Below are 72,089 nucleotides of genomic sequence, written 5' to 3' on the forward strand. Positions count from 1 at the left end.
AATGTTTATTTATTTATTTTGAGAGAGAGAGAGAGAGCGTGTGCTTGATAAAAAACATATCAAATATGCTTGGTGCACATGAGTGGGGGAAGGGAAAAGAGAGAGAGAGGGAAAGAGGGAATCCCCAGCAGGCTCCGTGCTGTCAGCACGGATCCCTACTCGAAACTCGATCTCATGAACCAGGAGATCATGACCTAAACTGAAATCAAGATCAGACACCCAACAGACTGAGTCATCCAGGTGCCCCAGGAATTTTTTAATAATAAAATCAAATTATGCAAGCATACTATAAAAATTTGGGGGCTCTTTGAGAGGAATAAACTTGGAGGAACTTTGAGAGATTATTCAGAGGAGTTAGCTGGTATAGAATATTATAAGTACTTTAACTGAAGTTATACAGCATGGAATGGGTTTCTTTCATGGACTTCTCTGGTGATTGATCCATTCTTCCACAGTTGAGTGGAACTATGGTCAGCTAAGAGAGAGAGTTCGTAGTGATCATGAAAAGAAAGTATAGTGATACTTTGCTTTTAATAGAATAGTTATAAGTAAAGTTAAGCTTTAGTTTGTGTTCTGGACTTCTATACAATTTAGAAAAAATCTTCCCTGAACATTTTCTTTTCAGTCGACTATCCATGTATCTCCCCTGTGGCTATGCATCAGAATCACTTAAAAACTTCAGAGACTTGGATTTTCTGCCTGAAGAACCTAATTTTGGTGACTTTCAGTATAGTCAGGATGACTTTATTTAAACAAAACAAACCATAAAACTTCCTCTTGCAGGGATCCTGGGTGGCTCGGTCAGTTAAGCATCTGACAATTGATTTAGGCTCAGGTCATGATCTCATGGTGGTTCAGTGGTTGTGAGATTGAACCCCATGTTGGGTTCTGCACTGCCTGTTTGGGATTCTCTCTCCCTCTCTCTCTGCCCCTCCCCTGCTTGCACTCACTCAATCTCTCTCTCTCAAAATAAATAAATAAACATTAAAAAATCTAGTAATTTTGATGTGTAGCCCAAATTGAGAATGGCTGGGATGTATATGCAAATCACTGGGATTACAAAGAAATAAAACATCAGGTTAATCCTCATATTATGCCCTCTCTGAAAGAACAGTTCAGACTACGCTTTCACATCGGTAAAATACAGCATAGGGGATATAGTCAATAATATTGTAATCACTTTGTATGGTGATAGATGGTAACTACATTTATTATGGTGAGCATTTTGTAATATATATAAATGTCAAATTACTATGTTATACACTTGAAACTAATACAATATTTTGTTAACTATACTTTAATTAAAAAATAATACAAATTTGGTCTTCAGATTCTTTAATATGTTACTCATTTTCTCATTTCCCACTAATCAGCTACATTGTCTTTGACAAGTATCATCTCGTATTTGAATGATAATTAGGAATTTACCTCTTTGAAAATGGTGACTTCACAACTATAAATACCCGCATGGCTTAGACTTGCCTTTGGAATGGATTTCCCATCAGGGAGATTTCTACAACTTATGTTCTTTCAAGCAGTGGCTCTTTTCTCACTCATCACTGCTTGCCACTGGAGATAGGTTATACATCCTCCTTGACTATCAGTGGTTCTTTCCTAAGTTCAGATGATATATTGGTGACTCCTTCTCTGACATTACACAGAAAAAAGATTATAGAATCATCTACCCAGGGCTCTTCTGAAAAGTATATTCTGGCAGATTTGTTGACAAATATCAAATATGTTACAACTATTGATTACATCATACCCATTTTTATGTCTTTTGCTAAGCTATGGTCATAAACTCGACTGTGTTCGCTGGAGAAGCATTTCTCACTACCATGGCAACAGGCAAAATATGTCAAAGTTATATATAAATTGTACTCATTTCTTTGACCTGTGCATGGAGATTTGACTTTGCTCTTGAAACAATTTAGAGATAGCCTCACTTGCTTTCCAGACCAATAAACTCTCTCATCCCAGATGATCATAGCCAATAAAAGGCTATTTCTAGACACTCTCCATACTTAAAAAAGCCCCTGCTGTGCCATTAGCCTATAAAGTTTATAAGCATTTTTGATTTTCTAATGATCCTGTTCTAATCAAAATAGCTGCATTTTGATTTTAAAAAATAAAAAAAAAGAAATCAATGCATACACTTTTCAAAATACCAGAAAGAATATTTGCCAAAGGGTAGAATAATTTATGATAATATATTTAAGTTTTGAAATAGTGCACATATAGAAACAAGAATAATATATTGGATTCCAGATTAAAATAGTTGCTGGTTGTTTTGTTTTGTTTTTGAACTAGCTTTGGAAATAATTGTAATTGATAGAGGAAGTACTTTTCCTAATCTGAATTAGGAATCCTAAATTAGGTTAGATTCTAAATAGGAAAATAATATATTCTCATGTCAATAGCACTTACGATAGAGAGCACAAGACACTGTGAGATATTTCCATTGACAACCATAAAAATGTACATTTTTCTTAAAACATCTAAGGTAGAATTCTTTGGCCATAGTAATTGTTACAGACCAAATTGTGTCTCCTCCAAATTTGTATGCTGCCTAACCTCCAGCACTTCAGAATGGGACTGTATTTGGAGATACAGTCCTTCAAGAGATAAACTAAAATGAGGTCTTTGGGTGGCCCTAATCTAATCTGATGGATGTCCTCAAAAGAAAAGTTTAGAACCCAGACACACCCAGAGGGAAAACTATGTGAAGAGCCAGGGAAAAGACAGCCATCTATAAGTCAAGGAGAGAGGCTTTGGAAGAAAACTAACCCTGCCAATACTTTGATTTTGAACTTCTAGCCTCCAGAGTTGTGAGAAAATCGATTTCTATTTAATCTTAAGTTTTTTTTTAAATTATTGAGTTCAAGGTAAAATAGGGCAATCATGTATATCAAATTCTGTAAGTTAGTTAATTTGTGATTACCAGACAAAATTTATTTGTCTCTTTTGCAGGGAGGGGAGTCAGAATCAACTTCTGTTTTTAGAAAATCCCTGATTTATGCTACTGCACACCTCTTAGTTTAAAAATGATTGATCTGGGCTCCTGGCTGTCTCAGTCTATAGAGCATACTTAAAAAAATTAAGTAAAAAAATACAAGTGATTGACCTGCTATTTATTCCTTAGACATATATCTATTCTAATAAGGGTTTACAATGATGAAACAAATTACTTTCAGGAATATGAAAAAATATAGAAATGAAGAGAGCTTTGTGGGAGGGAAGCTCCTAAACTAGTAGTATTTGCTGTGACAAATCTTTATCCTCTTCTTTTTGGATTCATTCTGTTATTCTGTTCATAAGCAGCCCTTGTATTAATCTTCCTTTTTTGTTTCTGTCATGGCCAACATAGGCACTAGCCAGCTGGCCAAGCTTATTTTCCCCAACGGAATCTTCCATTTCTTAACCTCCAGTGATTGGTTTCTAGGTGAACTCTGAGATAAATGGGGTCTGGATTACAATGAGCTATTGCTCTTCCAAACTGAGGTAAGCTCCTTTGTTGTTCTCACCTTAACAATCTACACTACAGGCAGCCTTAATTCCTTCTCTGATGACCACAAACCTAATGATATTTCTCTGTAGAGTGAGGACTGACATAGTGGCTTGTTCTCCTCAGAAAATGGAGGTCTATACAGATATTGGAAGAATATCCCATATCCAGTTTACATTGAATTAGATGTTTCCCATTGAAGAGAGTGGGATAGAGTCTGTGATTCATGAAGTGCAGTCTCTTTGAGTGATTGTCCTGCCATTAGCAGGACAGTGCACTTTTTGCTTCCAGGTCCATAAAATAGAGTTGGTGAGTAGGGGGCTCAGAGAGGATAGAACAATAGAATATTTGGTTGTGGAAGATCTTATCAGCATGAGAACTCCTCTACTTTTTTACAGTCATTTTCCTACTTGTTAAAAATGTTCATGTGTTGTCTAGGGTGCGCCCTGTGAATACCAGGCAGAGGAGTTAGGGTATAAGGGGTAGAGGGAGAGGGTGGATTGACCTGCAAATGGGGGTCAAAAAGGAATATAAGAATGGGTCCTAAGTGATAAAGGACGAATACAGGAATAACATATGAAGTCTCCAGACATTTACAAATGTAATATTCCTTAGGATGGAAACTACATTAAGCAAGGATTGAGAATATCTTCCAGGGTTTGGCCAGAGCACACTTGGAAGTAGACACTGGGCATCAGAGGTGTGGACAAGCAGGCAGTTTGATGATTTGTAATGTTCTTGAATCCTTTTCTCTTATGATGAAACCCATTGTAAACTCTGCATGTGGCTAGGGAAAAAGCCTGAGTGCAGACGACAGGAGGACATTTCTGGCAAAGTGGTTGAGCAGAGCAGGGCCATGGGGACCAGAGTCTTAGGGCTTGGAAATAGAGGCAGGCGTCCTAAAAAAAACTGGTCTTCCCTCAAATTCCATTTTATCATTTGCTCACAGCATAAATCTATAGGGATTTAAGGAGCCATATGTTGGTTGTAAGTTAATGACAAGCTTCATTGTATACAAGTTATTTTGTGTACAGTTCAAAGATTTCTACCTTAATACGTTCCATAAAGACTCCTCCCCACTTAAAGTAACTGCAGGTTGGTCTTGCTGCCTTGATTAGAGAATGTGATAATTACATCAAACCTCATCCAATACTGATTCATATCCTCAATTCAGGTATCTCTGTCATAATGACAATTGCACATTTTAATAGACAAAATTAATTTTCACTCATATTTGGGAGTTGTCATGAAATCAAGCAACAAAAGCTGATGGCCACTCTAAAAAATGGAAAAAATCTTGATGAGGTCCCAATCATTTATTTTTGCTCTTGATTCCCTTGCTTTTGGGGATGTGTCAAGTAAGAAGTTGNTCACTGCTTAATATAACATAGGTACTGGTTTCCATCTAACTCCTATTTTAAAACGAATGTCTTTGAAAAGACAACAGGGTACCGTAGTGTCCTAGTCCTAAGACCCAGTTACTCATCAACAAGTGTTAATTTGCTTTTTAATAAGTGCAGCGTCAGCCTCTAGCCCAGATAAGTGATAAAGATAAAATGTTTGGCTACAATGTTGAACAGTCTTAAGCAAGCTACCCTCGTTCTTCTGTTTGCAGCTGTGGCCTTTTGCCTGGCAAAGGATATAAGGTTTAGTGTGAATCCAAAGCTTCAGTTGTTTGTAATCGGATTTCGTAGAATGTTTTAAGGCCAGTGAAAAAGAAAACTTCTTGAAAGTATTTACCAGGTCACCATATATAAATTTACTCTTCAAAAATGTCTTTCAATTTTTTTTAAAGTAGTTTCATACTAGATAAAATCAAAGTTTTCCTGATATAAAGCTGAAGGAAAATGATTATTAGTATTAGTAATTAATACTAATTAGCAATTAGTATTAGTAAAAAACTTTAATAAGATGGCAAACATACTTTTTCTTCACTTAAATAGTCAACATCATGTTACCTTTGATATTCTTCTATTTTTTCCTATAGTCAGGAAAATGTAAAAATCAGGTAATTGATCTTTCAACAATGAATTATTCCTTTCATTTTTACTTCTTTAAGCATTTTTTTCTATTTTGTTTATAATTTTCATGGTATAGTAGAAATAAGAGTGGATTGGGAATTATGGAATATAACTTATGAACAAATTAATTCAAAAATATAATTGTTCTGGACATACACAGGGAAATTTACATGTGGAATAGGAGATGATATTAAGAAATTATTTTTTTTTTAAGTAAACCCTATGCCCAACGTGAGGCTTGACCCCACAACCTCGAGATCAGAAGTTGCATGCTCTGCCGAATGATCCAGCCAGGCGCCTCAGTATTAAGAAATTACTGTTAATTTTCTTAGATGTGACATCAGTTTGTGATTATATAAGCACATGTCCTTATATTTTAAAGATGCATACTAAAAGATTTAATGATGAAATTCCAGGATGCTTGCAATTTGCTTTAAAAGATTTTATCAAAGGATAAGAAAAGCTTGGATGAAGCCAGTGCTGATAATTGTTAAATCTAGGGGGAAAGAATATGCATGTTCGTTTTAAAAATCTCTCTCTGCTTTTATGTATGTCTGAAATTTTTCATAATAAGAAGTTAAACAAAACCAAAACCAAAGGCCCCTGGCTGGTTCAGTAGGTAGAGAATGAGACTCTTAATTGCAGGGCTGTAAGTATAAGCCCCACATTGGGTGTAGAGATTGCTTAAAAATAAAAAATCTCAAAACAAAAACAAAGCAAAACCAAACCAGATAAAGATATTCTGATATCAGATCCACATTCTATAGCTTTGGATATATCAACTAACCCTTCTGATTTTCAATGTTTCCAACTTTAAAATGGAAGGGGGGGGGGAAGATTTTTTACAGTGATGACTGAACAATATAATTCATGTGAAAGAACTCTGAAAAAAGTAGATTATTTTCTAAAATAAAGTATGTGTTATTAATGTAAACATAATCGCCTAACTTGGGCATATCCCTTGCAGATAATCTTTTTTAAGAAGCAAACTAGAAAATTAGGATCGATCTAAAGAAGATTGACTAAGAGGATGACCATCTGGAAACCATGTCATTATCAAATGCCAAGCATATCAGCTTGGAGAGGGAAAGATTCATGTTAAGGGGGCGTTGGGCCTGTTAGCGGGTTTTGAATATTTGAAGAGTTGTCGAAATGGAATCAGCATCGTTCTGGAAGGCAGAATGTGATCAGTTTATGGGAGATGTAGATGGTTTTGGTTCAGAATGTGGAAGAACTTCTTAATGAGAATTTTCTCCTAAAACAATTTAATTGTCTTGTAAATAAGACTATTCCTGTGGCTGAAGTTTTCAGCTGAAGCTGGTGACCAGCTCTAGAGCTCTGTCGAGGTGTTTTTGTCTTTAAATGGGACGTTAGAGTCTCCTGAGCCCTGAGAGACCTTCCAGCTGTCTGTGGTTTCATTGATCCCTGTTGCTCCATATCTTTCTATTTTTCATGTTATCCAAGACATTACTCTCTCTTAACATTCTTTTCTTCTCCCTCTGGTCTCCTAATTCTTCTCAACTTCAATTTTTAGCCAACATCTCTACGTTTTCAATATTTAAGTCAATTTGGTGGTATTTATTAGATTCTACTATCACATTTCCTCTTTCCACCATTAAAGGCCATTATCAATCCACTTCCAATAGAGGTACCATCACTATCCCTAATTTACAAATGTAGGGGGTTGGTTTAGTTTCCTTAAATATTTTATTTGGCAACTGGGGAAAACCCAGTCTGTATTCTATAGAAATCATGTCCCAAACTACTGGTAAAGTTTACTTATACTTCAATGACTTTTTCTTTATTCCCAACATGTAAATCTGAAATTGTTTTTAAGGAGCTTTCAGTATCTGAACAGGGTGTCGAAGGACTGGATAACATTGTGATAGGGGTTGAAAATCATATCTTTCATTTCTTACTGTTTAGATGGCAGGCTCTGTGTTGGAGCAGCTATAAAGCTGCATTAAAAAAGCCATATAGAGCTCTTTGTGAGTATAGATGTTATCTGACTGATCACAGTTCTTATCTCTTTTAATTTGGCGATTTTTATCCTAAATTTCCTTAGCTTCATTTCCTTGTATGAAGCAGTTGTATTCATTACTTTGTTGTCCTCTGAAAAGAATTCCTGTGTTTTCGTCCTAGCATACCCCAAATGTTACATTGGGCATGATGTTTTCAGTGGTATAGGAGTTCTTCAGACAGCTCATGTGATGGATGTGATATAATAATGAGGAGGTCCTTGGGAAAAATAAGTTCTGCTGCTTAAGCCTTTGTGTGGCCTTTGACAAGCTATTTCATCTCTTTGTAACACAGTTTTCTCAGCTGTAAATGAGGATAATAATGGTGTCTATGTTCTTAAATGAATTATTATTTTATTTTATTTTATTTTTATTTATTTCTAGGAGAGAGAGAGAGAGAGACAGCGTGAGCAGGGGAGGGTCAGAGAGAGAGGGAGTCACAGACTGAAACAGGCTCCAGGCTCCGAGCTGGCAGTCAGCACAGAGCCCGACGCGGGGCCGGAACCCACCAACCGCGAGATCATGACCTAAGCGAAAGTCGGACGCTTAACCGACTAAGCCACCCTGGCGCCCCATGAATTATTATTTTAAAGCAGTTGAAATAATTCACGATTCATAGTAAGCACTAATTGAAAAGGTAAATTGAAAATACTATTTACTATATTCATAATTCCAAAAACCATGTGGTTTCCCTTAGCCAAAGTATCTTGTTAGAGCCACACGGCTAAATGTGTCCAAAAAGGCAGACTTTAAATCATTTAAATCATTTGATCTTTATGAGACCCTTGTAGGTGAGTAAGGATATATTACTCTGTATGTTTTTCTAATGAGAAACCTAAAGTTCATGGTGATTAGGTGAAGTGTCGCTGGTTGCTCATTTCAAGTTCGGTTAAAGGGGAGAGAAAGGTAGGACTCGAATGCATATCTCTAGACACTTTCTCTAGACTTCTTGTTCCATTATTATATACTATTTCTTCCTAGGGGTTCTAGTCACTGGTGGTGAAGTCTGTCTACTGTCATGTGCGTTGGGATGTGATTGAGTGACACATACAACTTGTCTTGTTATGTAGAAAGGTGGTGTGCTCCAGCATACTCACACCTTTATCTCATCTTTCTGTGTTCTCCCAAATGGTATGCTTTAAGCTGTCTTTTGGTCACAGAAAAGGAAAGTTAAAAACAAAATCAAAGGAATCAGAAAAGAATACATAGAAACAAGAAACGTTGCTTTTATTCTAACCAATAAAACAATGCCACCTAGTGGAATTTTTCTAGATAGGTGCTCTAAGAAAGAAAAATCAGAGGAAGCAAGAACATATAAATGGAAAATGCTGAAATAAATGATATAAGACGTAATGTCTATTTACCACCTCAGAGTCTCAACAGTGGAATATTACACTGAAATGTAAGTGCCATAATTTTTCTATTTTGTTCACTAATGTATCTACCAAAACTCAGAATAGTACCTACCAGTAATAGTTCCTAGTAATAGGAACTCAATAAATATTTATTAAATGAATTGACTGTTAAAGTTATTTTTTTAATGTTTATTTTTGAGAGAGAGAGAGAGAGAGACAGAGCATGAGCGGGAGAGGGGCAGAGAGAGATGGAGACACAGAATCTGAAGCAGTCTCCAGGCTCTGAGCTGTCAGCACAGACAGACATGGGGCTTGAACTCACAGAAGGTGAGATTATGACTTGAGCTGAAGTTGGAAGCTTAAACAACTGAGCTACCCAGGTGCCCCAATTTATTTTTTTAAATTAAAAATATGACTCATAGATTTCATTTTGTAGGATAATTTTCTATACTTTCCTTATATATGAAAACAGTTTGTTAATTTTATTTGTACTTTATAGCTTTGTATCCTAGCTCCTACTGTAAAATTAGCTTGCTAATATTTAGTGGAAATTGAAACAAATGTCTTTAAATTTTTTTTTTTAATTTTTAGAGAGAGCGAGAGAGAGCGAGCGAGCATGTACACGAGTGGGGCAGGGTCAGAGGGAGAGTGAGAGAATCTCAAGAAGTCTCCATGCTCGGGGAGAGCCTGATGTGGGGCTTGATCCCATGACCCTGGGATCATGACCTGAGCCGAAATCAAGAGTCAGATGGTCAACCAACCGAGCCACCTAGGAACCCTGAAACAAATGCCTTTTTAATACTAAAGAAGACTTGTGGAAATATTTTCATGGCCAATGGGAAATGGCAAGCTAGTTGGTAGAAAATGTGAAAGCTAGTAGGCGTATTAAGTCAAATTCAGAATAGACTAGAAATTTAAAAAGCATAATATCAGAGAACAATCCATTCTTTAAATTTTAAATTTTATTTTAAAATTGGACGTTCATTAACAACTTTGAATTCGAGGCACCTGGGTGGCTCAGTCGGTTAAGAGTCTGACTTTGGCTCAGGTCATGATCTCACAGTCTATGAGTTCCATTCCTGCATCGGGCTCTGTGCGGACAGCTCAGAGCCTGGAGCCTGCTTCAGATTCTGTGTCTCATTCTCTCTCTGCTCCTCCCCCACTTGTGCTCTGTTTATCTCTGTCTCTCAAAAATAAATAAATGTATAAAAAGGTTTTTTTTTAAATGATTTAAAATTCAAAGGTGTAAAAAAGACATATTATGACAATTCTCTCTCACTCTCTCTGTCCTCCACTTACCCCATTCCCTTCCCAGGAAGCCACCATGTTATTTTTCCATGTGTTCTTCCCAAGATTTCTGAGATGTTTGCAAGTGAATATGCCTTTTTATAAAATTTACCTATTATTATAAGACAACTATACAGATTGTCCCTATTATTATAAAGAAAAAATTTGATGGAAAACTTAGAGTTGTCTCAACTTTCATAATATGCTTTTAATTATTAACAAAAATGGCAATGTTTTCCTACTGAAAAAAAAATCCTTTTGGCATTCCCTGGATTATGTTTAAATGGTAGTTGTTATTTTAGCTTTGTGAATTTCTTAAGTTTGTTTTTCTAATAAATATACACATTTGCATGTAAATTATTCACATAGATGTATGTTGGGTGACAGTTTTACCAGGTTGTAACTGTACACCAAGTCATCTCGTGTTTCCAGTGCCTTAATAATTTGCTGCAATCATTTCAGCAGGCAAGAGAAACACAATTACAGGCATTTACCTTATCAAATGTTATTTCTCTATTAGCTGGGCCATTTTTTTGCCCAGTTTCTTTCATTTGACAAGTCATTCTTAAATTCTCTATGCTAGAGACTGTAGAAATCACCTAACAGTTATATAGAGCATTTATGGGACAAATCCTACGTAGGAATGCATGAGTAAAAGAAGCTAGTGACATTTAAAAATTTGGCCCTATCTGAACACACTCCAGGAATGTCTAATTACTTAAAAAAATTACTGACACCAGATCACTTTCAGTATTTGGTTGTAATGAGAAGTGATGCTATTAGTATTTTCATGAATCTCCCAAATGCTGGAGGCATTGTACCGAAAAGGAGAATACCCATGAATATTAGATACTGGGCTTTGGACTGATATATGCTCAGTTGCACAACTGTTGTAGGACTTTTCTGACATAACAGCCTCTGAATCATAACTCTAATCCTAGCCCAGTATTTATATTTCAAATAAAGGAACTCAACGTCCTAAAGTGATGGAATCTATTGAAAACATTTGAACTTTTTTTTTTTGGATGGAAAAGCAGCATTTTTAGTTCAGACAGTTGAAAGCACATTGATTTGTCCTCGAGGTATCCATTCTGTCTTGGTGAAAGCACAGCCAAACAAGAATTCTTGTGTCGAGTAGTATTTATTGATGTTCCAGAGCACAGGCTTCAATGCTTGCCCTGCCATTCAGAATTTAAGATCAGTGGGAGGAAGGGACAGATACTTTCAACTCCCTCATGCTGTTGTTGATAAGATTTTGGCATTTAAAATATTTTATTTTTAATCTTTATTTATTTGAGAGAGAGAGAGAGAGAGCGGGGGAGGGACAGAGAGAGAGGGAGACACAGAATCCAAAGCAGGTTCCAGGTTCTGAGCTGTCAGCACAGAGCCTGATGCAAGAGTTGAACTCATGAGCTGAGAGATCATGACCTGAGCCGAAGTTGGATGCTTACCCGACTGAGCCACCCAGGTGCTCTAGATTTTGGCATTTTTTAAAAAATGTTTTATTTATTTCTAGGAGAGAGAGGAGAGAGAGAGAGAGAGAGAGAGAGAGAGAGAGCGTGAGGAGGGGAGGGTCAGAGAGAGAGGGAGTCACAGACCCTGAAACAGGCTCCAGGCTCTGAGTTGGCAGTCAGCACAGAGCCCGACGCGGGGCTTGAACCCACGAACCGTGAGATCATGACCTAAGCGAAGGTCGGATGCTTAACTGACTAAGCCACCCAGGCGCCCCTAGATTTTGGCATTTTTAAAGACTGGGGAAGCGCATGCTGAAAAATTGTCAGAGGAATTTGGCTACTTTTTTCATGAAAGTTATTAAATGTATCTCTAAGATATTTATATTGCTAATTTATATAATATCCTACTACATACTCAAAAATACTCTATAATCATATGGCAGAAGAGCCAATAATATGGGAAAATGTTTGTTATTTTCTTGAGTGAAATAGCATATTAGAAAAGAACATATTAAAGCATATTTAAAAGAACATGAATTATATTAACCTAATTTGGTTAAAAAGAAAACTGTATATAACATGTACACAGGTAAAAATGGAAATGTACACACAAAAATTTTCTGTGCTTTTTGTTTCTTCAATTTAAAAGTGAGGATAATGGCAGGATCTTAGGGTTGTTTCTCATTTCATAGGGTTGTTACAAAGATTAAATGAAATAAAACTTATTTATGCTTTGAACAGGATCTTTATAAGTGGTAGCCATTAATTATTGGTTTTATTGCTATGTACAGTGTTTTATAGATTACTACATATATTTTTTTCATTTTCTTAATTTTCTATAACCAACATACTAATTTTATAATTAAGTTATTTAAAAATATATTATCTACTTCTAAGATNCTTTGAAGCACATGCTGATATTATAATTGATTATTTGTCTGAGTATTGTCTTCTCCAGGAAGCTGTAAGCTTCACTAGGTAGGGCTGTGTTAGTCTTACTGGTTTTAGTTTCCTTTGTGACTAATGCTTTTCCACTTCCTAGTTGCTTCTCCTTCCTAGTAGGATATATTCAAAAGTAATTCATGGTCACTTAGTACTTGGTGGTTTAGTTTATACATTGTCATTTAATGTTATTATCCCATTTTATAAATGAGAAAACCAAACAGACTCACAACAAGCAAGGAGTGGGGTCAGGATCAGAATCCAGTTAATCTCATTAAAATATACTGCCTCCCATAAGAAAAATGAGGAAAGGGGCACCTGGCTAGTTCAGTCAATAGAGCTTGTGACTTGATCTTGAGGTTGTGGGTTCGAGCCCCACATTACTTACAGAGATTACTTAAAAGTAAAAAATCTTATAAGAAAATGAGGAAATATGATCAAAGTAATACTATGTAGGGGAATTACACCAAAATGTAGAAATTCTTGAAATATTTGTTGAAATAAAAAAAAAATGAAACTGAGAGGAATAGTAAAGAACATGTAGCAGATCTATCTTGCTTTACAAATGGGCTTGTATGTGTACACAAGCTATCCTTATAATTTCCCAAACAAGTAATTATTATTCATATCCACTTTGTTTTCACTTGTGTGTCTCTATATCCATTCCTATTCATAAAATAAAATTAAGAAAATAGTTTTCTCCATTAAGTTTTTACATACTACCCTTTTCAGTGGAGGTGTGCTTTTTTAAAAACAATTTTAATGTTTATTTATTTTTATGAGAGAGGCAGAGCATGAGTGGGCAAGGGGCGGAGAGACAGCAAGACAGAGAATCCAAAGCAGGCTCCAGGCTGCAAGCTGTCAGCACAGAGTCCAATGTGGGGCTTGAACCCACAGACTTTAAGGTCATGATCTGAGCCAAAGTCAGACACTTAACCAACCGAGCCACCCAGGTACCTGTGGAAAGGTACTGTTTTAAATTAACTGCAATCTGAAGTTTTAGCAACAAAACAAATTGCTACCTTGAACACAATTTTACTTGCCCCACCTATAAATGGTAAAACTTAGTAACCATTTTCAGAGCCCTTAATCTTTCTCCTTTCTCCAGACTTCTGTGAACAGGGGCAGGGCAGAGCCTAAGTCTCATAATGGATCCCTAACCCTGAGAACAGATTTAAGCAGTAAGAAGAGGCTTCAGCAGGTCACTGATTCTCATCCTAGATCATACGTGCTGATGTCTCAAATGTAAAACTTGAAAGGAAAGTGAGCTCTGTGAGACTTCTCTCATAATAAATTAAAAGTTTCTCTCGCTCTCTTCTCTCTTCTTTTCCCCTTCTTCCATCTCTCCTCCCTCTCCCCTCCTTCTTTCTTTCATCTGCTTGCAAATCTAGGCAGCCTCAATTAACAATCTAATGGTTAAATAGCTACTGTGCCGAATTAAAGATTCTGAGAGAATCCAGTGCCTATTACTCTTCTCCTCTCTGTTTATTTTCACTTGTGGCTATTGTGCTGCGAAGGAGGAAGCTCTTGACCCGGAGTTACATAATCTTGATTCCAGTCTCAGATTTGATTTCTGTAGGATTCTGTCTCCTCATTGTCACAATAATGGCATTAGGCATCCAGGGACCCAATCAGCCCTAAATCCTTCTATTTTGATTGTGTATGCAAGAAGATATTGTGTATGTGAGAACATAATGAAGTTTCACAAAAATAAGAGTAAGATGAAGTTTATATATATTTTTTCTTTCTTCTCTACTTGTTTTGCTATAAACATTGAAAGGATGGAGTAGGAGTGGTGGAAACAGAAGATTACTGTGAGAGAATATAATTTAATTTGTTTTCTGGCATTCTTGGGTAACAGTTTTTAATTAAGAAAGCAGAGTTAGTATTTAGGAACAAGGTTTATATATACAAACCTAATTTGTATGTCAGATATAATTTAGATGACTTCAGACTATTTACATGAAATGGGAATGGGTTTTGGCAGCCCTTGATTAGAGAAACCAGGTTTCGCAGATTTTTTAGTCCACTGAATTAATATTTATATTTAGCAAGGACCAGAAAACACAGGTATAAGGGTTATCAGCATAGGAATCAGCAATGAAACCCTCGTCCATTTCTGGACAAGCCTTTCAGTCTAGTAGGGTTTGGTCTCGGTATGCATCTCTTTGTTAGGGCCTTTTCCTAATTGACAAGAAATGATGTATTGAATTAGCTGCCTTGTCTGCTTACCATGATCTCATCCACAGATTACTGGAGAAGTATTTTCATTTCCAGTTAATTAACTGAGGAAATGATTTTTGCAGTTGACAGACCCACTGAACATAGTGTTTTCTTTAACTCGGGTGAATAAAATCATCCGTTAATTTGGAGTTTGTAAGAAATGCAAACATTCTACTTCTTTGGGATGAGGATAATAGGAAATGACTATTAATGAACACATTTAATGACTATTACAGCATATAAAAGGTACCCTTAATTTTAAGAGTCTAGGGCCTTATAAGCCCTAATTTTCTCTTTTAGGTCCATTTCTTCTTCCATTGATGGGGATCTCGAAGAGGCAGATCCCTGAGATTTGATGAGCAGGGTAGTTGCTTGCATATGGGAATTGGGAAATGATTCCAAGGTTAAGATTTAACGTAGAAAAACAAATGAAAAGATTGTAGTTTGTTTGCAGTGAAGAGAGCTGAGGCAGAGAACACAGAATAAGAATATGGCTTTTAGAGGACATCAGACAGAATGAGACGTAACAGCCTTCAGCAGACTGCTGAGAATGATACCTTGCCTTTGAGAAAGAATATGATTTAATGCAGGTAACTCTCCTTTTCAGGGCTGATTATCTTTTAGGAAAAGAAACATTATTGAAAAAGGCAATGCTGTAGTAAGAGCTAACATTCTCAAACCAAGAGTGCAATATCCAAGGTTTCATACAAGTTGTTATATAACATCTAATCATCTGTGTACCAGTCAAAATGGACTAGGTTGTACTAAAGTATAACTTAGTGACGTAAAAATCACAAAGATGTATTTCTTGCTCACACCACATGTGTATCTTGGGTTGGTGGGGACTGTGCTCCACATTGTCCTCATTCAGGGCACAGGCTGGTAGAATTTCCACCACCTGGAAATCTGGAATATGGCTGTCTGCCATGGCAATGGGAAGTAACAGGATTGAATGTATATTGATTGGGAAACGCTTCTCCTTGGAAGAGAGGGATGTTACTTATACTTTATTGATCAAAGCACGTGCAGGAAAGGGCAGTCCAGCCATGTGCCCAGAAGGAGCAGAACCAGAAATATTGGGGAACTGCCCCAACCGCAATCAAAAAGAGCAAATGTTTCCAAATATTACTGATATCAAGATTTTTTCAAAATATTTTAATTATGTTGATAATTTTGCCAATTCATTTCTTTTAAAAATATTTTTATTTATTTTTAAGAGAGGGAGTGGGAAAGAGTGGGTGGGGGAGTGGCAGGGATGCAGAGGATCCCAAGGAGGTTCCATGCTGGCAGCAGAGAGCCCGCTGCGGGCCTCAAACTCTGGAACTGGGAGATCATGATCTGAGCCGAAGCAAATGCTTAACTGACTGAGCCACCCAGGAGCTCCAAGATTTTTAGAGTAATAAATTAGTTAAGGAAAAATGGACCTAGTGACTAATCATAAAAATTTATTTAATGAGTCATTGGGTCATGGCTACCATTTTTGATTGGTAACCATACAACAGTCACTCTAAGAACCTGATACACTGCTTTCCTAAAATATTTCTTAACTGCAATTTATCACTAAGGAAAATTTATTTCCTTTGTAAAGGTATTAGTTCAATAGATTTTAGTTTGAGATAATAAAAAATTATATGATATAGTCCTTAGCTCAGGAACAACAACGCTTCATCTGGCCTTAAAGCTCATGTGCTCATCTACTGCTCTGCTAGCTTGCAGCAAACCAGGGCAGGACATGATCCCTGAGCACTGGGTCCGTGGGTGGTTCAGGAGGCAGTGATGCAGAGAGAGCTGGAGCAGCTGGAGCAGCGGGCTCCCGGGGGAAGAGTGAGGGATCTTGGCACTCGACGGTAGTCGTGCTCATAATCTTACCAGAACACAGGAGTGTTTTAAAATTAGTGTTTTTCTGTGCCTTTGCTACAGAAGTTCAGTTATTGTTTTTCCTGGGCCTGGGAGGAGAGCTCTGAGTGAGGCTGGGAGCCAGGGATGTCCCAGAACATGAAGATCAGAGCTCTTCCTGGAAAGGAACCTTTGCTGGGCAGAGCAGCCTCCTGATGCCCGGATGTGGTGCGGCCAAGGGTCGGGTGGGCTTTTATGAGCCAGAATGCTCAGCAAACGAACAGGCTGGGCAATCCTGTTAGCCCTCCCCTGCTAAGTGCTGCAAAAGCCAGAACAGGGGTGTAAATGACACGGGCTGTAGAGATTCTTGTAAATTGAAGACTGCCTCTAATTTGATTAAGGTACAGACAGCTAATGGACCTTTATAGGAGTGCTTAAAGCAAATCAGCAAGCCTGGGAGATGGTACTTTGGGGAAAATTAAAAGGCAAGTATGGTAAAATTGCCAGGCAGTCAGATGCAGCTGTCCATTATTCACTGTTTCTAACTTATAAAGGTCTATATCATTTATATATGAGGTATACATAATTTATATACAGGAATAATGACAGACCAACTAATTTTGGAATTTGTAACAGTAAAAATCTTATTCTTAAAATTGACTGTGAAGCAGTGCCAGGTACTATGCCGAATGCAGGTCTGACCCTACAACAATCCTATAAGGCAGATATTATTATTCCATTTTATAGGTAAACAGCTGAAGCCTAAAGAGATGAAGTCATTTTCTCAAAGTAGCACGGCCGGAAAGTGGTGGTGCCCAGCCTCAGACATCTGCTTTCCTTTGAAATACACGGACATGGGTGATTACATGCAGTGGATCAATTCTTTCAAGGTGAAGAATTGTATCTTAAAGTTGGTACCCTACATTCTCTAAACTACCTTTCCCAAATTAACAGTGATATGCAGAAACAGAAAGCAGTGTTTTGTCTCAGATGTTTCACCCGTGAATAGGTCCTGCATGCTTATTAGGTCCATATTATCTTCACATCATATTGCCCTTTGGGAGTAGGAACCAGAGCCACACAATTGTTTCAATCCCATTATTCTTGGTGCGGTGCCCTTTGGCTAATGGCTGATTTTATGGTGTAGTTTTTTCATGGTTAGGCATTTTATGGAGCTCGTTAACTGATAATATATGCCCAAGATTTTAATGAGAATCTTTGTTTTGGCATCTTGCTATCAAATAAGTTGTTTACAGTTTGTTCTGACTTATGCCAAAAATGACTAGAATTATTTAACTCTATTTTTTTACCCTTGAAATATGGAAAAGAGAAGCATGCAGGCATCTGGACCAAAACTCCAGAGGGAAGACAACTAAAATCCTCACAATTGAAGGGTAGGATTTTATTGTTTTCAGGCAAGTAAAGGGTATACATTGATTTAAAATTTTTAAAAAGTTTATGTATTTGTTTTGAAGGAGAGAGAGAGAGAGAGAGAGAGAGAAAGAGCACAAGCAGGGGAGGTGCAGAGAGAGAGGGAGAGAGATCATCCCAAGCAGGCTCTGCATAGTGCAGAGCCTGTCGTCGAGCTTGAAGCCACGAATCATGAGATCATGACCTGAGCTGAAATCAAGAGTCAGATGCTTAACTAACTGAGCCACCCAGGAGCCCCTAAAGGGTATACGTTTAACATAAGATGTTATATTGATAAAGTCCAAGATTTACAAAATGAAAAAATCAATGCAATGTACAGTAATTAGCTAGAGAGCTTGTGGGAAGTAATGGGGAGCACATGGGATAAAGTCTGCCAGGTTGACTTGAGTTCACATCCAGGCTCTGTCACTAATAGCTATGCCACCAGTAGCAATCCAAATAATCATTTTGAAACTTAGAAATTTATTACATGGAGTTTGTAATTTCTAACTTGTAGTGTTGTTCTGAGGATCAAATGTGTGTGAAACATCAAGACCTGAGCAGGCACTCAGTAAACAGTAATTTCTGTTACTGTCATCGTTGAAGCTCAACGTTTGGACTGTTTTGAGAAGTCAAAGAATCTCATCAAGATACTGTTTTCTGTTTTTCTGGAGAATACCTTGTGGCTAATTGGAGAACCTTACAGTGTCTGCCAACCTTATGACAAGATTTCAAATTTCTGGTCCCACTAAGTGCTCAGAGAGAGTCCCTCTCCCTTGTCGTTGTATTACATGCAGGTGTAATGTATGCATGCAGACCCATGATCACCATTTTCTTCCTCACATGTTTCTGCCCAAATTAGAAATGAGAGTAGGGAAGGAGGGGAAATGCAGATTTGGTGTTATCACAGTGGATCAGGTGTGCGACACTTGCCTGGGGTCACTGGGCCTTAATAGTCACCAAGGCTCCTGTTTGAGAGGCTCCCGGCTACCTTTTGTCTGCTTCCTAAAAGTCAGCACTTACAGTAGCCGAACGTCTATGTTCTATCTATGGTTCATTTTTGTGAGAACTGACACAAACTTTTAACTCTTTTGATTAAAGTTGAACATATTTGTTATTTGTGTTTGAATAATTTAAGGGTAACAGTAATTCGTCATTAAGACGGGTCCTAGTGAGGAGAGAGAAGATCCATGAGCCAGAACAGAATCCAGAAAGAAATCCAATTATATGATAAAGGCGGAACTGGCTTCATTCAGTGAAGGAGTTACACACAGGAAGCAGCTTTGATTGTTCTTCCAATATTTCATCCAAACAGGCTCAGTCCCCTCTTTACTGGCCCCAATTTGATCTCAAGTCATCCAGTCACTTTTTGTCACTCTCATGTAACCAAATGGCCTCATTTTCAGGCATTAAAATACCTGGGGTGCCTGACTGGCTCACTCCGTAGAAGATGCGACTCTTGATCTCAGGGTGGTGAGTTTGAGCCACACATGGGGTGGCTTTAAGTTCACTTAAAAAAATAAAATAAAAATAAAAGTCTGGTCCGGGTATATAAAAACTTTATTCTGATATCCAGTTTAAAGGCTTTGTCTTCTTTCAGCTCAGGTCTGACTTATGGTTGAGTCCGGAATGAGCAAAGAGCGGGGAAGAGGGTGGCCTGTTCTTTCACTTTTCTTGCCCCATATTCTGCCACTTTTACATCTGCCAGGGTTATGGGAGAGAGAGGATAATGAGTGATATTGTTTTTGGTACTTTCCTCGTATCAGATGCCCTTTTCATTTCAAGTATTCAGATGCTGTCTCTTTGTGAGGTCACAAGAGTTCTTTCCAGATTCCATGTGGAATTTCTCCAGTGACTCTCAGAGTTTCTCTCAGCGCCGAGCTTTTGCCCCAGGCAGCGCCATTCCAGTCATTTCCTGTTAGGCCTTTTGGCCCCTGCAGTTAGCAGCTTTCTTGGGGAATACCTGTCAAGTCAAGATGGCAGAAGTCCTAGCTAACTGCTTGAACCTACTTTCATCGGTGTCATCGTGAAGAGATCATCGTGAAGAGGTTGTTATCTCCTCAGCGAGGTAAAATTTGCAGTCCTCTCCATAGTGGTTCTCTTGGGTCCCGCCTTTTCCTATATGGCTTGAGGGAGAGAAAATCTCACAGAGCAGTCTCCTCCTGAAATTCTCTTCCAAGAAACAGTCTTCCTAATGAAACGATAGGCTTCTTGTATATGTTCCCTGGTTTGTGGCCTTTTAATTCTTGTAAAGATGATGGATCTGTTAGTTGGCTTTAGAATATTTGTGGACATTGCTGACCTGCTGCCTCAGTTTGGGACTTAGGTTTAAATTCTGAGCCAAAATAAAGAGTTTCATTTCACCTTTTTTCAAATGTACTAATCAAATATATTGGAGAAAATTCTTTCTAAATGGTATTGGTATTTCCTGCTAAGTGGTTGGAACAAATATACTTTATTTTATTTTTTTTTAAATGTTTTATTTATTTCTAGGAGAGAGAGAGAGAGACAGCGTGAGCAGGAGAGGGTCAGAGAGAGAGGGAGTTACAGATTGAAACAGGCTCCAGGCTCTGAGCTGGCAGTCAGCACAGAGCCCGACGTGGGGCCCGAACCCACGAACCGCGAGATCATGACCTAAGCGAAAGTCGGACGCTTAACCGACTAAGCCACCCAGGCGTCCCGGAACAAATATACTTTAATCTCTATTTTCATACCACACACAAAAACAAATTTGAGTTGGATTAAAGATTAAAATACTGGATAAAGTTGATGAAAGTACTAGAAAAAAAAAAGAGGTATTGTCGTCTTGGTCTGGGAAAGGCCTTTCTAAATTTCATGCCAAAGCTAAGAAAACTTAAGGGAAAAGAGTGCTCAAGTGGGATATGTAAAAACTTCTGTATGGTGTGCACCATTAACAGTTAAAAGACAAATTATACAATGGAGAAATACTCTGCAAAAGAGTGAATATTCTCAATATATAAAGAGATGTCATTAAGAAAATATAAATATGGGGCTGCCTGGGTGGATCACGTGGTTAAGCATCTGACTCCTGGTTTCAGCTCAGGTAATGATCTCTGCGAGTTCAAGCCCCCTGTTGGGCTCTGTGCTGACAGCGAGGAGCTGCTTGGGATTCTGTCTCTTCTCTCTCTCTGCCCCTCCCTTGCTTGTGTGCTCTGTCTCTCTCTCTCAAAATAAATAAACTTAAGAAAAATATAAATATGATAGAAAAATGAGCAAGGCTAGGGATAGACAGCTCAATATACAAGAAATGCTCTTGATCAATAAACAACTATAATTACATGTTCTCACAGATAACTTTCTGTTTGGTAAAAATTCTTACAAATTTTTATCAGATCTTCACTCTAATATTCTTTAAGTCACTAACTCCCCATCTGCCACCATTTTTAAGATCAGGGACCTAGAGGCGCCTGAGTGGCTCAGTTGGTTAAGCGTCCGTCCAACTTTGGTGCAGGTCATGATCTTGCAGTTGGTGAGTTCAAGCCCCTTGTTGGGCTCTGTGCTGACAGCTTGGAGCTTGGAGCCTGGAACCTGCTTTGTATTCTGTGTCTCCCTCTCTCTCTGGCCCTATCCCCCTCATACTCTGTCTCTGTCAAAAAATAAACATTAAAAAAGTTAAAGAAAAAAAATGATCAGGGACCTAATCTCTGGGTTTGTTGTTGTTGTTGTTGTTGTTGTTCTTTCTGACATGAATCTGGTGACTGGTCCCAGTAGATTCTCAAATGGTTATTGAATAAATGTATATATGAATGAAAGAATTAATAGAAAGTAAATCAAAACAATTACTTATAATATTACGTATTGAATTGAAAAGATTAAAAACTGAAACTACCCAGCGTGGATAAAATAGTCTATTCTCATTTTTGGAGGTGTAAATGAGCACAATATTTCTGCAGGAAAAGTTGACAATTTGCATCATATTTTGAAAGGTGTACCCCTTAAAAAATAAAATGTGTACCTTTTCAGTCAAGTAATTCCACAATTTGGAATTTACCCTAAGAAAATTATTACATAAGTGCACAAAGATACATGCATGTGGTGGTTTATCGAAGTTTTGTTTATATTAGGGAAAAGTTATTAGCAAGTGAAATGTCTACTAATAAATAGAAAGTTGATATATTGTAGTGTCTCCAAACAGCCAAATATTATGCAGTCACTAAAAATGGTGTTATAGATCTATGAATCTTGACATGAAGAAAGTGATACAGTTGGGAAAAATAAAATTATAAAGAAGTATGGATAGTATAATTCTACAAGGCTATTCACCAAAATATTGAGAGTACTTAAGTCTTGGGTCATATTATGGGTCATTTTGCTTACTTTTTATGCCTTTGTTTATTTTCTGAACTTTTTATACTGAACATGGGTTACTTTGATAACCAGCTTTTACAAGATAGCTTTTAAAAAGGTCATAATTTACTTTTATAATATCATTTAATGAATCAAAGAAAAGAAAACAGATGAAGTAATATCTTTGTAAATTTCCAGTTTGCTTTCCTGAGTTTTTCTTAACTCTTGTTACTGCCACCTAGTGGATAAGTGTTAGTTTACTTGTTAGCTATTTCAGATCATAGCTTGTTTTTATTTTCCCCAAAGACAGTTCTTTCTACTTAAAATCTTAAAAAAAATAAACAGGGAAGTGTAGTAAATGTTTAGCAACTATCTCTCCAAAAAACCAAAATGGGCCCACATATACACACAAACACACATTTTTAGTGAATTTTACCAATATAAAGGATACACACAATTTATGTAAAAGTTAACATACAATTTACAAGTAATAATAAAGGTAGAAATACTCTTTATTTAAATTACATATATCTAATTGACTATCAGAAAATGCTTTCACTGATTTTTGTTGAACCCATGTTTTGCTGTCTCCAACCTTTGGTTGCAGTAAAACCATCAATTGACACATGGAGTTATATTCCAATCCACCAACTCTTTTCCCAATTATCATTAAATATTATGTATGATCTACTGTATAACTGCGTCTCACCCTTCTACAAATTGTATTCATTGAACTAAGATCTCAGTTTTAGCCCTAAATCAAGCCCTTATGTGTAGCACTTGTAAATTTTGGTTGTCTAAATGTTCCTACCATGGTCCATTTTAGTCTGCCAATGTGACATCACTGCACATGGATTTGGGAACAGACTCATAGTAGCACACCAGTATATCTAGTATTTTCACATACAGATGTGATAGAACCTCAAAAACATCAGTAATAGTGAAATATAGTAAATGTAGCATAATAAATAGCAAGTGATGAGTTTTAAATGTATATTTATCTTTATTTTTAATGTAATTTATTTAATTATAAGTTTATATAACTTAAATAACAGTTAAAAACAGGCTTGCAAAGTGCTTGAAAATTTAACACTTGGCTCTTGTAAGCCTGTGTGAGTCAGCTCCAGTACATCCTTGAATGTAGCGGTCATCTTTATTTTCCGAGTTATCTTTATTGTTCTAGGAAAACTGCAGAACCATGATAGAGCACCATTCTTTGAGTTTCTAATTTGTATTCATATGGCATACGATGGCGTGTTTTATTGTTATCTGCCATTAGTGCATGTTAAGGAGGAGTAATCGCTCCCTTAATATGCACTAATTATGGAGATTCTTCTTCTTTAACGTGTGTTTTAAGCCTTTGAGCGTCTTGTAAAAAAAAGGAAGAAAGTATAAAAGATACATGCAAAGTTCTCAATTACGTATTGAAGTTAGTACTATACAGATATAATTATCTAAACTAAAATATCTCTTGGAAATACTTTAATAATATAATCTTTTTACTTTCAAATTGCTTCTCCAAGTTGTTGCACTTAACCCTCTTAACAAACCTATTATAGGGAGTATTATTCCTCTGATTTTACATGTTGGGAAATGGGGATGGAGAAAGGTAAAGGGGCTTGACCAAGGTCAGGACAGATTAGGAGAGCTATAACTGTAATTTTTTAAATTAAATTTAAAAATTTTTAAATTAAATTTTTTAAATTTTTTAAATTTATTTTTTTTTGAGAGAGAGTATGAGTGGGGGAGGGGCAGAGAGAGGGAGACACAGAATCCACAGCCATCTCCAGGTTCTGAGCTGCCAGCACAGAGCCCGACAGGGGGCTCAAACCCACAAACCATGAGATCATGACCTTAGCCAAAGTTGGACACCCAACTGACTGAGCCACCCAGGTGCCCCAGGAGAGCTATGATTATAAAGATGATAAGACAGCAACAATATCACAACAGAAAGGTTGGCTGAGCACTGAAAATATGCTAAACAATATTTTAAATACATTGCAGGTAGTCTTTCATTTAATCCTCTCAAGAGCTGTATAAATATCCATGTTTCAAGTAAAGAAACCAGAACAGAGAGGTAGAGCAATTTGCCCAGGATTATAAATGAAGTGGGGAACATGGGGTTCACAGCCAGGTGTGTGTGACCCCAGAACTGAAATCTAAGAGATGCTATTAATGAGGTGCCTGGGTGGCTCAGTCGGTTAAGCGTCCTACTTTGGCTCAGGTCATCATCTCATGGTCCGTGAGTTTGAGCCCTCCGTCAGGCTCTGTGCTGACAGCTCAGAGCCTGGAGTCTGCTTCACATTCTGTGTCTCCCCCTCTCTCTGCCCCTCCCATGTTCGTGCTGTCTCTCTCTGTCTCTCAAAAAGTAAATAAGCATTAAAAATTAAAAAAAAAAAAGATGCTGTGATCTCCTGCCCCCATTCCTTACCTGTCCACTGCATATGTAGGTAAAGAACTAGAAATGCAGTTTCATATCTATCCATTTCTCAGGCAGGCATACTTTATTATAGCTTAAATATTGCAAAAATAGTTTCAGAAAAATATCATTAAATACTATCCTTCTCTTTAAAAAAATTTTTTTAATGCTTATTTATTTCTGAGACAGAAAGAGACAGAGCATGAGCAGGGGTGGGGCGGAGAGAGAGGGAGACACAGAATCTGAAACAGGCTCTGAGCTGTCAGCACAGAGCCTGATNAACAAATATACTTTATCATTCCACATAAAGTTTTGTTTGTTGATTTAGGTTGAATGTGTTTCTCTCTGCTAACTTGATAAAAAAAATATCCTGGCNCACCCAGGCGCCCCGGGGACTGCATATTTTTAAACAATTAGCCACTAAGTAGTATAGTTTCATTGTTCTCAGCTACACGTGTTCCTAGTTTGCATCATTCCAGAAAGAAGTAAAGTGCTGTATTCAGATATTTGGTGCTATGGGAAACTTAAAGGCTGGAATTCTTTTCTGATGTTCCAATGAGGAAAATGGTCACAGCAAGGACCACCCTGCCTACCATTCCAAAGCCACCTCATATGGCTGTGGGGAGAATCCCATCGTTAGTTTTTTGAGAGGATTACATATGTTTAGTGTGCAATAATTCCAGAGCTTTGACATTAGAGTTTCTCATATGGGACTCTTTCTGATAGATTAATTTCCAACTAAGGAAGTTAAACTTCTGGCATTCTCTAGAGGTTAACTCATTGACTTTCCTCTGGCTCTCCACTCTCCTAGAAGGTAGTTTGTTTGTTTGTTTGTTTTTAATTTTTCAATGTTTATTTATTTGAGAGAGAGAGTACAAGTTGCAGAGGGGCAGAGAGAGAAGGAGACACAGAATCCAAAGCAGGCTTCAAGGTCTGTGCTGTCAGCACAGAGCCCAACACGGGGCTCGAACCCACAAACTGTGAGATCATGACCTGAGAGGAAGTTGGTCACCTAACTGACTGAGCCACCCAGGTGGCAGTAGAAGGTAGTTCTTTTGCTTGCTTGTCATGAAAGCTTGCCTTTTGAATTTTGGTAAAATTATTATCAGCTGTTTGATGTTCTAATAAGCATCTCATACATTTTGCAAATAAATAAGGACTTGCCACAGAGAGCTTATCCACCAATTCAAATATCCCAATTTTTCAGTTTCTTTTTGGTGGCTGAAGTCACATGAATAGATATGTTCTGCTTTTGTATAAATGTAAAGTAAAAAAAAATCCAACACAGAGTAGGATATAGGATAGGGTAGGTGGTTCTTTATAAACTCAGAAAAATGCAGTAACTTCTGGCCAGGCTTTAAACCCAAGCAAGATTTCAGTTTCTAATTACTATTGGTATGTGAATAATTTGGTTTCTTTTTATAGAAATTAAATTTACCACTGGATAATGATACCCTCCTTTCTCCCCACCTTCTCCCTTCCTCCTTTATTCCTTATTTCTTCCTTCTTACCTCTCTCTATTCCTCTCTCCCCTCCCTCTTCCCTTCCTTCCATTTTTCCAAAAGCTGGTTCAGCAATATGTCAAACCTGAAGAGCATAGTTCCCTCTACAGAATTACATTGGCAAAAATCGCTTCCATTAAATTGTTTTCTGGACCAAGGCAAATATCACTTGAAATCTAGTTATGCTCTTTACTGTCTATAGAAACCATGAGATAAAGTATTTAAATGCAAGAGATTGTGCACTAGGAATCCAGATGGCTCATGTCTAACACATAATTCAAATACAAGCACACGACTAACAACTCTAAACTGTTAACCAGGTGGTGGCTTGGGACTTCATTCAGTAGAAAACAGCATTAGCTCTCTAGACCAGTAATTCCTGGCGTTCATCATCCATTGATTTTTTAATAGATTTAATTTATATGACCACCAACCATCAATATTTATTTCTAAACAAAATGAATAGCAAACTATAAATATAGTTTGTAAGAAGACTGTGTCTCCTTAAACTAGGAAGGTGCTAGAAATGAAAAACTGTAGAAATGAAAAAGTTCAGAGAATTATCTGGCCATCTTTTCATTTTGTATGTAGATCTAGTATTAAATAGGGTTTGTTGGCTGGTATGAGTCTGTAGGAATATAGGTGCATTTCAGGTTTTAATGTTTGTAACTAGCAGTGTTGCTAATGCAAATGCTGGCATTAAGATGAAAGAGCAGAAGTCAAAGGAACACTGGCTAACAGATCTGGGAAGATTAGAAGAAGAACTGTCCAGCTCCAACTACTTGCTGGGTCCATGAGGAGTACCAGCTTAAGGGCCCCCATTTGAAATCTGACTCAGAACTGTCAACAGTTCACATGGTCCTACAATCTGGAGGCCAAGGCTTAGACAGACATAATGTTAAGCAGATGAGGTAGTTTAAAACCAGAAAACTAAAGTGCATAATAATAACTCTGATGAGCCTTTCATTGTACTGGTATTCCATGGTGACACTGATAATAATATTTACTTAAAATAACCCACGTAGAGATAAAAGTTTTTATGTATTCAAGCCAAACAACTCAGATGAATAGCATTATCGCGGAGAAAAACTTTTGAGAAAACTGTACTGTAATAGAGGTAAGCCCACCGGTGTCAGTGATATCAGGAGGTACCACTGTATTTCTGTCCTAGAGCCGTCTTCTGGGGCGAGGTTGTCTATAGGATGGGTGTAGATGAAATGTGGTGTGTAGGGTAGATTTTAAACAAGAGAAGTAACAGTGTTAGTATCGGCTGCAGTTTTTAGAAATATTGTTTTCTTCTTGTATCTGATTTCCAAAGCCTTTCAAAATGACCGAAAATAGATCAGTTGAGTATTATACCAGACACGTAAGAAGCTTCTATTTTCTCTTTTTAAAAAAGATTTTATTGGGGCGCCTGGGTGGCTTAGTCGGTTAAGCGTCCGACTTTCGCTTAGGCCATGATCTCGCGGTTCGTGGATTCGAGCCCCGCGTCGGGCTCTGTGCTGACTGCCAGCTCAGCGCCTGGAGCCTGTTTCAGTCTGTGACTCCCTCTCTCTCTGACCCTCCCCTGCTCACGCTCTCTCTCTCTCTCTCTCTCTCTCCTAGTAAATAAATAAATAAATAAATAAATAAATAAAAATAAAAAAGATTTTATTTCTAGGCAATCTCTGTACCCAACTTGGGGCTCAAAGCCACAGCCCCCAAACCAAGAGTCACATGCTCCACTGTCTGAGCCAGCCAGGTGCCCAGGAAGTTCATATTTTCTAACCAGTTTTCCTGGCTCCTAAATGTAAGCACTGTTTCCTTTCTTCTGTTGTTTGTTTTTTAAGAACCAGAACCCAAAACATCCTTTATTAATTAATTATTTTTTTAAAAAACATCCTTCATTTTAAAAGAATTCATTAGTCTTTCGGACAATCATAACATTCCAAATTAGATTGTATTTTGTTCAAGACCAAAATTAAATCAATTAAAAAAAAAACACAAGCACTATCGTCTTGATAAATTTAGTCTTTAAAATAATAAATTAGTCGAATCACTATATTGTATACGTGAAACTAAGGTAACACTGTATGTTAACTATGCTGAATTAAAGTAAAAACTTAATAAATTAAAAAATTATAAATTAGTGACAGATCTTCTTAATGAACGGTCCTCTGCTATTGTTTTCCTCAACTATAGTAATTTATTAGTACTAAGAGTAATTTATTTTTTATAATTGGTTTGCCAATTTTCTCCTATGCTTTTTCTCGTTTTCACTTTCACAGTATCCCTATGAGGATACTGAGGGTAGGTATCGTCACTCCAATTTACAGATAAGACCAAGGTTCAGGGAAGTTCATTTTTTCCCTTAGGACATAACGTCCATATTATTCTCAGTTTGCCACATGGCCTTAAATCATCAGACACTTTCAACAATAATCAGATATGTGAGGTATTTGCAATACTCAATTTCTATACCAGTCTTGCATAGCATTATTATTTTTTAAGGTGTATTATAAATTTTTTAGTTTATGTAAATTATTTAAGTAACTGCTATTCTAACTGTGGGCTTAATAGAGACAAATAGGGCTACAGATACAATTCCATTACAAAAATGTCACTACGGAGAACAGTGCTGTACAAAAGCTGTCTCGTTGTCTGGGCAGACAGCCCACAGAACATGCTTGTCTGATCTAGTTCCACTGAATTCTTTGTGAAGAAAAACAAGTGCTTTCTCTGGATTCTAAAAGTCAGTATAACAATAGCAGCAAAACTCTTGTGTGCTACTTTCAGCATAGTTAGGAAAATGAGAACTGAATTAAGATTTGATTTTTTAGGTCTATAGAGTGATAGTTACTTGTTTCCATCTTTAAAAGGTTACCAAACAGATCCCTTCTTTACTTCAATATTACCAAACAAAGCTGCAAACATAAAGATCCCTAACATAGGAGGTAGAAAGGAAGAGCGTGTGTTTAACAAGTTCCCTATTTCTTTAACGAACTCAGTACTTTCAAATGCTTTAGGGACTGGGCCTTGGCTTACCTGTAGGTACTGTCTGTTGAAAATACCACTGGCTTTCTACAGACTGTGATTTCTATAACCAGACAAAAGCGTGCTCCATTTCCCTTTGTCATGTTTAAGACAGTTGAACCATGTGTCTATGGTTAACTTTGTGTTAGCAATGTTGTCTCCTTAAATTAACGTGAGGTACTGTGCTGATGATCTTCAGATAAAAATTGCCAAGATAATTATAACAACTAGAGCTGACTGAATTGTTGCAGGAAGTAAAAAGAATGCAGTGGTCCTTAACCCTATCTGCCTACTAGAATGACTTTGAGGGCCTTTAGCTATACTGATGTTGGGCCCCCCTCCAAAGATTCTGATTTAATTTATCTTGCATGGGGCCTGGGTTTAGGGCTTTCTCTAAAGCTTTCAAAGTACCTACAATGTGCAGCTGTAGTTGAGAGCCATTAATCTAGTCTGTGGTCCTCAAACCTTGGTTCCCTGGAGATAATGAGGGCTAATTAAGGAACCATGCGTAAGTCCCACCCCAACTTAATGAATCAGAATCTAGGGAGAGAAGACTGCCAGCATCTTTTTAAAAGCCTTTGAGAATCACTGATTTATGGCAAGAGGAGAATGGCGTGACTTCCCTAAACCTTAATTAGACTTAAATACGGAGTTGCTCAGTGATAGGAAAGGAAAATCATTTACTCTGGGAATCTCCAGTAGGTTACTGCTAATCATTTGTGTGCTGAAGTGTTGTTTCTTTTTATACCCCAGGTTTTTTTTTTTCAGCTTACAGATAAATATTTCCTGATTATTTACTTTTTTTCCCACCATGTCATTATTTTTTATACTGCTTAATAGTCAATTACCTAGGAGAAATGTTTAATAGGCAGTGGCATGTTCTGTCTCTGTTGTCCTGTCGATGAGATTGACTTTGTTTTTTAATGTTTTATTTATTTCTGAGAGAGAGAGAGACAGACAGACAATGTGAGCAGGGGAGGGTCAGAGAGAGAGGGAGACACAGAATATGGAAGACAGGCTCCAGGCTCTGAGCTATCTGTCACCATGAAGCCCAACATGGGGCTCAAACCCATGAATCGTGGGATCATGACCTGAGCCGAAGTCCGACGCTTAACGGACTGAGCCACCCAGGTGCCGTGAGATTGACTTTTCTAAGTCATCTGGAGCTGTTCCCTCCTCTGAAAGCAGTATGAGAATGTATTTTGACTTAATTCTTTCTCTTTCAATGCCAAGTCTATTTCCAAATACATTTTGGTTATCTTAGTGGACTCTCTTAGTTTTTAATGATCTTCATGATAATAAAGCCATTTCCACCTTTACAGCTATGCTATATAAGAAAGAAGAGCATTCTTTTCTGGGAACACAACATATTTCATTCATCTATTACCTCTTAACTTCTAATGGTCAAAATATCACACCACCAAAGGTAATTATATTTCCTGGGTGAGTGCGTTTTGGTAAGATAACTTAGGTTTTAGTCATTCTTGAAATTTCAGAAGTAATTTATTCTAAACGTTGTTAACTAAAAATAATCTATGGACCACAGTAAGAGAGTAGCACTTGGATTTCTTGTGGATGTTTGGAGAAGGAGTAGGGTTAATTTGCCTTCCCAGTTCAATCACTGTTTCTGTCCCTGACATTTTTTAGTCTCAATGCGTGCATCTATCTATAAAATGGAAATAATAAAACATTTTTAACTTCTCACATATTCCCCTCAAGGAAAAATAATAGCATACAAAATCTTCATAAAATATGGAGAAACCGTGTCTATATAGAATGTGATAATTTTTAGAATCAGTTATAATTCAAAATATCTAACATAACTTCAAAAAACAAAATGAAAATTATAAGTGCTAACACCCACATAGTAGCACAATTCCATTTTTTCTGTTCTTTTATAGTCTTTATCCCTAGATTTATAGTAGCCAACTATTTACACTTACTAATGTTGACATTTCATAACCACTCCGATGATTGAATACAGTCATCCTTTTTACCATGTTAATGCCGGCATTACATTGTTGTTCAACTGTATCTCTATTGTAGATTCTTACGTTATTTACAAAAATAATGACATTTTCAATTTTTATTATCCTTTTACCTCTAGATATTTTGAAATTTGTTTTCAATTGTTTGTTTATTTTTGAGAGGGAGAGAGAGGCAGAGGGTGAGAAGGGGAGGGACAGAGAGAGAGGGAGACACAGAATCTGAAGCAGGCTGCAGGCTCCAGGCTCTGAGCTGTCAGCACAGAGCGGATGTGGGGCTTGAACTCTCCAGCTGTGAGATTATGACCTGAGCCAAAGTTGGATGCTTAACTGACTGAGCCACCCAGGCAGCCCTTTAGATGATATTTTGAATCACATTTGTTAAAATACTTTTCATAGCAAACTATGCAATACTGTATTCTATTATAATACTTATTACCTAATTTAACCAAGCCATCAAAATTCATAAAAATAATTTTAATGACACTTTCAAATTTAGAAAGACTCAAATTTAATATACTTAAATAGAATTAAGTCACATTAAGTGTAAAACTTTTAAAACTTGAAATCTATAAACATCTTTAATTATAATATATTAGCTATGTGCTTCAATTAAGGTTAAAATACTTTAGGCAGAAACTACAATGATATGTTCCCATTTCCTTGTGAACATTTAATGCTGAAACTCAATTATATTATAAATGTTTGATTAAATTTATGATATCTTCTGCTTCTTCCTAAAAGATTAAATGAATCTTTAAAAAATTAAAATGTACTAAAATAATTTTTATTAATGCAATTTGAGCATAACTTTTTTATATGTATTTTTCATTAAAAATGTAATCCACATTTACTAGTAGAAAATTTAGAAAATTATTCACATTAGTCACATTAATCATGTAAATAAATGTTAATGTTTTGTTTTTCATTCTAGTGTTTTAAAAATAAATATGTATATGTTTAAAAGTAAATTTGTAATCATATTAAAAATTAATTTTTAACTTAATTATTTAATAAGAATTTCTTATGTCTGCAAATATTCACAGAAAGTATTCTTTTATCAGTGTTGCACTTTTGTTTTTTCTTTCTTTTTTTTTTTTTGGCTGTATCAGTTTAATGTTATAGTGAACATTTTTGTTTCTAGACTAGATTTTTAGAGAAATAAAGATGTCCATATTTATTTGAATATCACTGAAAACTATAACCATATGTAAGGTGGTAGATATAGAAAATACTATATTCTACATACGCCCTTAAAAATCTATTATGAAATTGTTTTACAAACATTTAAGAAGCTGGATCTGTGGTGTTTGATTGACCATGCATCAAATGGGGTAAAACCTTATTAAATGATTTTGTTACACCTTCTGACCCCCTCTTCTTGGAATGGAAAAATCTCATTTTCAGCGTGAACAAGCACTGTCAATAAATATAGGAAAACGTACGAGCATTTGATGAGAGCTCAAGGGTAGCATGTCAGGGAAAATTGCTGGTTGTTTTGTCTAATAGTAATTTGGGGATGTTCTTAAGACACATTAAAAAGTTCCTAGTTGTAGGAAATATCTTCTTTACAGAGAATTTAGACATTTCCCCAGTTGAACCTCTCTTGAAATCAGTACTTATGAATGCTAAACGCTGAAATATTATGGCATGTGCTGAGTTCCAAATAAGGAAGTAAATGCAGTGTCCTCTCTACACCCCAGGACGTTGCACCTTGCAAGCTCGTGTGTATGGCCTTAGCTTTCCCTTGTCGGAGACAAAGGACAGCCAGATTAGCTCCTGTGAACTTCCTGGGCCTGGAAACCAAGAGTCAAGGGTAGATTAATCCTTTTGTGAGTGAGTGAAATGATGCTACAAGAGGCTAAACAGTTTCTCCAGTAATCCCCACACAGTTCTGTGCCAGGGCTGAAACAGGCGTTCGCAAGATCTACTTTGGTCCCCACCATGTAGTACAGAGATTCAGAAATCTCTCCTTCCTCTTATGATCAAAATAGTAGTTTAGGTGACAGAAGTCACCCATTGTTATAATGGCTTTTGCCTTTTTTTAATCTGAAAAAGGCTACTGAAATGATGCATACATTTCTAAAGGCGTGAAAGAATAAAAATGGTCAGAGATAAAACCAGAATTATAGTAAACCAAAAGTGTTAATGATTTCATGATTTCATATTATACTGATTTTCATTTTAATTAGATCCTTCATTTTTTGCTCAGTGATCACAGTGAGGTTTTAAATGCAAAATCCTTGGTGGGGGTGATAGAAATGGAGAGATAGCAGCTTGCTTATTTTAATATTTAATCATCTCCCCTTTCGGCTTGAGGTGAATAGACAGAGGCTTGTGGGTATGTCAGGGAAGGGTGTGGAATCTATTGTCTCCCATAAAGAAAAATCTAAGTGATCCATTTCATCTACTTACACAAGGCGTCTTGCCCTCGTAGTTGATAGTAGATTACTTACGCTACTAGGTAAAATTAGATGATACTTGGTTTTTTCCATCTCTGGCCTTTTTTTAATTCCAGAGAGATTTACCCAGTAAATTTATAGAATGTATAAATTTCAAAATCATTATACTCTCTTTCAGTTGGTTATTCATTTGAAGTTCTTTCCTATGAATCATTAATTAGTATTTAACATTAATTATTAGTAGGCTAGTGTAATTCTTGAGCTGCAATTTTTATTACTGCAGAGGGTTCACAGAGGTAGTAGCACTATTGAATAATGGTCAGATGAATTGATTCTCTTAGCCACAGATTTTACTTTCAGAGGTTAGGGCAGCCCGGGACATTTGTCACCTCGTTGTTGACAGGGCTCATTGGCTGGACAGTGCTGCTTCCTATCTCAGCTCTTCTACTCCAGGCTCTTGGCTGAAGAGGATGGCCGTCCCAGAGAAAAGAAGGTCTTTAGTTGAGGAATTGTTTATGCAATCCTAGGCCAGATTTTTTCTTCTATTTGTCTGTACTAAATTTATTCCGCCACCAAAATTCAGGAGAGTGGGAATGGGAAATGGGAATACAGAATTTCTGCAAAGACTGATTGATTCCCTACAGTACGATCACCTGTTTTTCCTCTCTCTTGAATCTTTTTCCACATTATGATTGCTGTTGCCTATAGCAACCACCATTACAACATTCAAGGCAATTTTTACTACAGTGGGAAGGAATCCCAAGTTAGAAATGGTATGCTTTTTCCGTACAGGATACATTCCTTCCTTAATTAGCTCAGGGTAGGGTTAAAGCATTAAACAGTCTGTTCCAGAGAGTTTAATATTTTTACTTGCCCTTTAGTTGCTCACTTTTTTTCCTGATACTGACCTTTCTTGATTGTTTATACCATTTTAAGCTGGAAAAACAGGATCTTTTTGTGTCCATCTCCTCAGCCTGAATTAAAAATGGCTCTCTTAGTGACTATAGATGAGAATGAAGTAGCTAGCTCTTTGTGTGGTCCAGGAACTATGCTGGAGGCTCTGAATATGTTGTTTAATCTTCACATGAAACTTGCCAGGTAGGTATAATCATCATATTCTACGGATGGGAGGAAGACAGAGGCTCTGGGATACCCTTACCCAGATAGTTAATAAACGGTATCTAAGTCTCTAACATTTCAGGCACTGGAGCTATTTTCATGAATGCACACTAACTCTGTTAGTGAGGACTGCTTCAACTTCACTAAATACTCTTTGTTTTGGATATGCAGTGTCTCATTTCTCCCGAGGTAGAGTCTACCATTTTCTGAGCATCTGGGGTATAGATGTTGGCTGAATTTGCCCTGCATACCTCTTGTCTCTCTCGGAAATTCTTATCCTTCCAACCTTCTTTCTGACTTCTCATGTCTTTGGCTTTGCTCAGGACTTCAAAGTTGAACACTCTATGCTGTTTCCACAAGAAGTTTAGACTCTGTATGGGAAGGCTTAAGGGAAATGGAGGATACGGAGGAGTGAACTTGAGGTTAATGCTCTGAAGAGCAGAATATGAACTAAATGTTGTGGAGGAGAAAAAGTCAAGCAAACTTCATCTAGCCAGTTTTCAAAATAGTTTAAGATATTTTCTCTATAGAATATTTGTTCTTACATTTAACCCAAATTTTGTCCTGTGAGATGAGCCAGTATCCTCTTTTTCTTTTCTTGATAGATATGGATAGCAATTTATTCATCAACTACCTTTAACTTTGATAAGGAGTATTGTATTTCGTCACAGCTGAGCCCTCACGTAAGATTTAATATGGTCCCACTGGTGGTAAGTATGAGAGGGCTAGTATCTAATTCTAAGTACTGTTTTTGATCCAAGCCATTTATATGGATAATATATTTATATGATGCTTTCATATATAAACATAAATATAACCTCATCTTAATTTATTTCTACCTGACTTCATTCTATAAATGATAAATAATTCAGGCCAACCTAAAACAAAAATACATATAACAAAATGGGAAAATATAAATGGAAATTTAAATTTATGATTACATGAAATATGCTAAGGTATAATTTTAAATTTGAAAACTCATGATTCATGAAAAGATAAGATGAATGCATGCTGCAGATTTCCTTCATCTCATTAATAGATGAGGAAAACAGTAAAATGTTAAACACCCATCCAAAGAACATTTGGTTTTTATTAGAGTTATTGTAATTTTCTGGGTTGATAGATTAGATACAAAACTGACTATTGTCCAACAGTGCCGTAAACCATAACTTTGGGTTCCACTAGATAGCAATTATTTGCATTTCTATTAAACAAAATCTGCAAGTTACCCTCTGTCCCTACACATTGTGAAAGTCACTAAATAGAATGTCAAGCCCAGCACTCCCCTGAAAACATACCTAATAATTTCTTTCGCCTTTTCTCAAATTTTGGATAATTTTTCTGACAAATAATTCTTAAAATTTGTGTAAAGGACCATGATCGAGGTGGGAAATGAAATCTAAGTGCATAGGCAGTAAGGGCCTATATAATTGCTATAGTTGAAATTTGCATTTAGTGTCAAGTTCTATGGAAGCCCAGTTGAATGGAAGATGAGAAAGGTTAGAGGATTTTATGGTTAGTAAGAAGAAAAATCTCAATTCCTTCAAGGAAGATAAGTTTCTCTTCAGAAAAAAGACACATGTACCCTGGCGAGCTTCATATTGGAGCTTGGAATCTCACAGTCCTCAAACAGCCACCTAGCAAATGAAATAACAGGCGTCAGAGGGCTGTTTGCTTGGGGGTGTGCTGTGATGGAAGCCTTGGATGTAACATTGAAATCCACTCACAGAAACCAGTTCCAGTGGAGCAGGGGTGCAGAGAGAAGGGAGAGGAAATGATAATTATAGTCCAAGAGTCTGGTTTGAAGATGGCCTGGTTGATCCATCTCTAGCAGTGGTTCTTCATCAAAGGAATGTAGAAAGATCACTCAAGGTTTGCTTTTCACAATTCTGTCAAGAGCAGTGTTAAATTTAAGGGAGAAGAGTCTTGTCAGGGAAGGAAAATAAAGTCAACATACTTAACATAGTGTCTGGCATGAAGTAAATATTCAATAAACCATAGCTGCTATTATCATTATTGTATTTATTACTATTATACAATTACATTTTTAAAAACATTGTTTTCTTTTTTTAAATGTTTACTTATTTTTGAGAGAGAGAGAGAGAGAGACAGAGAATGAGTCGGGGAGGAGCAGAGAGAGGGAGACAGAGAATATGAAGCAGGCTCCAGGCTCTGAGCCGTTAGCCCAAAGCCTGATCTGGAGCTCAAACTCATGGCCTGTGAGATCATGACCTGAGCCAAAGTCAGACACCTAACCGACTAAGCCATCCAGGTGCCTCCAAAAACATTTTTTAAGTCTATTTATTAAATTTTTTTTTGAGAGAGAAAGTGGGCACAGAAGCAGGGCAGAAGCAGAGAGAGAGAGGGAGACAGAGAATACCAAGCAGGCTTTTCACTGTCAGCGCAGAGCCTGATGTGGGGCTCAAACCCATGAACACTGAGATCATGACCTGAGCCAAAATCAAGAGTTGGATGCTTAATCCGCTGAGCCACCCAGGTGTCCCAAAATAAATTTTCGTATGCTTCTTAGATATTTAAGTGGGCATGTCAAGGGGCGCCTGGGTGGCTTAGTCGGTTAAGCGTCCGACTTTCGCTTAGGTCATGATCTGGCGGTTCGTGGGTTCGAGCCCCGCGTCGGGCTCTGTGCTGACTGCCAGCTCAGAGCCTGGAGCCTATTTCAGTCTGTGTCTCCCTCTCTCTCTGACCCTCCCCTGCTCACGCTGTCTCTCTCTCTCTCTCCTACAAATAAATAAAAATATTTAAAAAAAAAAAAGATTTTTAAGTGGGCATGTCAGGTAGACCGAAGTTCAGAGGATAGAAGGGAACTGGTATTTCGTGTTTGAGAGTTGCCAGTGTATAGGAGTTATTGTAAGCCAGGGAGGGCCCAGAAAAGACAGGTTAATGAGAGGTAGTGGCCTTGTCAGTAGGATGGTACTAATAGTAAATGTGTGGGTGATAGTAATCAGTCTTCCACAAATATAATTTCCTCAGTAAGGTTAATATGAGTAGGACAACAGGGAGTTGAGGTTGTTTTCTCTGGAATGCATAGCTTTCATGTTTTTATTTTAAAAATCGAATGAACAGATGTAGTTAGAGTTTCATAAAACTCTAGCAAAATAGGTGTGGTAGGACGTTTCTATCCCCATTTATGACTAAAGTATAGAAATGTGAAGCGATGTGCTCAAGATTTAAACATATATGATATAAATATATATTTATTTTTAATAAATATATAAATAAATAATAAATAGATATTTGTTATTATTTGTATCATAATATAATTAGAATACTGTATTGACAAATATATATTATCTATTTATCTAGTAGATGGCAGAGTTAAGTCTTGACTTCAGAACTCCTGGCTGGTTTATGGCATTTCTATCTTATCTTTCCTCCCTTGTTATGTTTATCTTTACTCTCCTGGCTGAGTTTTGTTGCATCGCTTTTGATAAAGGATCCAGTTAGATACAAACACGAGAGCTGATTCGTGTTTTCTCAGATGCTAGCCTCTGCCTTCCTCCCAGCCTGGCTTCCTATGCAGACTTAACGAGCGTGTTTCTTATGCCATAGAATACGTAGAGAATATTGACTGAAATCTTAAATAATGCAGATGCAGGGCCACTTCTGACCATTGTGCCTTCAGTCTGAATAATCACACTTCGGGTGATGGGTTGTGTGATGTAGGTGGTTCTCCATTAAGGAACTAGATTAAAACCAGAAACGTATTTCTTACGGGCCACTGCACTGTTGTCAGGGGTCAGTCACTGTCCGTGTGACTGGATAGATAGCTAAAAATAAGAAATATTTTATTAGAATCTTAGGAAAGCCTCAAACTACTTCTGTCGCCCTAGAAAAAGAAAGCCATTAAAAGGTATAATAACTAAAGCAGTACCTTACCCTGACCTTGCCACTTGATTCCCTGAGACATAAAAATTGTTTGCAAGAGCAGTCAGCTTTGGATTTGTGGTGTGTTTGAAAAACAATTCAAATCATATATTGGAAAGAGGCCAGAGACCCATCTGCTGAGGATTTGTCTTTCTAAATTGGGTACAGTGCATAGTGCTGAGGGAAAATGACACACCTCTCTTATGCATATTTTCATGAACCTTCTCGGTCCCTAGAGAATCCACCCATGCACTGTTAAATAGTGTCATTTGTGGGAACACAATGACAAGGGCTAAATTAGAAAGTAACACAGATTTAGCAAGAAAACGTTTTCCATTCAAAGGGGACTTTGCTAATTTCCTGTGTCCAACATAAAGAGGGATTGAACAAGCAATCCAAAAGGCCTACTTTTGAAATTTACCCTAGCCAGAAAAAAAATTGTAAGACAGAATTATCTTAAACTTAGGAAAATTATGACTCCTGCTAGGTGAACATAAACATCAATAGAATATACTCATCTTTATACAAGTAGCTAAATGAAAGTTCCTAAACAGTAGATTCCTGTACAAAAGATAATGCCAGTCAGATAAGTAACTTCAATTTTTCTCAGTGGAAGGAAAAAGGATTTGGGATGACAAAAGGCAATACAGACTTGGCAAGAAAATGTTTTCTATTCGAAGGGAACTTTGCTAATTTCCTGTATCCAAAATAAAGAGGGATCGAATAATCCAAAAGGCCTACTTTCTCTTGGTACTATGTTAAAATACTACCTGATATTTCATATAGATCATCACATGGAGTAAAATGGAATTATAAAGTGTTTGTGAAGAGAGGGGGAATACAATAAAAGGAAGGAAGAGAAGACGTAGACGAACCTGGACTAGAGTCCTATTTTTCCCTTCCCATTCCTCACTATAAATAAACAACAGCACTAACAGCCAGACTTAATTAAGTGATTTCTGTGCATCCGGGACTCCATTTGGATTATCAGGATAATCTTACTATAACACTTTATAGGTGAGGCCAATGAAGAGTCTGGAGAGTTTAACAAATTTAAACTCTCTAATTTAGGTACTGTGGCAAAAGGAGAAAAGAAGAAAGGAAGTGANGGTCTATTTTCCCTAGCTAGTTTTCTGTAAAGAACTCACATTCTCCATAGACATTCCTTTTCAGTTTCTTCTCTCCCACTCTCTAATTTAGGTACTGTGGCAAAAGGAGAAAAGAAGAAAGGAAGTGAACACAGGTGTGGCCTCTGCCTACTTGAAAGAGGGGAAACAGGGTTATCAACAGAAGAGTGGAAATGCCATAGAAGGATTTTGGCAGATGACTTAGTCCCACATTTTCATTTTCAGTTGGCTTAGCTATATTTACAGATAGTATAATGAAACATTTAGTTAAAAGTAAATCTGGGTTAGAAACTGATATTACTTGGAGCACCTGGGTAGCTCAGTTGGTTGAGGGTCAGACTCTTGATCTTGGGGCCATAGGTTCGAGCCCTGTGTCAGGCTCTGTGCAAACAGCATGGAGCCTGCTTGAGATTCTTTCTCTTCCTCCTTCTCTGCCCATCCCCCCTTAAATAAATAAATGAACATTAAAAAAACCCTGATGTTACCCATCCCCAGTCCAGCACTTTTCAGATATCATGTTGCCTTTTGTCATTTCAAATCCTTTTTCCTTCCACTGAGAAAATTCAAAGTTACTTATCTGACTGACATTATCTTTATAGGAATCTACTGTTTAGGAACTTTCATTTAGCTACTTGTATAAGATGAGTATATTCTATTGATTTTTATATTCACTTAACAGGAGTCATAATTTTCCTAAGTTTATGATTATTTTGTCCCACAATTTTTTTCCTGGCTGGAGTAGATTTCAAGATGCTATTGCTCCTTTAAATAAAATGATATATTCATAGTTTTCAGATTGTTAAGTGTAGTTGAGGTAAATATCAACCTGAAAGGCCAAAAATAAAACCTTATTGGATCTTAAACAACATTTTGGAAAATATTACACAAAACTTTAAATAATTTTATATTGTTTGGTATATCCAGTAATACAGAAAAATGGGTTTAATTAAATTGAAGGAAATAATCAAAAGGAAGGGCTGATAGTTTTATTTAATGTGAGCTATGAATTGAAAGCAAACACCGTCAACCACTCTAATTTTTATTCCTTTTATAAATAATATACAGCAAGACTGGATGCAAGTAAACTTCCTTTTATAGTTCTCCACTTTTCTCTGTTTTTGCCTTCCTTAATGTTGACATTAATCAGGTAGCATCATTCAAGGGCAGTTTCTCAGATATTTCACTTAAACTATCAGATTATTAGATTAGAGCACCAATTAATTACTTTTTTAGAGAATTCTCTAAAATTAGTAACTGGGTACCATCTATGGGTACATTTGGATATGACTAACCTGTGTCTGGTACTGGTTAATCATTAGTTGTTGTTTTCTCCCCATTATTATTCAGAAAGCCTCAGATGCCTGAGTAGTTATATTTAGTTGATGTTTCTCAACTTGAAATTTTAATATGCCAACACATGCTTCTGACATCTCTTCACTTCACATTTTTTTTTTCTGAAATCCACAAATTCTTTATGCCTTTCTTTTGTTAGCAAAAAAGTGTGAAGTTTAGTGAGGAAGCAGATTAGAAATTTAAAAAGTTTATCATAAATAGCCTTGGACTTACTAGCTGCATAATTTTGAGCTGGCTACTTCTCTGGGAGATACTTTCCTCATCTGCAGTGTGGGAATAATTACAGAGGCCTCATAGGGTTGTTATATCCAGTAAAGTACTGGATGAAAAATTTCTTAATAAATTTTACAATGAAGGATAAGATGATATTAGAAATGTAAGGTGATATTAATGTAGATATTGGTTTCTTTCTAAAGACGCTCTTTCCAAACCAGAGAGACTTGTAATTTTCTTTCTTTCCCTTCAAGAGAGCTCCAGAATCATCAACTTAGAGTTGACTACTTCTTTGTGTACCTGCTATACTTTGAATCTACCTCTTTTATTAAGTCTACCTCTTTGAATCTCTACCCACAGCACGGAGGTGCATTAACATACATGTTTATATCTCCCATGGACTCAGTTCTTTAAGAGCAGGAAGAAAGGGTTTCAATCATTTTTGTATCTCTAGCGTCAAGTACTGGGGCTTGTCAATGGTAAGCTTTTGCAAGTCACTGTGGAATTAGATTTAATGTGGAAGACTAGAAAACAGGTTTTTATGTTCTATTCTTGCACTTGGTTTTCTTAAAGTGGAGGTTTGTCCTTCTAAAAGAACAGTTTATACTGATCCAAATTTCTTTTAAAAATGAGATTTTTTTTTATGGGACACCTGGGTGGCTCAGTTGGTTAGGTGTCTGACTCTTGGTTTCAGCTCAGGTCATGATCTCACCGTTCAGGAGTTTGAGCCCCATGCACTCACTATCAGTGCAGAGCCTGCTTGGGTTTCTCTTCTCCCTTTCTCTCTCTCACTGCCCATCCCCAGCTCTCTCTCTCTCTGTCTCAAAATAAATAAATAAAATTTTAAAAATAATAAACTTACTTTCCAAATTTCATTATATTTTGAAATTAATATAAGACTATTCTTAAATGTCCACACAGTACTTTGTAATACTATGTTGCTTTTGTTCATTTCAACAATATATTTTAAGGAAGAAAGGTAATTGTTAATATAACAATTAACAATTAATAATATAATTAATAATATAATTGTTAATAATAAATAACTTAAAAGTAATTTTTTCCATACTGAAATAGCCACACAATATAACATCAACAACTCATTTCTTTAAAGATTACAATAAAGATGAAACAAAGGCATATGGATACAGTCTAATTCCTACTATTTGCTCTTTTTATAAAAATCTAATTTTTATTTATTTAAAAAAATTTTATTTTAGAGAGTTAGCATATGCATAATTCAGGGAGTGGGGCAGAGGGAGAGACTTTTTTTTAAATTTAATTTAATTTTTTATTTTTTGGAGAGAAAGAGAGGGACAGAGAGAATGAGTGGAGAAGGGGCAGAGGGAAAGGTAGATGGAGGATCGGATCGGAAGCGGGCTCCATTTCATCAGCACAGGGCCTGTGGGGGACTCAAACTCATGGGCCATGAGATCGTGACCTGAGCTGAAACCAAGAGTCAGATACCTAACCGACTGAGCCACCCAGGTGCCACTGTTTTCCTTTTTATTTAAAAAAACTCATCTTACTCTGAGTTTGTGACAAAATTTTGTTCAAGTTTTAAAAATTGTGGGGGCACCTGGGTGGCTCAGTCGGTTGGGTGTCTGACTTCAGCCCAGGTCATGATCTCACTGCTTGTGAGTTCAAGCCCCACGTCGGGCTTTGTGCTGACTGCTCAGAGACTGGAGCCTGCTTCGGATTCCACGTCTCCCTCTCTGCGCCTTCCCTGCTCACAATCTGTCTGTCTTTCTCTCTCAAAAAATGAAACATTAAAAAAATAAAAAGAAAAACTGTGGTAAGATATACATAAAGTAAAGTTTAAACATTGTTAAGTGGCATTAAGTACATTCACATTGCTATGTGAATATTACCACCTTCCATCTCTAGACTTTTGCATCTTCCCAAACTGAAACTCCATATTCATTAAACAATAACTTCTGATTTCTCCCTTCCTCCAGCCCCGACAACCACCATTCTACTTTGTATCTCTATGAATTTGATTAGTTAATACATGTAAGTGAAATCATAAGGTATTTGTCCTTTTGTGTCTGACTTATTTCACTTAAAATGTCCACAGTGTTCATCTGTGTCATAGCCTATGTCAGAATTTTTGTCCTTTTTAAAGCTGAATAATACCCCATTGTATGTATATAATGTATTTTGTTTTCCATTCATACATTGATGGACATTTGGGTTGTTTCCATCCATCAAAAAAATTTCCCAATAATTTGATGTTCCTGGGACTGTAATTTTAGCAATTTGAAAATGTTTCAACAAATATAAATTTTATGTAGTCATTTGATCTTTTACACTATGAGACCACAGTGTATGGTTAGGCCCTAAATGGGCTCAAGTCTTACCTCTGCAGATCACTAACCATGTGAACTTCAATAAGTTATTATAGCCTCTCAGGGATATAATGGTTGTAAGAGAAGGATTAATAAAATCAGAAGAGGAAAGTGGCTTGGAGAAAAGGGGGTAAATTCTGTTTGGGGTAATTTGAGTTGAAGAGTCTAACAATTAATCCTTTTGCTAGTATACCTAAGGAAGGAATATTGGGGAACACCAACTTTCATGCAAAAGAAAGATCAAGCGTGTCTGGGTTAGAGATAGGAATTCGGGATTGTGAAGTATTGTCTTTTCCTTAGAAATAAATCCTTAACCTCCAAGATAGAGAAGAGGCCAGGTTGTATGAGGCTAACTTTATTCTTCAATAGTCGTAAGATGCATTTTCCTGGGAGTGGGGGTGTGAGAGGGTTTCTCTGCCTTTTCATACTTGTTTCTGGAAACATGACGATTGTAGAAACAGGAAAGCTTTCACTTTGATTCAGAGAACATCTGACACAAAGTTTAAAAATCCCAGCAAAACTTTGCCAGACTCAGCCCTTCTCAGTGTGTTCTGTGACACAAAATCATTGGGACATGGGGGAATAAAGAGCTCAAAAGAGTTTGGAAATGCTTGAGTTACACAAAGGTAAATAATTTTTTAAAAATTATAAAATCTTGTTTTATTTTGCTTCATTTCATTTTGACCGGACTTTGGTTTTGAAGTTATTACTATTCACTATCAATCATTGAGACAAAACTATAGAATGCTGATGAAGGATTTTGAAGTAGAGAATCATTTTTAAAAATCCAAAGCATAACAGAGATAAAAAGATTCCTAACTTCTCTTTAACTGGGATGTGCTGCAGGTGTGTTTCTTTTCCTAGCTCCCAATCTTTCTCACTGTGACCATCCTCAAACCCACCGTCCAGGATCCCAAACTAACATCTTTTCTCTTAAGATTTTTGGCCAAGACAGGTTAATCTTGTTTTCCCTCCAAACTGGGACCCATCTTGAATTCCTGTCCATGAACTTGCCTCTTTTGTGGGCCTTTGACATGAAAGCTGACCTCACTTAGATAATATTATTCTCCATGATTAGTATGAAGTAGTATTAATTTTGTAAGTTTGAACTGAATAATCACATTTCAAAACAATATAATCTTATGATATTTGTTATGGTTTAAATTTGTCCCCCTGCCCCTGATTCATATGTTGAAGTTCTAACCCCCTAGAACCTCAGGATGTGATTGTACTTGGAGAATGTGTTCAGAGATAATTAAGTTAAAATGAAGCCATGAAGGTGGACTCTAATCTACTATGACAAGCACCCTTATAAAAAGAGGAAATTTAGAGCCAGACATGTACAGGGAAAAAACGGTGTGAAGACACAGGAAGAAGACAGCCATTGTCAAGCCAAAGAGAGTTGCCAGAAACATCCCCTTCCCTCACAAGCCTTTGTGGGGGAAACTTGATCTAAGACTTCTAGCCTCCATACTCTGAGAAAATACATTTCTGTTGTTTAAGCCTTTCTATCTGTGGTACTTTGTTATAGCAACCCTAGGAGGGTAATATAATAATTTATTTGTAAAAACATATATAGATGAGGGATGTTAAAGGGAAAGGCTAGGAACTATAATTTCCTCAAAATGAGGTAGGCATCTTCATCAAGGGCATTTTTGAAGTCTGGTGAAGGATGGGATCATTGAGGAAAAGATTACAGAGAAAAAAAAATGACCAAAGGAAGAAACTTTAAGAAATGTCTATTTTTTTTCTTTTTGAGTGAGAGAGACAGAGACAGAGAGAGAGAAGGAGGGAGGGAGAGAGGGTGGTGCATATAGAGAGGGAGAAAGAGAATCCCAAGCAAGCTCTGTGCTGACAGTTCAGTGTGGGGCTCAAACACGTAAACCTTGAAATCATGGCCTGAGCTGAAATCAAGAGTCAGATGCTTAACTGACTGAGCCATCCAGGGGCCCCATAAAATGTCTATTTTAACTCAAAAGATAGAAAGAGTGGAATGCAGGTGATGTGGGCATTGAGAGGCAGGAGGAAAAGCATAAACTTGATGGACTATAGAAGCTGAAGAAGGAAAAAGATTTTAGTTAGGGATCTCCTACATTAAATTTTGAAGCATGATCATATTTGACAGACACGGAAGAGTCGTATTGTTATTTTATGTAGAACTATCAATTTTAAAGGAATTGTAAAGACAATAATCTAATTTGTATTAAGAATATGAATTCAGCAAACTCTGAAATCCAGGCAGCAACGGAGGATCACTCTCAACAAATAGAAATTAATTTTGAGAAGCACAAATAATCCAATTAAAACATGGGCAGAGGACCTGAAGAGACATTTTTCCAAAGAAAATGTACAGATGGCCAACAGACACACGAAAAGATATTCACCATCACGAATCATCAGGGGAATGCAAATCAAAACCAACTTACACCTGTCAGAGTGGCTAGAATAAAAAAGAAAAGAAACAATAAGTGTTGGTGAGAATGTGGAGAAAAAGGAACTGGGATGCACTCTTGGTGGGAATGTAAATTGGTGGAGCCACTGTGGAAAACGGTATGGCAGTTCTTCAAAAAATTAAAAATAGGAATACCAAAGTATCCAGTAAATCCACTAATGAGTATTTACCTAAGGAAAATGAAAACACTAACTTGGAAAGGTATATGCACCCATATGTTTATTACAGCATTATTCGCAATAGACAAGATATAGAGGCAACTCAAGTGTCCATTGCTAGATAAATGGAGAAGATGTATATGCAGTGGAATATTATGCAATGGAATATTATTAAGCCATAAAAAAGAATGAGATCTTGCTATTCACAGCAACATGGTTGGACCTAGAGGGTATTATGTGAAATAAAATAAGTCAGAAAAAGATAAATACCATATGATTTCATTTATATGTATAATCTAAAAAATAAACAAAACAAGCTAACAACCAACTCTTTTTTTTAAAATATTGTATTTATTTTTGAGAGAGAGATAGAGACAGCATGAGCAGGGGAGGGTCAGAGAGAGAGGGAGGAGCAGAATCTGAAACAGGCTCTAGGCTCTGAGCTAGCTGTCAGCACAGAGCCCGACGCAGGGCTCGAACCCACGAACCGCGAGATCATGACCTGAGCCGAAGTCAGACGCTCAACCGACTGAGCCACCCAGGAGCCCCAACAACAAACTCTTAAATATAGAAAACTAGCAGATGGTTGCCAGAGGGGAGATTGAGGGGGATGGGTGAAACAGATAAAGGGTATTAAGGGCTACAAATTTGCATTTATGGAATAAATAAATCATAGAGATGAAAGGTATGGCATGGGGAATATAGTCAGTAATATTTTTAAAAAGAAAAAAAGACATATTAGTTGCTATGCTTTTGAAAAATACAATTGAGTTGATACAAGAAATTTCAAAAATTTTAATAAGAAAAAGTCATTTGGTGAAATACATTCAGTCAACGAGGAATTCCTAGGGCCTCTGTCCTAGGGGGAAAGTCATAGAGAACATGGGAGCCAGCCCTAGAGAGAGGCTTTTGAAAATTCATAGAGGACGGAGGGCACCATGGGTGTGAATTGTGATTCTATGTGACAAATCAATCCCTGCTGAAAGCTGTACCCTATGGAGGGGAGAAAATGACATAAATGCTGACCAAATTCAAAACGAAATCGCCTGGAACATACTGTGTTTACAAATTTCCGTTAACCAGTTCTAGAAAGTCCCGTCATGTAGTGTACGTTGTATGGTTTCTCCTGGTAGTTGAAGGAGAAAGCAGAAATGAAAAAGCTGTTTTGCAATCTGTGCAGTAGAATTCATTCTTTCAACCGTTGTTATTGAATGCAGAACTGTATTATCCTCTATTTGAAGAACGCAACAACATACACCATGGCAACCAAGGCACCAGGCCCATATGCCATTTCAGCCACCCCAACAAGACTAATAATAGTAATCATTTTCATTTTTCTCATTAACTCCAAGCAATATTTATAGCCATCTTTTAAGACAAAATTCCCTTTTATTGTCTTGAAGAAAAACTGTCTCACTGAATTTCAAAATAATATGCATATCTGAACATATAATGGCATTATTCCCTCACAGTGTTATATGTTTCATTTTATTCAACATATTAGATTCTTTCTTATTTTCTAGTTCACATAGACATATTATAAAATCATTATTCAGATAGTGACAAAAATGTTTATTTTCTCTTGACATTTGGGTGCATTAAATCTTTATGTGTTTGAAGGGCCTGGACTTCTAACATCATTGTGCAAAATGGGAGCTAAAATTAAGAAATTGAACCCCCTTGGGGCACCTGGGTAGCTTAGTCAGTTAAGTGTCCAACTTCGGGTCAGGTCATGATCTTAAGTTTCGTGGGTTTGGTGCTGGGTGGGGCTCTGTGCTAAGAGCTCAGAGCCTGGAGCCTGCCTCAGATTCTGTGTCTCCTTCTCTCTCCCGGTCCCTCCCTGATTTGTGCTCTGTCTCTCTCTCAAACATTACATATTAAATAATAAAAAAAAAGAAACTGAATTCCCTTTATAAATTTATCTCATGGAGTGCCTGGGTGACTTTCGTTTAAGTGTTCAAGTCTTGATTTTGCTCAGGTCATGATCCCATGGTTTGTGAGAATGAACCCTGTATGGGGCTCTGAGCTAAACAGCATGGAGCCTGCTGGGATTCTCTGTCTCCCCCTCTTTCTCTGCCCTTCGCCCCTGTTCCCCTACTGTCTCTCTCACGCTCCCTCTCAAAATAAATAAGATTTTAAAAATTTACCTCCTGTGTTTCTTTTCCTCTTTCTCCATATTTTAAAGGATAAAATAGAAGGCAGTAGGAGCTGAGTTCTGTAAGGAGACTAAACAGCCATCTTTCTCCTTCCCTCTCTTCCAGTGTACGTCCATGATACAGTAGACACTTCAGCGGTTTTCGGGACTTCAGGGTCAACTTTCAACAACCCAAGTACTTTATTCTAGAGGCATGGAAGTTAGAGAAACTAAGTCTACTTAACAGAATTTATCTATCTTTTCAGCATTCTTGACAAAATAATAATAATGATAATTTGATGTCCTATGGCCTAAAAGCAATTTTAATTCTTTTCAAATTTGTTTGTTTAAGAAATCTCTGTACCCAATCTGGGACTCAAACTCATAATCTTGAGATCAAGAGTTGAATGCTCTTCTGATTGAGCTAGCCAGGTGGCCCTGGAAACAATTTTAAAGTTTTAGATAACTTTTCGCCTGAACAGAGGCTCAGCCAGTATGGAATCATAACCAAAGATTTTTGCAGTGTGTTTACATCAAGGGTGTAAAATTTAAATTAGTGTCTTGGTTTTTCTTATGTATGAAGAGAAGATGAGGAAGTTTGATTGGTACTTAATTTTTTAAATGTTTATTTTTGAGAGAGAGACAGTGTGAGCAGGGAAGGGGCAGAGAGAGAGGGAGACACAGAATCTGAAGCAGGCTCCAGGCTCCATGCTGTCAGCACAGAGCCTGACACGGGGCTCGAACCCACGAACCGTGAGATCGTGACCTGAGCCAAAGTCGGATGCTTAACCGACTGAGCCATCCAGGCGCCCCAGTAGATTTGATCACTATAAGCAGTGGAGTCACTCAGGATCTGAACTATGATTCAAAGCCCAGGTCTTTATTACTGGGCTCCTGGCTTCCTGTGTGAAGAATAAAGAGGACTAGGTGTTTAGAGCTCTAGAAATTTACCCAATTCTAGTAGATTACTATTTAAGCATTTTTTCAGCTTTCTTGAGGTATAGTTGGAAATAAAGTTGTAGGATATTTAAAGAGTACATCACAGGGATGTGATATGTGTATACATTGTGGCTTCTTCCATCTAGTTAACGCAGTCAATGTCTCACATTTTTATCTTTTTTTTTTTTGATGAGAACATTTAAGTCCTCCTCTCTTAGCAAATTTCAATTATACTATACAGTGTTATCAACTATAGCCACCATGTTTTACATTAGATCTCAGACCTTATTTAATTTATAGCTGAAAGTCTGTATCCTTTTATTGACCTCTCCTATTTTCCCCGCCCCCTGGCAACCACCTTTCTACTCTATTGCCATGAGTTTGACATTTTTTAGGATTCTGCATATAAGTGATACCATGTGGTATTTTCTTTCTCTGTCTGGTTTATTTCACTTAGCATAATGCCCTCAAGGTCCATGCGTGTCGTCGCAGATGTTACTATTATTAAAGTTCCTAGTGGCAGTCAAGAGTGAGCTCATGCAGCCCACTCTGGGGAGAACATTCAGATGGGCTCTGGATTCAGGCTTTGCAGTTGGGTCACCAGTGTGTGTTGTAGCCATGCATCATACCTGATAAACTGAGCTCAGTGAACCAACTGCTCTGTAGCTTGTTTTCTGCTCCACCTTGTCCAACATCTTATCATGAAAAAGTTCAAATATATAGAAAGTTGACATATTATACAGTGAATATTTATAGATCCACCACCTCAATTCTCCAATTAAACTTTTATGTAGCTTGCTTTTTAAATAATGGCGATGTTGTCATTGGAAACGGGACTGCGCTCCTGTATCTGCTGACATGAAGATGGAATTATTTATATCTCTAATCTGTCTACTAAATTATCTATGGGCCTCCCTCAAAATACTCACTTTTGAAGTACTTTTCTATGCCTAAGCCACTCCAACTGAGATTCAGTTCCAGGTATTAATCAAGTGTGTCTGCAAACTTGTCATGTTTGACTGTGACAGGTGAGAGATTTGCATTACAACTTAGACTACCCCACAACACCCACCTATGCTACTGCACTAGGAATGCTGACTTCATCCTCAATCTTCTCTGCTTCTCCCCAGTCATTTGCCTAAGGGTGAAAAACAGGCAGTGAGAGCAAAAAGGTTCTAGGAAGCTCTCATAGGAGTGTGCTTTTCCTATTTGGGTTGTGGTTTTAACAAAAAGAAAATTCTTCCTGGGCTTTTATTGAGGCTAGACCTTACACTTAGTACAGTAAAACCTTGGTTTGCGAGCATAATTCGTTCCGGAAACATGCCTGTAATCCCAAGCACTCGTCTATCAAAGCGAATTTCAAGCTCGGTTTCATTATGTGATGTTTGGCATCACGTACTACTCATATTGCAAGACATTGCTCATTCATCAAGTTAAAATTTATTAGAAACGATGTTACTCGCAATCTAAGGTTTTACTGTATTTGTAAAGTAGTTCTCCTCTGAAGATTTATGAGGACATTTGCTATTCCATACGGACCTGCTTGGTTTAATGTTCAACTAGCTTTAGAGGACATCTGTATATTGTTTAAGTAATATACAAATCTACCTTTAGTCTCATTATCACGTTGTCTAGTGGATGTTCTGATTAGAGTCCACAGCTCTCCTTGGGAGGCATAATTTGAGCCTAAAGAGTCAGACACCCTAGGCTCTGATTGAAGGAAAGTACTCTGGTCCAGGTTAACAGACTCAGAGGGATCAAGATCAGTTTAGCTTTCTAGTTATAATTGTTTATATCTAGTTTATAATTGACTGCTGCAGTACATTTAGAGAACTGTATAGCTTCTATGTATAAAGAGCCAAATTTTTTTTTCTAGTTGAACAAATTATGTCTGTATATAGTGTTCAAATGTATTTTAAGATTTGAAACATGGTAGCAGCTTCATCTATAAAAAATATAAACTTACGGAATTTGAAGTCCTTACACTGCTGGCTTTATACGAAGGCACATGTTTTGGTAACCTGCATGGCATAAAATACAAACTATAAAAACCCCAGGAAGGTAGTCAGCAGAGTGTTTTCTCATACTTTACTCCAATCAGGGAACTGTTGTGAGTCGGGTAGAAGAAATACATGCGTAGAAGAAATGGCTTTTGACTCCCGGTAACATTCAGCTAGGAAAATCTTCACCATAACTGAGATGCGGTATATTGTGTGACTGCAGCAGATGTCTTTGTAGGTGACATTTTTACAGAAGGCAGTTAACAGAGTGCTTTTGAGGCATTTCCCTGTTAAGCATTTCGAGTATTTTAGATACCTGAAATATCAAATGGGGAAAAAAAATCGCTAGAGTAGTAGCACAATGGGTAACGAAATAGGTGAAGCCATTTAGTGTGAACACTGGGTGCTCGCTGATGAGACTGTGTCGCGTTCCACCTTTTCTGTTCAAATTTCACTTAACTTGCACTTTAGCACAGTAGATAGACCCCAGCACATGTTGCGTATATCTAAGTTATCGTTTTCTCGCATCAGTTACCTAATGATTTCAAGGTCTTCCATGGGTCTACAGTCCTATCCTCCTGTCTGTTCGTGCTATGTTGGCATATAGGGCAGGTATCTGCTTTTCTGCTTGAACTTCCTCTGCCCCAGTGCCGTGGGCAGTGCGGGGCTTAAGCAGGTGGCAGTCAGCTTGGTGATGCTCTCTGAGGTCACCTCTCCTGGTTGTTGGGGGGCAGGAGATAAACCATAACCCTTGATCCGTTGCTTCTGATACTAACCAGATTCAGTTTGAAGGCCAGCTTTCTGACAGGCCTATGATAGAAGGTGGCAGCTCTTTGGGCAAGGGAATGCCTGACTAAATGTGGAAGAACACAGAAATGACCATTTGGCTCCCAGGTGAGCAATTTCCAGACAACTGAGAAAATTATCACCCACCAACTAGATTGCATGGCCCTGTGGGTGGCCGTACCAGAAAGAAACTTAATTCAGGAATTATTTCTTGTGCCTTTTTGTCTTAGGGAACAAGGTAACACGCAGGTCTGTTGCCTAACTTCGAGACAATACATTTTGTAACATTTTTTTTCTTAGATACATTATGTATGAAAATAGGGAGTTTTATATACATTATTTCAGATTCCAGGAAGTGACAATATGAAGTATGCAAGAGCAAAGGATAAGGCACTAGGGGAGGTGACTCAGATACCAGAGGAGACCTAGCGTGACAAAGGAGGAATGGGTTCCAAATTAGGATGTAGGTTATACTCTTGACATTTCCTCAATGTTTGTTTCACTAAAGAAATCAGTGGTTTACAGAGAAATAACAGCTGTATGATGTGGCTGCTATGTGAAGAAAGAAATCTTGTAGAAACTATTAAGGAGGCATACTTAAAGCCAGTTAATTTGTTCATTAGTTATTTGTTGAGTGTCTACTATGGGCCAGGCACTTTTCCGGCAACTGGGATGCAACATGAAACAAAACAGAGAAAACCCTTTGCTCTCTTGGTACTACATTTTTGTGGGATTCAAGCGTCCTCAGTAGACCTTTGTACTTGTTATCCAGGTGACCACATCAGGAGTATCCTTTACAGGATAGTGATTATAGTACTTTGAGTGGGTGATCCACTTCTGACCTATGTAGACTTGTTATCCCAAGGTTTGAGATGTAGAAGCAAGGATCTAGGAGGTGAGCTGAAGAAGGATTGAGCTGAGAAGTCAGCATACATTTGCTCTCTAGGGGAGAGGAAGGAAGCTATTTGCTATAGGCAATCAAATATAGTTACCTCCAGCCTCCAGATTTAGGGATGGAAATGGAAGAATAGTACCTGGAGATATTATGACTAGTTTGGGATGTACTTTGCATCTCTTTTTGTTAAATAGCAACAGCTAAGATATGTACAATGCCTCATTATCTCCACTTTTCTTTCCCCCTAACTTATCTTATTTCAACCTAACCTAGATGTACTGCTATTGGGTACATAGGAGAAGTAATATTAGCCTAATTGTGTGTATGAGGACTGATAGCTGGACTGGTAGAAGGAGGTTAGAGTCTTTAATGTACTGACAGTTTAAAAATTTTTTTAAATGTTTATTTATTTTTGAGAGAGAGGGAGACAGAGCATGAGCAGGGGTGGGGCAGAGAGAGAGGGAGACAGAGCACGAGCAGGGGAGGGGCAGAGAGAGAGGGAGACACAGACTCTGAAGCAGGTTCCAGGGGCTGAGCTGTCAGCACAGAGCCTGAAGTGAGGCTTGAGCCCGTGAACCTTGAGAGATCATGACCTGAATAAAGTCAGACACTTACCAGACTGAACCACCCAGGTGGCCCAATGCATTGACAGTTTTTAACCAGAGACCAATATCAAATGGGGGGAAAAAATCTGATGGGAGAAAAAAGGAATTTGGTCTAAAACAGTCTAATGGGAGGAGGCGGATTTTCTAGTGTGCCAGGTCCCATGGAAATGATTCTGAGGACTTTGTGTGTACAAATACTACTATAATTTATGTGCAGCTAAATCTCCAAGTCGTTTTTCTCTTAAAGCAGATAAAACCCAGCACTAGAGCTAGAGGTAACCCTAGAGATCTAGTTATCATCTTTTAATTGAGAAAAGCAAATCACAAAGAGGTTGTCAGTTTCCCAAGTTAAAAATTCTTACCTAATAAGATAGCAAGAACTTACATTATAAATAACTTTAATAAGACAATTTAAATTATAATATTGATGAAAGTGAAGCCTGTAGACATAGACATATGATAAAACATGTGGTCTCACTGATTCATTGATTCCTCTTAGCCATAATATTTACCTACCAAATTTCCTTCTATCTGTAGTATTGTTTTATATTTATTGTAGCTAATTGATTCTGGGGATAAAAATAAGCTCTGAAGCCTCTGAAAGTACAGTATGTTCTCATTATACTTTCATAATGTAAGTCTCTGGATTACCAGATGTGAAGATACATCTCAGTGGGACAAATTTTAAGTGAATAGTTTCAGAAAATATCCTGTAGCCTTGTGGTGTAGGCTTGTCAGCTCTCCAAAATGGTGGAAATTCATCAGAGATCTTGGAAAGTGTAGAGTTTAAAAAGGAATGGAGGGAGGTCAAGAGCCTGATGCTTTAATTGTAATATGTATTATGTTAATACAGTCCTTAGTTTGTACTGCACAAGTAATAAATGCTTTTAAACCAATTAATTATAAGGAAGCACACATACACATGAGTGCATGTGTGTTTTTTGACTTTGGGTAGTTCATGACTGTATCCCTCCAAGACGAAATTGAAAATTAACATTTAATTTCATAGCTCAATAGGAATTGTTGAAATTATAGTGTTTTGGCAAGCTGAATTAATAGTTTTCTAAAACAGCGTAGGTCTTGAGCCAAAACAATAGCTTTGAGGCCATAACAAGGCAGGCATAATCAGAATCCGTAATAGTCAATGTATGAAAGTCCCTTCTCTCAGGTGTTAGACAACACTCCACTCTGCATAATTCTTCTTTGATTAATCCCAGATGCTTCTTTGTTCTTTAATGTCCAGCATGTTTGCAAGAGGGATTTTTTTTCACACCTGTCTCGGTGTATCGGAGAACTAAATATCCATGCTTGGGTTTGTTCCAGGGAGAGAGATTCCACTTTATCATCTCTAATGCACCCATGTAGATCAACATTTCATGTTTTTAAGTGATAGGCACTGCAAAAAAAGAGAAGACACAAATTTGATGGGGGGATGGGACATAGTAGACAAAGAAGGGAATGGTCCATGGCTTGTATGTATAAATCTTCTATCCTCATCTCGGGACAGAATATGCATAGAGTACCAGCATTCTCCTGTCCCCTTCTTCTCCTTTTTTTCCTAATATTTATTTATTTATTTTTGAGACAGAGGGAGAAAGTGAGCAAGCATGCACAAGTGTGAGTGGGGGGGGGGGAGACACACACACACACACACACAGAGAAGAGAGAGAGAGACAGAGAGAGAGAGAGAATCTCAAGCAGGCTCTGCACTGACAGTGCAGATGACTGATGAGAGTTTGATGTGGAGCTCAAACCCACTCCTGTCCCCTTCTTGCTGTCCCCTCCACTCCGGCCCCATCCCTCCACATGTGCATGGCTAGTGTGATTGTCTTTTTGATGTGTCCACTTGTTGAAGACATAGTCCTCAGTTATATAATCAAACTCTAATCTAGATGTTGCTGTAAAAAGATTAAAGTCCATTAACTGATTTTTAAATAAGGAAGATAAATCTAAATGATCTGGATGGGCCTAATTCAATCAGTTGGAAGGCTTTAAAGACAGAACTGAGGTTTTCTTAATGAAGGAAACATTGTCCTGTGGACAGCAGCTTCAGCCTGGACACTGTGACTTCCAGCCTTGCCTTTTTCTTGATGACCTGCCCTTTGGAGTTCAGACTTGCCTAGGCAGCCCCACAAGTGTATAAGCCATTCCTTGCAATAAATCTTTTATTTTATTTTATTTTATTTTTTTAATGCTTTATTTATTTCTAGGAGAGAGAGAGACAGCGTGAGCAGGGGAGGGTCAGAGAGAGAGGGAGTCACAGACTGAAACAGGCTCCAGGCTCTGAGCTGGCAGTCAGCACAGAGCCCGAGGCGGGGCTCGAACCCACGAACCGCGAGATCATGACCCAAGCGAAAGTCGGTGGCTTAACCGACTAAGCCACCCAGGCGCCCCACAATAAATCTTTTAATATGCACCTTCTAGCAATTCTGTTTTTCTAGTTGTATGTCTTTTATACGCTATGCATTGTTATGGGTGCTGGCGGCGTCGCGGTAAACAAGGTGAAGTTTCCAGCTACATGGAGCCTACATTCTGATGGCAGTTGCATTCCTTAGCTCATCTATACACACAAACATGTTTCCATTTGACAGTTTGGAACATCTTATTCATTGCTAGGTAGGTTTGCATGCTGACACTTGGACCTGAATGGAATAATGAATGGAGTAATAAAAACAGATATGGCTCCAGCTGATTTTCTTGTAAGAGTTTTGACATAAATTCTGAGAGAGCAGCATTTTTACAGAATCTCGCTGACACTTAAGGAAAGGACATTTCTTCTTTCATGTTTTTGCCACGTGTTGCAGTAACAAGTAGACCTAATATCCTTCTCTGGTAAATTCATTGCAAATCATAGCAAAAAGAAAAAATGTGATAGTTTATAAAATTTAAATATTTACATGCAAGCTAGGTCAGTAACTGATGGGTGAATTAGCTGAGAGCTACTAGGAAGTTCCCTCTACTAATGAAGTTTTGGCAATGGAAATTTTCATGATCAGGTCTCCATTAGTTTAAATAATTCTTCTTGAGGGGAACATTGGTTCAGGGAAATAATTCAGGAGAGAGCTGTAGTATTCCAGATAAGAGGTGTTTGTAACTTAGACTAGGGGTTTGGAAATGGAGAGAAATAAATGGATTTGACAAACATTTAGGACGTGTAGAATTTATCCACTGTGAGATAGATATGAAAAAATTTTTAGCTATTTGCTATATTTTAAATCTTCATTTATTTACTTTGAGAGAAAGAGAGAGAGAGAGAGAGAAACATGAGTGGGGGAGGGGCAGAGACAGAGGGAGAGAGAATCCCTAGCAGGCTCCATGCTATCAGTCCAGAGCCTGATGTGGGGCTTGATCCCATGAACCATGAGATCATGACATGAAACAAAATCCAGAGTTGGAAGCTTAACCAACTGAGTCACCCAGGCACCCCTCCTTCATTTTATATTGCCTTTCCTTAGAACACCGTTCCTGCTTGCTGGGATATCTGTATCTGTGCATGCTTCTGTACCTGTATTGGGGGGAATAAGGAATGATACAGATCAGGGAAAAGACAAAAATTGCCAGTGAATAGTCATTCAGTACACCTCGGTGTCACCTTCAAGTTCTCTTTGATATATTCGGTCAATTCAGTGTTCACTTCCCATTAAGTGCTGTTTTCTCCCTGTCAGTGCATATTCTCTTCCTTTCTTCACTCCAGCATTGAAATGAGAGGTCTAGACACACATACTCTGGTGGGGACAGGATCATTTTTGTGCCTGCTATCTTCTCTATGCCTTCAACAAGTTGTTCACTTTGCTTGATATGTGGAGTCTTGAGAATGTACTCTGAAATGAAGTCTGTTCTCTGAGTAGGGAAATAGAACACTGGCTGTCAAATAGTCTTGGAATATTACAGATGGATTTGGGTATTTTCTCTCCCAATTCCTCTGAGGTTTGGATTGTAATAGGAAGCCAGAATACTCATTTCAATATTCTAAACATTTTCATTCTCTACATCATTTACACATCTCTCTCCCATTCACACCCTCCCAACCTAAGTACTCTTTTGAGGAAGAAGGCACTTTCCCTGCATCATATCATGCATGTGCCTATCAAATGTCCTCCCTGCAAAAGACTTTATCAGAGGGGCGCCTGGGTGGCTTAGTTGGTTATGATCTCACCAACTTCAGCTCAGGTCATGATCTCACAGTTAATGGGTTCGAGCCCTCCATTGGGCTCTGTGTTGACAGCTACCTCAGAGCTGGGAGTCTGTCTTCGGATTCTGTATCTCCCTCTCTCTCTGACCCTCCCCTGCTCATGCTGTCTGTATCTCTCAAAAATAAATAAAACATTAAAAAAAATTTTTTTAAAAAGACTTCATCAGAATGAAGTTTATGTTTTGTTCCTCCAAGTATACTTTATATTCCCCAAGTCTTATTCTTGGTGTATAATTATAAACTTTCGGTATTGGAAGACCTTTGCCTATTTCTATAAAACCTGGATTTCAAGATTAACATTTTACTATTCACACAAACTAATTCTAACTTGAAGGTCAAAGTGAAACAAAGAGCTTATTTATTCTTGACTATCTGCCCTACATAGTATGTAATAATTCAAAGATGGAAAAGGTAGGAGTCCATAATGTACTGATATTTACACGCAATAAAAAAATCAAAGCATGTTTAGAAAAGAAATTCTTTGTGATACATACATTGGGTTTTTTGAGAGGATGATCCATTTTTATGGGGTATTGGTGATGACACCACATCCTTTTCAAATTCATATATCGCTGGTGAAAATGTAAAATGGAACAGTCACTCTGGAGAACAGTTTGACAGTTTCTTAAAAAGGTGAGCATACATTTATCATATCCAGCCATTTCATTCATAAATATTTACCCAAGATAAATAAAAGCATGAATCTATACAAAGACTAGTATGCAAATATTTATAGCAGCTTTATTTGTAAAAGCCCCAAACCTGAAACAACTCTTCAACTACTATATGAGTAAAAGAAGAGAGAAAAAACTATTGATACACATAACAGAGATGATCTAAAAATAATGATCTAAGTGAAACAAACCAGACGTAAAACAAGCACATACTGCATTATTCCATTTATATGCAATTCTAGGAAATACAAATTAATCCGTAGTGACAGAAGGGAGATCCTTGAGTTCCTGGGGACAAGGATGAGAGTAGAGAGGGACAGATTACAAATGGCTGGGAGGAAGCTTTTGGAATGATGAAGTTAATTTGTATATCAGGACCCAGAAAATGGAGGCGGTTCCAGTGGCTGGGCCCATGTCACAAATCCAAACCTAAGTCAGTCTGCATTTACTACAAATGCCTCACTGTCAAGGAAACCTAATGCACACCAATCATAATCCTCCAGCTCAGCTTCAGTTAGCTTATCTTACTTAGAAAATAGGACCTGCTGGTCTAATTTGGAAATCCTCACCCCCTAGCCAATCATGCCGTTTCTCCATGCCTCTTCTAATGCTCTGTAAACCTTGCTCTTACCCAAAATCCTTTGGGAAGAGTGTGTTACTGCTTGTGAGGCACTGCACTCCCCAAATCCATGGAGCCCCCTTGAATGAAGGACATCAGACTCATTCCTAAAGCATTTTAGTTTTGTCATTTGATGGGAAGTAATAAACATGTTCATTATTTTAACTGTGGTTGCAGGCATATATATAATAGAACTCCTAAAATTGTACTCTTTATACACAGGTTATTGTATATCATTTCTTCCTCAATAAAAAAAAAAAGAAAAACATATACTCACTTAAAACGTATCCTGTGGTTGTAAAAGGCAATAGGAACAGTTCCTTTACTTGCATCATTCACGTAACTTTCATAATATTTCATTTATTTTAATCCACATACATTTTAGGGTTCTCTCTTGGTGTGTTTGTACCCTCTGGTATGTATCTTCACTGGTTAAGATGAAAATGAAATGAATTTCCCTGTAGTAAGGCTATGTAAAGATTTCAAATTGCACATATATCCCTATTCTGTGGAATTTCTGACAGACGAGCTCTAGGAGCTCCCCTCCCTCAAAGCTACTGATATAAAATATGCTTAGCAAACACAACTGGCTTTTCACTTGAAATCCTTCAAATAGAGGTGATGCCTTCATCAGATCTCTCGTATTTTTCACCCATTTCTAGTTAAATATTTAAAAAGACTCAACAGAACTTTCCTGTTTTGGGAGAATGTATCTTTTTTTTTTTTTTTTTTTTAGTCTATGTGTACACAAATAGTTTGGCCATGTTTCTAATTTCAGGGTCAGTTTTCACAAAATATTGCTGCTTTTGACTATTTTGTCTAATTAGATAGCATGTGAGACATTGAACCATATACAAAGGTCATCTTTTGAACATGTGGTTCAAAATATGATGGTCTTAATTTTTCATATTTTATTCTTAAAAGCTACTGGAATTATACAAACTCTAGTAGTTGGACTAATATTTTTATACAGGGTCTGATGTATTGTGAGTGTTACGTAAATCTTAAGATAATCCAGTGGTAATAAATAATTGCCATTTTCAAGGTACATTTGGTTGTATTGCCAAGGGCAAATGGACTCTTTCAAGCAGAAGTCAATTATGTCTGCCTCCTTGTAGATGCAATTTCCCCCTCACCCACTGAGCCCTTAGGGTATAGTATAATTCAGAAGAGGTTTTGTGCCCAAAATGAGTGATGGTCTTCAACAACTGTAATACTTGGTACCATTTGCCAGAAGTGTCCTCTGCCTTTCATTCAGTTTCAGCAACATGCATCATATGCATTTGCTGGGTTTTTCCCAGATGACTTAGGTTGAAATGTTAGTGAGTGAGAAAAAAAAGTGTTCAGCAAGTCTAGTGACAGTCAATGCTGGGTATCTTTGTTTTTTTAATTAAAATTTTTAGTGTTTTATTTATTTTTGAGAGACAGATAGAGATCGTGTGAGCAGGGGAGGGTCAGAGAGAGAGGGAGATACAGAATCCAAAGACAGGCCCCAGGCTGTGAGCTAGCTGTCAGCACAGAGCCCGACATGGGTCTCGAACCCACGAACCGTAACAGGTATCCTTGTTTTATTAAATTAATTTTATTTTTTAGTGTTTTGTGGGGGTCTCTTTTATTTTATGAATAGCTGCTGCATATCTGAAGCACAATGCATGTATCAGCTTTTCTCAAATTGTGTGATGAGAGCCCTAGAGGTTCATGAGATATTAATAGGTGGTTGCTTAAAAAACTTTAAGTGTCCCATTACGTAAATGTGGGGAGCGCCTGGGTGGCTCATTTGGTTAAGCAATCGACTCTTGATTTCAGCTCAGGTCAGGAACTTATGGTTCGTGACTTGGAGCCCCACATCGGGCTCTGTGCTGATAGTGCAAAGACTGCTTGGGATTCTCTCTTTCCTACTGTCTCTCTGCTTCTCCCCTGCACATCTCTTCCCCCTGCTCTCTCTCTTTCTCTCTCAAAATAAATAAATAAACTTAAAAAGTGAAATAACTTTGGGAACTGTGTATGTTAAATAAAGTTGAACAGATTCCTCTGCAGCAAGATATCTTGGAACCTTTCATAAGCCACTGAATTTTTCATCTCTAAGATAAGCATATAGTACACCATATTGACTAAGCATATTTGATCACAGCACCTTTTTTTTTTCAAATGCAAAAATACCTAATTTTCATCTTGCAGAACATGAGCACACTTAAAATTAATTTGGAGAAATCCTATATATGCTGCTTTTTGTATATTTTAATTACAAACCAAAATAGGAGAAATCAGAAAAATGACTATAAATTTAGCAAATAAATTTATCTTCATGCTTGTATATGTATAAAATACATATATATTGAATATCACAACACATATATTATACAAATTGCCATATGTGTGCATTATTGCCTTTTTAAAATATTAAAATGAGTAATTTCCTGTCACGTGTTACACCTCTACCATTTTCCTCTGCAACATTCACTAAAGAACATCTAAAATTTTGTACAACAAAATTAGTAGGAGATTTCTAGTGAAGTGCCCCTTCTTCATCACCACCTTCTCCCCATCTTTCTCCAAAAGGAGAATAGAAAAGGAAAGAAAAGGGGTGGTTCCATTGGTTAAGGGTCTGACTTTGGCTCAGGTCATGATCTCACAGTTTGTGAGTTTGAACCCCACATGGGGCTCTGTGTTGTCAGTGAGGAGCCCATTTTGGCTCTCTTTTTCCTCCCCCCACCCCCCATCTCTCCCAGCTTGTTCTCTGTCTCTCTTCTCAAAATAAATAAATAAACTTAAAAAAAGAAAAAAACATTAAAAAAAAGGATTAAGAGCTCATATTTATTGTCAGAATGCCAAATATGAAGTGTTTTGCTGTCGATTTTAATTTTATTTGATGTCCCTAGAATTCTTTCCGGCTTTTCTTGACAAACATCATAGCAAAGTAAATTTGGGAATGTGATATCTGTAGGGTCTACAAAATGACTGCAGTCCAGAGAGATAAAGGGAGTTTATTCAGTAACATGTACTAAAGTTGGGGCAATTGAGAGTAAAGTTTGTCTTTCTTTCCTTCCATTTTTTAAATTTAAATTTCCTTCCTTTAATTTTTTTTTTCAAGTAAGCACTATGTCCAACATGGGGCTTGAACTCACAACCCTGAGATCAAGAGTTGCATGCTGTACCACCTGAGCCAGCCAGGTGCCCAAAGTTTATGTTTCTTAATTTACTGTCCAAAAATTTCCCCATCATCCTACACTGGCCAATGTATTTATGGAGGAAGCTAATCTGATAAGTGAGTTTCAAATTTTTCAGGGATGTAGAATGATATGAAAAAACCCATGAGAATAGAAGTTGAGAAAAGCTGAAAATATTAGCTAAAGATAGAGTTATGTTTTGAGTAAACCAGGAAACTAGATGTGTTCACACAGCTTCTGTGGAGAAAGTGTGGGTGGTTCAGGTCAACTACCAGCAAATCCACTAAAAACTTCCAGAACCTTTGCATAGGTCTTATTACACTCTTGATCACTGAACAGTGACATTAGGATTGTTGATTTCATTATCACCCTTCTCATTACCCAAACCATGAAAATGGTGAGGAAGAAGGACTACTTTTTAAAATTTTGCTTTTTCCATTTTTTTTTTTTACAAAAGACATGGAAATAATGTCCATAAAACTTTGAGCTCATGTCTGAGATGGTAAAATTTTGAGATAAGTGTTGAACATCTTCCTACATTTTCACTTCCACTCATTTTCACTTTCATTTCATCTTCCTTTCATTTTCACTTCACTACATTTTCTTGCTCGCTTTTACTTTTTCTTAACAATAATGTAAACTATATATTTTGAGAGAGAGAGAAAGCTCAAGCTGGGGAGGAGCTGAGAGAGAGGGAAAAAGAGGATTCAGGCTCAAACTCATGAACTGTGTGATCATGACCTGAGAAAAATCAAGGGTCAGTCACTTAACTGACTGAGCCACCCATGCACTCCAAAAATACCTTTATTATAAAGAAAAACATGAATCATGAAGCAAAACTTCCAAAGAGAAGCCTGTGATCAATGGTTGATGTATTCTTTAATATCCTAGGAATGTGTCAGATTAATATATATTTAACTAAGATTTCTCCCCTTCACCCCAGATTCAAAGCATTTCAGGTGTCGCTATGTTTTTGATTAGGTAAAAGTTATTTAAATATTATTTTACCTTTGATTCTAGTCCCCATTTGTTCTGTATGAATTTGATCTTATATTGGATTCTGGGTTACCACTGAATCAAGTCCGCTTACTGTTCTGGTCATTCCTCAGTCAGTATTGCAAGGATTCCTTTTCTCCACCTGACACTTAACACCTGAGATTTCCTAGGTTTCTGTTGTCAGGCTTCTGTCCCTTCCTTTAGCTCTCAGGGTGAATGTGAAACAAACCACCACTAAATGAGTATTTTGACTGTAACAATGTGTTTTAATTATCTCTATTTGTCCGTCTCCTTGAAGTTCTCTCTCTAATCCTGGCCAGCCACATGCTCATGCTAAAAAGCTGGAATGCTCTCCTTTACTTTCCATATTCTGTTATTTATAAGTCCTAAAATTCTTGGAGCACTGGGTGGCTCAGTTGGTTGAATGTCAGCCTCTTGATTTTGTCTCAGGTCATGATCTTGCAGTGCGTGAGATCAAGCCCCATGTCAGGCTCTGTGCTGACAGCATGGTGCCTTCTTGGGATTCTCTCTCTCTCTCTCTCTCTCTCTCTCTCTCTCTCTCTGCCCCTCCTCCACTTGTGCTCTGTTTCTCTCAAAATAAGTAAATAGATTAAAAAAATAAATAAAATATACCATAATATAAGTCCTAAAATTCTACTTCTTAAGCGTCCCCTTAATCCATTCCTTGATCCCCTTATTTCAGAATCTTGTCACTTCTTACTTTGAAAATTGAAACAACCTCTATTTTCCTAATTACCAGGCTAGTCCCTTTCTGGGGCACTTTGGACCTTGTCTATTTATAACCCTTCAATATCTATATAATCCAATGCTGTCCTTGGCAGGACATAAATCCCCATTGTGATTGGGCCCTTGTCCACCTTTTCAGCCTCATCTCCCCCCACCCTGTCTGAGGCTGACAGATTTGCTCTGGGGAACTATTTGCAATACATCATTACCTCTTTCCCTCGGGCCTCTGCAGTTCTGTACAAACTCCTCCATCCATCTGAAGCAACATTGCCTCTTTGTCTATTGAGAGACACCTATTTATCCTTCAGGTGACACTGTTCTGTGCCATCATCTCCATGACCCCAGTCCTGTAGAATGTTTTCAGACATTTTTATGACACATATCATATTATATTTTAGTGGTTTTGATAACCTATGAGTTTTATTTGCATATGGAAATCTTATCTTGCAGTTCTTTATACCCTCGATTACAATTTCAACATAAAGAGTAAAATAACTAGGAACAAATAAAATGATAAATATAGAATTATTTATGAAAAAGTTTTATATATATTCCCAAGGTCTCAAAGAAGACATGAACAAATGGAAAGGCATATCTTGTTTTCACATAGGAAAATTCAGTATCTCATACATTTTTTCTAAGTTTATCTAAATATTTAACATGCCTCCAGAAATACTATCACTGATGGGTTTTTTTTATTATTCTTGAGCTGTACACATTGAATCTAACATTCAAATGAAAAAGAAAAAAGAAGAAAAGCACCATAAATTGATGGAAAAAGAGAATAATGTGTTAGGGGAAGAGAACTAGCCTGGATGTTTCAGATATTTTAAAATATTATATATTTAAATATTAAATATTTAAAAACATTATAGGGGTGTCTGGGTGGCTCAGTTGGTTAAGTGTAGGACTTCGACTCAGGTCATGATCTTGGGGTTCATGGATTCGAGCCCTGCATCGGGCTCTGTGCTGACAGCTCAGAGCCTGGAACCTGCTTCCGATTCTGTGTCAACCCCTCTCTCTGCCTCTCCAATGCTTATGCTCTGTCTCTCAATAATAAATAAACATTAAAAAATATAGAACGTAGCATTGAAATAGAAAAAGATACAAGTCAATGGAAAGGAATAGAAGGCCAAGAAATAGATTGGGGTACATATGAAGATTGAGTATATGATTAAGGTGGCATCTTAAGTCTTAAGACTGTAGGGACCAGTAATTGCTATAGGGATTATGATCAACTTTGAACAATAACTTTTATGGGACACCACAATAAATAGTATTGAATTAAAGATTTAAATGTGAAAAATTAAAGCACAAAGGAAATACTTCAATAGGCCATAGGAAAATCTCTTTATAAAATTGGAGTCAGGAAAAGCTTTCTTAACTATATGATGTAAAAACAATAAGCCATCAGAAAGAAAACTCATCTTCAACTACATGTAAAGCATTTCTGCTTGTAAAGATTACCATAAATAAATTCAAGAAATCATCTCCAAATTAGGGGAAAATGTTTGTAACTCATGTCACAGACATAGGGCTAATCTACATAATACAAAGGGCTCTCACATATCAATAAGAAAAAGACCAATGAACAAACAAACAAACAAACAAATAAATAAATAAAGGGAAAATAAATGAGAAGTTAACAGAAAAGAAGTATGGACGCTCCTCAGTGTAGGAAACAAAGTGTGACTTTGCTCACAAGAGCAGTCAGTACACACCGAAACATGTTGAGATACCATTTATTATCTTCCAGATTAGCAAATATGAAAACATTTTGGTAATCATTTGTGTCAGAAGATGTGGGAAAGCGATCTTTGCGCAGAGATTGTTGGTAGGAGTGTACATTGGTACAACTTTTACAGAAGGAAATTTGACAACAAGTATCGAAATTACAAATCCAACGGTTTGATCCCGTTATTCTATATGTTAAGGATTTAACTGACAGATATATTTGCAGCTGTGTTAAGGCATTTCCTATTTTAAAATATAAACAAATTTTTAAAATAAAGGTTAAATGAACTTTTGTTTAAAAAAAAGCCATCATTTCACCGTCTTTTTTTCAGGTGTTCCCTACATTTTGTTTCAAACATTACGACTCTGTCATGAATCCACTGTGATTTTGACAAATACATTTCTCTGGAAACTGCATACTTTAAAAATTGCTAACAATTAGTAGAAAATTGAGAAGGAAAATGTTTACCCTTTATATCTTCTGTTTTGAAACTGAAATGCTAGCATTTTGTTTAGCCTAAGAAAGAAAAGGGTCCTAAAAAATTACTGATACAATAAACATTGGTTATATACCATCTACTGCTTTTCCAAAACACTTATTTTTAAAAAATCAATCATGTCTTTTAGGGTGGATGCTTTGATCAAATGTTCACTTATTTTGACTGATACAAAAAATTAAAAATATATGTGACATATGGAATTACCTGACTTGATGGTTTTGTGGAGCTATCATATAAATATTTGACTTTCATCTAGGCCTCCAGGGAGCAGAGTAAGCTGCTTTAAGCTTTTCAGAATAGAGATCTCACACATATGGCTACATGCTGTGCTGTCCTGGAGAAGCAGGTGGCTAAGTCTGGCCCTGGCCACAGAGTCCCCAAAGATTTACTTTTACCTGCCAACCACACAGGGAAACTGTATAATCAATAGTTTTATTATAGGATATCCAGAGTACCATGTGCCTTAGGAGGTTGGGATGTCTTTTTTTTTTTTTTTCCATGTGTTTTACTGAGAGTGTTTTATTACCCCCATTTCAGAAGAAAACTGTTCCCCAGAGGAAGTACTCTGAAAGACTTCGATGTGAGTAAATATTATGTAGAATCACACTGCATTTAATTAATGACATGGGTTGCCAAACAGAGAACATGCCTATTGAATTTATTGATGGTGAAGAAGTTTGTACTTTGACGTACAGCAGTAAGATTTAAAAACAGAAGGAGAAAGATAAAAGTGAATAAATAAGACAATGTTACACAAGCACAGGCAGGGCTGAGATGAAAACCAGTACTGGAGTGGAGTGCAAACTGAATATGAGACAATACAGTCGTATGGTTGTAATGTGGCATCAAAAAAATCAAAATGCAGCATTCGGGAATTGCAAAGTGCCGTTTCTTAATACCGGGTAAATCCAGGCTAGTGTGCCCAAGCCTTCCAGTTTACCTCCTCCGTAATCTTCCAGTTTTGGGAACAGCATACATTTTCATCTTTGGAGCCAGCGTTATGTGCAGTTTTAATTTTGCACCCACGCCATTCACTTATTAAGGTTTTGCATTTTTATCCCCGCTGAATGGAATTCCCTTGTTTTCCCTTTTGAACTCAACTTTTAAAGGAAATAAATGCAGGTTGTGATTTCAGGATTCCTCAATTGCACAGAACTCTCAACACTGCATAAAGTTTTGTGTGTTACACTTTATTGCCTTTTATTTTTTTTACGTTTTTTATTTATTTCTGAGAGAGAGACAGCGTGAGCAGGGGAGGGGCAGAGAGAGAGGGAGACACAGAATCTGAAGCAGGCTCCAGGCTCTGAGCTAGCTGTCAGCACAGAGCCCTATGTGGGGCTTGAACTCACAAACCGTGAGATCATGACCTGAGCCAAAGTCGGACGCTTAACTGACTGAGCCACCCAGGCGCCCCACTTTATTGCCTTTTAAAGGCAGTTGAGTAGAGTTCATTGTACATAAGTCTTGTATATGTAGAGAAAAGCCTCGCATGATTACCATCTGTTTGTTTTTGCAAGACTAGCCTTAGAATTTAGTTCTGATATGCCAACAGAAATGTTATTTTAGTTTTAGTCAGGACCGGAGTCTTTAGACAGGAAATTTAATTCTCATACCAGAAAGAATATTTGTGACCTCTGATTATAAGCCACTTTTAGGCTGCAACTTTGAAAATCACTTACAAAAAAAAAGAAAGAAAAGAAAACAGAATAGGTGGTATAAGAATTTCATTTTAATTCCTGCTTGTTACAGAGTTGGAATCTCTGAAATAGGCCTTCGTTGTTATGAGTTTGAATGCGGAATAAATGTATCCAAATACTATTTGGAAGAAATAGGGAAAATTTATTGAATCAAGTGGTCATTTTCCATTTTGTGTCATTAATGGAGTGATTTTATTATCTAATATTTCAGACACTCCATTACTTGAGGTAAGCACAATTCTTGCTGGCTGGCTCTGTGATTCTGCATTGCAAAGTCTGAGTGGTGAATAGGGGCAAGCCTGTCCAGCTGCCCCACAGACTCAGCCTGTTCATTAGGGAAAAGGGCTCAGTGACCAGAGCTAACAAAGACAAGCCGGGGAATAAAGCAGAAAACTTGCAGCTGCTGATCTTCAGCTGCCCCACTTAAGGGGCCTCAGAGAAAGAATTCAATGTGTCTTAAACAGCATGTTTTAAATGACAATACAACACACCTGCTCATAGAAATATACATGGAGGGCTGTCAGGAACCGGTTCTTCCACCATGCCTGAACCAAAGATTTTAAATATAAACAAGCAGAGATGCAGTTAAAGGAGAACACTATTCTGGTTAGTGGGGTTTTTGCTTGTTTGTTTTCTTGGCGCTGCTACTGGAATTAGAGCAAGAGCAAATGAGATCGATGTGGTGTCGAGTGGATTCCTCAAAATGATGGCAAATCCATGCTATTCTTTGGTTTAAATGTATTCTGAACACTACAATGTTCAAAGAGTCTGGAACTATTTTAAATATACATCAGCTATTTTTATTTTTATTTTTTATAAGGAAGCTTTATGCCCAACGTAGGGTTCAAACTCATGACCCTGAGATCAAGAGTCACATGCTCTATGAATTGAGCTGGCCAGGTGCCCCAGCATCAGTTATTTTTTTTTTAATGTTTATTTATTTTTGAGAGAGAGACAGAGTGCAAACAGGGGAGGGGCAGAGAAAGAGGGAGACACAGAAACCAAAGCAGGCTGCAGGCTCTGAGCTGTCAGCACAGACGCTGATGTGCGGCTTGACCCACGAACTGTGAGATCAGACCAGCTGAAGTCTGGCGCTTAACCAACTGAGCGACCCAGGTGCCCCAATTACAGGGTTATTTTTAAATTTTATGTGTTCAGTATATGTCTCTTCATTCTCCAGATATGTTTTTTGTTGTTGTTGTTGAAGTACCTCCAAATTTAAAGCAAAGGCCCCAGTTGTTAATCTGGAAAAGGTACAATAGACACCAAATAGAGTATGCAAAATGTCTGCAAATACCCGGAAATTTAGAGGTAGTTCACGTAAAAACACGCCTGGAGGTTGAAAACATACAGGTAGAAAAACATATTGAGAATGCTTTGTGTAAATATGACTGACACACTCTTCTGTTTCCCAGTACCCTATGGTTCTAGAAACTGTAGTTGTACGCACTGTAGTTTCATCAGAGGATGCCTGGACCTCTTCTGAGGATAAAAAGTGTTTTTAGGAATGAATTTAGAGTTTTTAGCATTTGATTGTTATATGTCCTTTGTAAAGTAATCTACGTTAATTCACTGTGATTAATCATTTTTGGAAATGCTTAATTGTACGTTGAAAAAAGTTTTACCTTTATACAGTAGGTATATGCTTCTAATTCTCATCTTATCTTCATAAATGAACCCAAAGATTTGTGAGATTCCATGTTTTCCGAGGCTTCATTGTTAGGAGAGATCACATGCACCCCATCCATACACACACACGCACACACATACACAGCACTATACTTGCGATACAATAGGGCAGCACTTTGATTTGGAAGTCAGAACAAGTAACATAGCAATTCACACATGTTGGAGGGCAAAAGAAGTAATGTGGAAGCTCTACTGGGGCTACTTTTATCTTTCACTTTTGTTTTGCCTGCTTTCTCATTTTGGAAGAATTGCTGTGTGCTTGACTGAAGAAATTCTTGATAGCAGGAAAATTATGTACTTTTTATAATGATAAGAACTTTGAGAGAAGTATTTGGTGTAATGTGAGTCAATTCAATCACTGATATACTGATCAAAATTTGTTCCCTCTATTACAAAAGGAATACATGGTTTCTCATAGATAATTTCAAGCATAAAGAGAAGCCCCAGCGGGGAAAAAAAGAAAGCACCCATACTTCCACCAAATTGCTAAATTGGGTCTGTTTTCATCTTCTAATGCACATATATTTACAAAAACTCATCTGTTTCGTCATTTGTTCATTCAACAAATAGATACCAAGCACAGACTAGGTGCCCAACATTGTGCTCGATGCTGTGAACACTTCAGTGAATATGACAGGTCTCTGTGCCCCTGGCACTAGCTGGGAGCAAAAGACAGTCATTAGTTATGCCAGTGAGAAACAAATGGGATCATCAATGGTTGTGATAAATGTGATGAGGGAGATAAACAGTGGTGAGATGGAGAGTAAATGTAGGGGACCTCTTTAGTCATGGTAGATGAGAACAAACTCTAGGAGGAGATTTGTAAGTCCATATCTAATGATGAGAAGGAACAAGCCGTGTAAGAGTCAGGGAGAGAATATTTCAAGTAGAGAGGATACTCGATGAATACCTAATTTTTATTCTGTCCTTTTCCACTAAATATAAATGTCCACAATTCTTTGTAGACAACTCTTGTGGTATATTTTGGAATTCAGAATTTTTTGAACTCTTGAAACATATTATGGTAAAGTACACATATTTGGTAGCAATTTCAGCAGTGTTGGGGAAGCACCCTGTAATCAAACACATGACTACTTCTGCAGTGAAGCATAAGAATAACCACACTTTCTGAGATAAATAAAGCCTCTGAATAGTCTCATTTCCAATTAGGTTTTGGTGTCAAATGAGTTCTAGCAAGATTGGGTTTTTCTGCCAAATGATTTCTATATAAACTTGATTTTTTGCACTTTCTAGGTTCCTAGATCATAGGTAAGAGGATTGTGGAACAATATTCCATGATACAAAACACCATAGGGGTGCCTGGGTGGCTCAGTTGGTTAAGTGCCAGACTTCAGTTCAGGTTATGATCTTTACATTTCTTGGTTTTGAGCCCCACATCGGGCTCTGTGCTGATAGCTCAGAGGCTGGAGCCTGCTTCAGGTTCTGTATCTCCCTCTCTCTCTCTTCCCCTCCCCCACTCATGCTCTGTCTCTCAAAAATGAATAAACCTTAAAAAAATTAAAAAAGAAAAAAATTAATGCCATGTTTTTGTATGTTTAGACTGTCGCCACTTATTTTTTATTTTAGCCTGCTGTTCTTCTACCCATGTATTTGTACACACTACTAATGGTTTTCTTAGGAAGCACTGAATCGTTATATAAGGGATATGCAAAAATATTTTTATGCAGATTTTTATATAGATTTGATTTTTAAAATACCTTACCAAAGTTGGGGACCTCTCAAAAGGGCTTCCTAATTCTAAGCTTAACTGAGAGTAATTATTTTCATAACATCATATCCATCTCAAATTTAATAACTTTGAAAGCCATTGACAACAACAAAAAGTGTATCTTTGCTTCTGGTTGGTTTTCACCTTAATACCTTTTCACTCTTCCACTTGTAACAGAAGCCACATATATGGAGAGAGTGGATTATTAACCACTAAAATGTAGCCACTCAGGATAGGTGGAGAATGTACTTGGTTTATTTTCTATATCCAAACAGAATGATTCAGGCAGGATCTGTGCTTATAGAAAAAACATCCTACATTTAATTTTAGAAGCATGGATCATGTTTGCAGATTTCCGGGCTGTCATTGTCTTCTCTGAGCTTTTATAGACCTGATCATGCATCTGACCTTCCTGATTAAAATCAGCCTGGGGATAACTCCAGAATTTAGTCTTCAAATCTTATTCTGCTCAGAATGTGACAGATCCTTCCCTTCAAAGCAGTAATTCAATCAGTTCTTCACATCAGCGCTGGCTTAAGTATGTATGATATCAAGGCCACACTTCTGCTATGCACCCTCATAATGAACGATTCTCTCTCTCTCTCAATAGTACATGGAGTTTTTCAAGTGCGATGCCAGTTCTAATGAAAAC

At 37.3% G+C, this 72,089-nt stretch overlaps 1 long non-coding RNA gene across 1 annotated transcript; it reads left to right on the forward strand.

Annotated features, from left to right (window-relative positions):
- Positions 1-19,908: 19,908 nt before the first annotated feature.
- Positions 19,909-48,789, forward strand: LOC144224169 (uncharacterized). Its single transcript, XR_013332971.1, has 2 exons — positions 19,909-20,119; positions 48,596-48,789. It is a non-coding gene; the product is annotated as an uncharacterized LOC144224169 (long non-coding RNA).
- Positions 48,790-72,089: the final 23,300 nt, after the last annotated feature.

The sequence above is a fragment of the Crocuta crocuta genome, unplaced genomic scaffold (assembly GCF_008692635.1).
Source record: "Crocuta crocuta isolate KB4526 unplaced genomic scaffold, BGI_CrCroc_1.0 scaffold52, whole genome shotgun sequence".
Classification (NCBI taxonomy): domain Eukaryota; kingdom Metazoa; phylum Chordata; class Mammalia; order Carnivora; family Hyaenidae; genus Crocuta; species Crocuta crocuta.